This window comes from Ahaetulla prasina, chromosome 6, assembly GCF_028640845.1.
Source record: "Ahaetulla prasina isolate Xishuangbanna chromosome 6, ASM2864084v1, whole genome shotgun sequence".
Lineage (NCBI taxonomy): Eukaryota > Metazoa > Chordata > Lepidosauria > Squamata > Colubridae > Ahaetulla > Ahaetulla prasina.
Window position 1 is genome coordinate 77147280 of NC_080544.1, and position 60948 is coordinate 77208227.

At 37.5% G+C, this 60948-nt stretch overlaps 1 protein-coding gene across 2 annotated transcripts; it reads right to left on the reverse strand.

Moving 5' to 3' along the window:
* Positions 1-537: 537 nt before the first annotated feature.
* Positions 538-50147, reverse strand: IRS1 (insulin receptor substrate 1). Of its 2 annotated transcripts, XR_009155707.1 has the most exons (3): positions 45029-50147; positions 32922-32989; positions 538-1707 (listed from the first exon to the last, which is right to left on the reverse strand). XR_009155707.1 is itself a non-coding variant. In XM_058188081.1 (2 exons), exon 1 carries the CDS (start codon positions 48601-48603, stop codon positions 45043-45045), a length of 3561 nt encoding a protein of 1186 aa, XP_058044064.1. In that variant the 5' UTR covers positions 48604-50147; the 3' UTR covers positions 538-1707; positions 45029-45042. The 2 variants fall into 2 exon arrangements, 1 of the variants encoding a protein (XP_058044064.1); XM_058188081.1 differs by lacking the exon at positions 32922-32989.
* Between the last annotated feature and the right edge of the window lie 10801 nt (positions 50148-60948).

The following is a 60948-nucleotide window of genomic DNA, read 5'->3' on the forward strand; positions in this document are numbered from 1 at the left end:
TTTTAAGGACATGGTTTGGATAGGCTTGCTTCTATCAAGACTTTTAAAACAATTATTTCATACACACTGTTTATATCTTGCATATGTCTTCTTTTAGTAACCATATTATGATTTTTTTTGTATTAATAGTTAAAATGAAGAAATGTTATCCTTACCACCAGGTGATGATGCTGTATGCCTGACCTACAGGACTTAGTGAAACAAATTTGATGTATACAAAAAAACTATCTTGCCTACTTCAATTCATATGCTTGTGCGTTTCTGAACTTTAAAAGTTATGGAAGTCATTGTAAAATTCTCACTATAATGTCTATGAAGAGGATCCCATTTTATCAAATTGGGAGAAAATGGGAATGTAAGTTATAATTAAGGAATTCAACCTATCACTGACCTTCGACAATAATGTGTTTTTTCAACCGAAACATTTTATTATTCAGTAATATTTGAACTACCATTCCTACTGTAACAAATCAAGAACCCCAAATACAATGAGATATATTGACTGGGTGTAAAGAGAGAACAATGAAGTAGGAGAAATAAAGATAAAACAGTTCCTAGTTTATTATGTATAGAAAGAGATTTCCAGAATTTACAAAGGCCCACATATTTCATTCCAGGAATAATTTCATTTGAAGTATTTGCCAATATTTCAGATGTTTTTCTTTGTACCTATATAACTCTCTAAGTATTTATATATGTGTGTGTATGTATATATACACACATACCTATACACACACATATAATTTTATAAACACACACACACATATAGGGGCACACTGGTGCGCACACACACACATACATACATACAATGGAAGACTTAGCTTTATTTTTCTGATATTGTCTACGTTCCTGTGCAACCAACAATTTCAAATTCACACTTGCAAATACCATGCACAAATAAGTTTGCCTTTTCATAATGTTTCACAGGAAGAATAAAAAATATTATATTTTTAAAGAATTCAGCTGAATTGTAGTTATTGATGATATCAGTAAATATGACTATACATCCAGGTTCATGGGCCATTGATCCATATAATATATTCTGAATTACAATCTTAAAAAGAATAGTACCCTAAGCTATTCTTAAAATGCCTTTTTTTAAGCAGTTTCCCCCACCCATCCCACTCTGTTTATAACAGAATATAGTATACCTCAGTTCCACATCAAAAAGGATGTGCTGTAGGAAAAGTTACATTTTAATTAAAAAAGTACATGTATAAATCAAAAACCTATGTTAAATATTTAATACTCGTCAACCAACATTAACAGTTTGTATGTAATAATTTACACTTATGATTTGTCATACAGGTTTTTCAGCAGCAAATTAAAATTTTATGTTTTACATAGATGAGCTAGTAGTATAGCCACTCTCACTATATTATAGTGGCGGGCACATAAATTTACTGTTGCCAGTTAAATCTCTATGATAAAGGAGGAAGCAATCATAGACTCATTGTCCAGGTGTCACAGTGCTTTTGCATGGCACACACAAACAAAAAAAATTTTTTTTAAAAAAAGAAAGAGAATGTGCAGTTCAGTTAATTAACTCCTGAGGTTTGTGTAAAGTAAACAAATTGAACTGGATGCATCGTACCCATCTACTGGGGAAGAAGACTGAGGTCCTAGTTGTGATACACAAAACCAAATGTGGATACCCATGAGTTCAAAGAAGAAGGTTTTTTTTCTGAGGTTGTATAGGTCATCATTCTGAGAAAAGAAGAAAGAAATATTATTGATGTACTATGTAACATATAAATGTATACAAGTTTGTAATTACATTTCTTATAAATATATAGATATCCCAGTTTACAATTCCTATAATTATGATAAGTCATGGAATATTTCCTGTGTGAGAAAAAAATACAGCAAATAAAATAAAACCAATTTATATATAACGTGGTCAGACAAAACTGAACAAACCATGATATTGCATAGCTTGATACATGAATCCAGATTATTTATGAAAACTGCCACAGTATTCATATAGCTTGTTTAGCATGTTATAAGAATTAATATCTGAAATAAAGTTATGATTTGCACTTAGAAAGTAAATCCATGCTACATTACGTTACATTACATGATTTAATAAATCTAACCAGAGTCCTCTTTGTGGAAAAATTGGGTAGTTTAAAAATGTGAGGGGAAAAAAATACTTCAGGTTGCAGAAACTCTTGAACTTCGAAGTTTCAGATTGACAAGAGAACAGTAGACAAGGACTATACCATATTTATGAGGGGGGGGGGATGACCCAGAATTTAAGATATTATTTCTCCAAAGTCTAGCAGATGGGGAAAAATGAATAAACTATAAATACAGCCAAAATTCTTGTGCAATGCTCAGATTCCACATCTTGTCAAATTCAGCTGAAACCAATCCTGAAGATTTCCCCTTTCCAAATACATCATGTCACACTTGGTTATATACACACAAACACATACATGCACACATTTATACATACTTACCAGAAGGCACATTAAAAAGAGTGACTGAAGGTTCTGGAGAAGAATTAATAATTACTCAAATAACTTGCTTGTGGAAAAAGGTGTCATATTTGTAAAATTAACTGGCCTTCATCAGCATTATTGCTAAGATCCTTGCTCACAGACATGAAAATTATTCTCATATATTGAAAGTCAACACATAAACACACTCACACCTCTCTAATCATAAACATGGGAAAAGATAACAGGGAAAGGAAGGGGAAGAAGTGGGAGACAACAATGCTAGATGGAGACAAAAGAAAAAGAAATAGAATCATAGGATTGGAAGGGATCTTGGGGAAGACTGGAATCCTCATATCATCCAAGACAACTGGATTGGATAGCAAACGATAGAAAAAGCATTAATAAGAATTATACTTCCTATACAAGATTTTCTCAAGCACTTGTTAATGAATGAATGCATGAATGGGCAACAAGGTTGGCCCAACCTATATTTTTCTATATCTTTTTAAATGAAGTGCAATCATGTGTACTTGGTACCCAGTCCTAAAGTAAATAGGACATTTATTGGGGTGACAAAAAATTTTTGGAAGACAATTCTAAGGATATAAACATTTTTACTAAACGTATCTTTTTGGTTTCTGTCTAAAATCATTAGTAGGTATTTTAGTTCATTCAAATAAGAGTCATTGGGCAAGGAATTTAAATGTATACATTAGTGTAATTATATGAATATCTACTATACCTCTTTGATAATATTTGTCTTATTTTGCTAATATTAAACAATGTGTGAATGACTTTCAAGAAGGAGTTTGCATGCCAATTTTCAAATCTAAGCATTCTGAATGTGTAAAACTACTGCAGAAATAATTATTCCAATAACTACACAAGAATCATCAAGATGATAAATGCAAATAAAGGTGATAACTAGGGCAAGCAATAAGAGCTGCTGCAGTATGTAATGATAGCATTCATGTTTTTGTTAGTATTTATGCCATTTTGCCTTGTCTCCATCCTTCTTCCTCTTTTCTTCTCCAACAAATAACTGCAATTCTGTGTTTCGGGTCAATATTCATTCCTCGCTGTTTTGTTTGGAATATTCCTCTGTCATTCTTTAGGTTATGTCTGAATCATGTTTAACAAATAATGGCTGTACACATCACATAAACCTAACCACATAATGGATTTCTGTAATTTCTTTAAAAGTTTGCTATTTTAGTTTACTGTACTGTAGGTGAATGTTATTAATATTTTGTAGAATGAACTGAGTTTGAGAATACACTTAATTTCTTTTAGGGAGAAAGCTATTCTGAACTACTTCGTTAAATGAAAGAACCAAATTCCTATACATGTCTGTTTAGGAATAGATACGCAAGTACATTGGGGGTAGGAGGCTGGGATTATTTCAGAGATTTTACACATATATACATTACAATATTGGTAGGAATTGTCCACAATCCAGCAGTCTTTTATTGTTCTGCTCTGCTATTAATATGTTACCCTTTCAATAAAAAATTCCTTAGAGATATGTAAGGATTGAAAGGACCGACTGTGCTACACAATTTGCCCAAGAAATCAAATGTATTCTGTGTGGTTCTTTACACGAACTGGAAATCTGTATCGTATAGCATGAAGGATTTCAAAAGAATTTTCTTCCATATCTTTTCCATGTTCACAAGTACTTTGAACCCTCTTACCAATCTATAGGGAAGTTCCACTTAGAACAGCTTTATCCCAAATCTATATTATATCCAAAGTTTTTGGCCCATACTTGTTCTTCCATTTTATAATGTAATAGATAATTGTATAATATCCTTATCAATTTGTAATCAGTCCCCAGTAATATTTTGTCCAATGTTGTTAGTTTTCTATAAAACCCCCATATTTTCACATCTTTCACATAACACAACTGTATCTGAAGGTGGGTTTCAAATTTTTTACTACCGATTCTGTGAATGTGGCATGGCTTGGTGGACATGGCAGAGGAAGGATACTGTAAAATCTCCATTCCCTCCCCAATCCAGGGGAAGGTTACTGCAAAATCCCCATTTCCTCCTGATCAGCTGGGACTTGGGAGGCAGAGAATAGATGGAGGTGGGACCAATCAGAATTTTTACGACCAGTTCTCCGAACTACTCAACATTTCTGCTACTGGTTATCCAGAACTGGTCTAGTTTTCAGTTCACCATTCTCATTTAATATAACTTAGAACAGCTATATGAAACCTAATATTCAGTCACAGCTTTAAACTATGTTGATCCTAAAATTAGACAGTGCAACCATACTTCATTAAAAGGGCCAGTGACAACGAAATTAATTGCCTCATTTAAACTGGGAAGGATTTACTTTTCATATTTGGCTGTTTTCCAGAACTGCTGAATAAAGAGTTTGGTGCAAGAACAAACTGTACCCAGCATGTTTTTAACCTGTGATGAATATGTTATCAAAGAAATTGAAAGTGAAATATGGGGTTCTACCATACATGTCAAACCCTGCTGCTTTAAGATATTTTGAATAGAAAAAAAGCAGTGTTAATTATTAAAGAAAAATAAATTTGGCATTTTGCTTGAATAGCTCAACTATCCAATCATGACAAAAGGAAGAAAGTTGTAAGAATACAAATTTAGCAATTTTTCTAATTCTTTTTTTCTTAAAAAATAACCATGTTCAGTGTCATTTATTATTTATACAAATAATAAAAGGGTATTGAAAATAATAAAAATATTCAGATCTACACTATAACTTTTTCAACCTACATTAGAGTTGTTGGACATTTATTTATAGAATCAGCTGGCTAATATGGGGAATAGACTGGAAAATTCTGATCATTGTCATTAAAATGGAATCCTAGACCTAAATTTTGTTTTTGGGAATGTAAAGAAGAAAGTTTATCCCTCAAATTTTGAGATTAATATTCTCAAAAGATATATTAGAAGCCATGAATATATTGCACATATTATAAATTGTGAATATTGAATTACACAGATCAGGCCAATCTCTATTATTTCTAAAAAATTAATCTCACATTCATGAACGGCGTAACAAAATAAAAGTCAAGATCTTGACATTATTAGATAATCTGCCTTACTGGAGATAAGATAAACTACACTGTAAAACATAGAAATTAATATATTTCTGCCAGTCCCAGAGTTTAAATGCGAAGGTTCTTTTTCCAGGCTCTTTTGATTAACAGACTTTTGGCCATTCTTTTCTAAACGAGGTACTTGTTTAATCCTTGACATTAGGATCTACCGTGTTTCTCCAAAAAGATGAGCCACCTTGAAAAGAAGCGCTATCCTCTTTTTGAGTGCATGCGATTAAATTAAGCTCCACCCACAAAATTAGCCCTAATTAAGACCCCACCCACCCCAGGGTGTAAGAGATGGGGCAAAGCACACAAGTAAAAAATAAGCTAGGATGGGGATCGGGAGGGTGGAATTGCCCTACTTAGCAGGCCTTGCACACCCCGACACCTGCCTCACCTTCTTCTGTGGCCATTTCTTCTGCAGCCACTTGCTGCTACTTGCATGCATTGCCCTGGCCTCCGGTTTTGCCTTTAGATGAAGGTCAGGATGATGCATAAGAGTGGAGGCAAGCAGCCACAGAAGAAGTGGGCCAGCAGCAGGCTTCTGCTGGGCGGCACTGTTGGTGCCACCACCGTGAGGTGAATCAATAATTAGAACCCTCCAAAAAGAAAGTGTAGCCATTTTTTGGGGGGGTCAAAAGAAAATAAGACCCAGCCTTCTTTTTGGAGAAACACAGTATATGGTCCTATATGGTCTAAGTAGCATTGGGTCCGACCTCACTAGCTTCACCTCTTATCACTAAGGATGTTCTGAGCAATAAAGCAACAAATTGTGATCTCTAGTAAGCAGGTACAAGATTTGTTCACAAACATATCAGTGAAATCCAGTGAAAACATCCAAGTAACTTGGATGTTTTAATTTTTATTTAAATCATGCAATAGTGCAAAAAAAGAGTGAGCATTGGTCTACCTGAACGTCATTTCTCATAGAGCTGGTAGAGCGCATTCAGGAATGGCTACCCATTCCTGGATGCTCGCAATTCAGCTGTATGGAGAACAAAGAATGTTATCCCACCATCAAAATAGGATAGCTCAATGTTATGCAATATTCTCTTAATGTTTCTAAACTCAAGTTGCCACAATATTATTTATGGTTTTACATGCCTTCTTACTCATTCAGGGAAACTATTACTCATTTATAATTATAAATACAATACATGATAGCCAGATTACAATAAGATTGATGATGATTGAAATAGGGTTGGTAACCTGTGATAAAGCCTAAAAATATAGGAGATAGCACTTTAAAATGACTAGGGGACTAAAGGCTAAAACATACAGAGAATGATTGCTGGAACTGGGTATGTGTAGTCTGATTTAAAGAAGGACTGGGGTAACATGATAGCAGTGTTCCAATATCTTGGGGCTGCCACAAAGAAGAGGGAGTCAAACTATTATCCAAAGCACCTGAGAGTAGGACAAGAAGCAATGGGCAAAAACTAATCAAGGAGAGAAGCAAATTAGAATTAAGGAGAAATTTCCTGACAGAACAATTAATCAGTGGAACAACTTCCAACACTGGAAGTTTTTAAAAAGATATTTGTCTGAAGTGGTGTAGGGTTTCCTGCCTAAGCAGAGGGTTGGACTAGAAGACCTCCAAGGTCTCTTTCAACTCTGTTATTCTATTCTATTCTATTCTATTCTATTCTATTCTATTCTATTCTATTCTATTCTATTCTATTTTATAAGACTTGGTTTAAATTTATCATTTCTACTGTTACTTCTTCAAATTATTAAAAAGCAGACTATTTTCAGCCGTAACAGCTTTGCAAAGGGCAGTGAGTGGGCTGCTAAGAAATATGAGAATATCTATAGAGATTCTCGGTCATCCAGATCATAGTTACCTCAAAGATGCTTTTTCAAAAGGCAACTGGACTGTTTTTTTTCTTTGAGGAGGAAGAAAAAGACATTTCGCTTGTCATCCAAGAAGCTTCATTGCTTCTGGCAGGATGGTGAGGATGTGTCGTGTCCCACTCCTCCGTTGACAGCTGGGTCAGGGAAATCCAAATCAGGCTTCCCTCTGCAGCTCTGCCCAAAGTCCTAGCAAAGTCCTCAGAGCAGGCAGGAGACCAGTAAGTGACTTCAGCAAGATAAGTTTGACTTTTGCCTGACTCAGAGACTGCCAGAAAGTAGATCCTTTATATAGGCCATGGGGTGTGGCTCCATGACTCAGCACTCATTAAGGCCTGCCTCCTTCCTCTGTTGCCTCCGCCTATCCAATCTTCTGATGCGAGGATTACCCAATCAGCTGTTAGAATAAACCTCCTCAGGCTCACATGCTGTGGAGGAGGGGGAGGAGTCTAGCTGCTCCGTTTGCCTGGGCATGGAGTCAGGGCTGGGGCCGGGAGATTCTCCTTCTTCTGCAGTTTGTGTGGGCATGGAGCCAGGACTTGGGCCGGGAGGCATACATTCCTCAGTGTTCGGGAGCAGGTAAGAAGGCCCTGGCTGCTCTGAGGGCGGGCAAGACACAACAGGATGATAGAATGATTAGTTCTGAGGGGGGGGGATTGGAAGGATCATATTTCTTCGCAGAAATATGTTAGCACTTCTAATGGTTAGCACTCTCCTTGAGAACTCTTAAGGCCACTTGGGAGCTTATCTGTGCTCTCAGGATCACCTGAATCAGAGTGCAAATGGGGGTGGAATCTTTTTGGAACTGTTGAAAGGACTATGATAGGTGTCCCTCTCTAACCCTAACCCTAACCCTAACCCCTCTGTTGACAGCAAGCTGCTCAATGCTAATGTATATAGACTCGTTAAGAGAGGACCTCTCTTTCTAAGTCTACATTCTGGATATTAGATATGGGAGAGTTTTTCAAGAAGGCAAGATATATTAGATACGTGACAGATGGATGGATGGATGGATGGATGGATGGATGGATGTCACATAGGCATTAATACTTTTAATGTGACCATAGCTACTTCTCATGAGTAACAAGATATCTTTCTGCTGATAATATCATTGCATAGTTTTGTTCTAAAATTCCTTATGAAATTTGCCACATTCTTCTGCGGAATGTATTCTTCTGGGGAACCTAATAAAGACTAAAGAGAGATCAGTTGTGAAAGATAATTATTTCAGATGAACTTTTCCCAAGCTGGCTTTTTCCATACATGTGGGAACAGCAGAACCTAAAGTTACCAAGAAATCTTGAGCCAAGTTGGCAAGGATATTTCTAAGAGTGCAATCTCAATATAATTAACATATTAAATATGACCAGTTATTGAAATACCAATAGTTATTCATATGCACCAGATTATGACCAATATATTGAAATGACCAAAGTTAATAGAAAAATTCTGAAAATGCAGCTAGTTTTAATTTGAGGTTCTCAGAACTGCTACAGAACAATGTAGACTCAAATTTATTCACAGACACAATACTGCATTCATACATCAGAATACTGATGTCTTTATATGATATTACCATTTAGTGAATGCTTACTGGAAAACTGATCCAAAATTTAAGGAATTAAAATGGATTTTTTAAAAAGTGAACTTTCCTCATTAAATCTAAATATTAGCAGTGAAAGAAATCATAACAGAAATTATTTTTAAGTAAGTTTGAAACAAAGAAAATAAAATTCTCCCTTCTTCCCCACATGTTCTCTTCTATCCTTTTTCTTTCTCCTAGTTTCCCACTATTTTTATTTTCCTTGGTATTTTATATTCCGATGAAAATTTGTAAGCCAATAAAATTCTCAATTTTTAAGTTATCATTTAGATATCACAATTGTTTCTTAACAACAAAAACCAATGCTACCTTAACAACACATAATATCATGTACAAGACAGAACATTTAAGGTTGTTTTTTTCCCAATATGTTGTGGTGTCATTAAAATGACTGACATCATTGCTGGCAGCTTTAAATCTGGGTAAACCATTTCCCACTCACCACAGGATTTAAACTGGATTCTCCAATAATAGGGGCTTAGAATTTACTTTATGGAACTTTACGGAAATAATTGGTAATGCAAGAAAAATGCACTTGAACAAAAACTAAAGTAAAAAACCAAAACTTCATTTACACAAAGGTATCTTTGACAAGTAGTATCTGCTCAACATCTCCTGCAAAACACATGAAGACAGCATTCTTGCTCCCCATTTTCAAAGTTGTTCAATAGGAAGGTATGACAACAATGTGACATTAATGCCATAGTTCCCACTATTGTTGCACGATACATATATTTAAGATAATCACATATTCAACAATGAAAGCTTGTTTTACTTCTCTTACAGTTTTTAAAAGATCATAAACATTTGGGCAGTACCAAAGCAAAAGTTATGAAATCAACAAAATATGTTGTTTATTTTTAAGAACTTAATTTGTGCTGAATTTCATCAATGTTATTTTCTGGTAATATATTAGTTAAATATAAACCTAACATTTTTCAAAATCATATTATAGAATGGGCTATTCAAATAAAAAAGCAATCATCAGCCACACTACCACTCACCGCACTCATGAGTTCATCCAGGGCCTGGCACTCCACAAGCAATTCCATCAACAGATACATTGACCTATAACCAGCCTAGCCTAAGCCATATCTGACTCATCACAAGACCCTCACTTAACACACTCGCACCTAACCCATCACAAGACCTACTGACCACACAAAGTCCTTATAAACAGAACACTGACACTGACACCCCCTAAACTCTACTGAAGATGTTACTTAGCCTGGTAACGAAATGTTCAGAAACCAACCCACAAGCTCGGAGAATGAACTGTCCAAAAAACAATGGCTATCTTACTTCTATAACTGCTTGCCAATGAAATGCAAAGGCTGTACCTAAATTCAGCAACTAGCACATCAGATGTCCAAGAAAACCATGTTCTATCAATTCTTCCAATTTAAATAACCCTTTCCTCTTGGTCTTTGGAAAACAATCTGGTCTCATAACCTCCACATTACAAAAGACTGTTCCTATCAAGCAATGATCTTACCTCAGCCAAATTTTATACCATCTGAATCCACTCTGAAGCTCAATTGTTCATATTGTGCAAAGCTTTGAGCTAAACAGAAACTACTGAGAAGTAATTCACAAATATATCTAACAAATAAACATACGATGACATATATAAACAGTTCAAATGTTTGTAGAGATGTTTTCTTCTATTGAAATAAGTCACTTTTCTGTAGAAGCATATACGTTTTTTGGTTTTATTACCAAAATATTTTGAATTTCAATAGAATTAATGCAGAAGCAGTAAGGTTATTATTTAATCAACCCACACAAGAGTCAAACTAGTTGCACAGTTATCCTTGCAATTTTATAAATCAGAATCCATCTTCCTATTAATCTTTCAAAGCCAACTGTGACGTCAAACTTATATTGTGATAGGAATTTTTTAAAAAAGTAAAAAATTATTTCCAAACTACATTTTGCTGAAAATAGAGAGCTTAAGAGTTTAAACCAAACAGACGATAAAAAATATGTTCTGAAGAGCTTGACTTGCATCCAGTCACAGATAAAATTATAAGCCATTTTATTTTTTCAGTTTTTAAATGTTATTATGAGTCTTAAATCTATGTGAATGTGAAATCAGAGAAATCAGTAACATTACATTATATGGTATTAATGGAGTTCCTTTCTTTTGATAGTTACTGAAAAATAAAGTTTTATTGTTTTAAGTAAGCTACAATAATAACAATTAACTATGTTTCATAATTTTGAAGCACACTTAATACAGCATTAATTTTGCCTGTCTTGCGTTAGTTTACTGCATATAAATTATACTGACAACTGTTGATGAATGATGTTTCAACTGAAAATTTCCTGAGATTTTAAAATTATGTTTTAATGCATTTCAGCATCTGAAAAAGTATGATTTAAAAGATGTCTTTAATTTTAAAATACACTGTCACAGCATATATATTGACATCTTTGAGTTACATATCAAATACTTTAAATTAGATTTTGTATTTAATTTATTGGTTCAATCTATGCCAATTAGATTAATTATGAAACCTGCTAGATGTCTTAAATATTTATAGTGTTAAGGCATATTACACAAGCTGCAGCATTACTTTACCTATCTGCATTATAAGCTCTTCTGCTCAAAGCCAAGGCAGATGCAGATGCAGATTTATAGCAAAAATAAAGAGAAATACATCCATGGCACAATCATGAACAGATGCCAACTCCCATCACAATGCATGTAATTGCATTGAATGTAAATGTTAAAGCTCCTGTAACCCAACACATAATTTTTTTAGAGAATCAGAATCAACACTGCCTACTCATTGAAAATAACTAGGCAAGGAGAACGATCAAGACCATAAGCAATTGAGTTCCTATATTATGCTAATTTAGTTTACTAAATTATGGCTCATGGAGTTAACTATTTAATGGGTTTACAGCATCATTATTCATTAACCATGATTTAAAATCACAGTTTCTGGTTTCACATAATTTTCCAAGTCAACTTTCATTATCCAATTATTTTTTCACTGTTGTGTTTCACTGTTTGTGCTTTTAGCACAAAAGCCATACAGATTAGAGGATTATGGGAACTGAAACACATATAAAGAGAATTCAATATTGGTGAAATCCTGTGACATAAAAACTAATCAATGCTGTTGTTAATCGTTATCTAGATTAATAAAATAAATAGGAGTCAATAATGTATTAAAAGGCTAGCTTGCAATTTAGCAAAACAAACCAGAAAAATATGTTATACACCTAAGTCAATGCTATTTTGCTTGACTATGAGGAGGTAAAGAATTATTTACCCATTATGACAATCTTGTCTGATCCAAAGTTTCCAGAAGAATTGAATTACAACTCCAATCTGAAGAACATCAGATTGAAAAAATCTGTTCTATAATTAAATAACTGGAATTGTGTGTGTGTGTGTGTGTGTGTATGTAGGTCTTTGGTTATTCGGGTTTTCTCCCGTGTAAAATTGGAAGTGTCTTGGCAACGTTTCAACGAAGTCTCATTTGTCATCTTCAGGCTTCAGCTTCGTGCTTCTGGGAGCAATGTGTGATCACAGATGTTTCTTCCTTTTAACTGCTAGTAGGGGTTTGAACTGATTGGGTGGGAGCTTGGCTGTGCTCTGATTGGACACTTCCAATTTTATGCGGGAGAAAACCCGAATAAGCAAAGACCTACATACAAACACCCACGAAAACCTCAGAAAACACACACACACACACACACACACACACACACACACACGTAGGTCTTTGGTTATTCGGTTATTTTCCCGCATAAAATTGGAAGTGTCTTGGCGACGTTTCGATGAAGTCTCATTCGTCATCTCCAGGCTGGTGTTTACAGCTTCGTGCTTCTAGGAGCGATGTGTGATCACAGCTGCTTCTTCCTTTTAACTGCTAGTGGGGGTTTAAACTGATTGGTTGGGAGCTTGGCCGTGTTCCAATTGGGTGGAGGTGTGTTCTGATTGATTGGGGGTTTGGCTGTGCTCTGATTGGATGGTGGGATTGGTTGTGCTCTGATTGGATGAGGGTGTGTTCTGTTTGGGTCGGGGGGCTTGGTTGTGCTCAGGTTAGTCTGAGTTGCAGGGGGATTTGAGTTGGTGAGCTGCATTGCTGTTGTTTGGCTTCGTGTTCGTGATCGTGCTACATCTTCATGGTGGGTGTCAGTCTGCTGCATGTATGGATTGGAGGGGTTTGAAATGGCTAATGATGCAGCTGCGGTCTGGCTTCTGGTCCGTGGTCGCGCTTCATCATCGGTGTGGGTTTGAGTCTGCTTTCCGCATGGATGTGTGGTGGTGACATGCTGTGTGGCACTCATGAGTGTGGGTCTTATGTCATTCTTCATGTTAGGGACTCGTTTGTCAATAAGGGTGGGTTTCCAAATGGCTGGTAGGTGGGAGGTATCATCTCGTTTATTCATGCTGTGTGGGCGTTTTTCTATCTCGATGGCTTCTCTGATTATTCTGTTATTAAAGTGTTTTGGCGATAGTTCTGGTATTTTTAAAGTCAATTTTATGTCCTGTGGCTTTAAGGTGTTGGACCAGGGAAGAAGTTAGTTCCTCTTTTTTCACTCTTATGTTCTTCAATGCATGCACTTATTCTTCTCTTGGTTTGTCCGATGTATGTGGTGCTGCAGGCAGTGCATATACTCCTTGATTTTCTCAATTTTGTCTTTGGGGTTTCTTAGGATGGTGGATATTTTTCGGTTTGTGCAGAATGCTGTCTTGATGTTGTGTTTGTGGAGGATCTTGCTGATTCTGTCTGTGGTGCCTTTTATATATGGGAGGAGGGCTTTGCCGTTTTCTTGTTCTCTGTCTTGGATTTTAGTGGGGGTTTCTTTATGGATTAGTAAAAATTCCAGTTATTTAATTATAGAACAGATTTTTTTCAATCTGGTGTGTGTGTGTGTGTGTGTGTGTGTGTGTGTGTGTGTATGTATTCTCAAGAAGTACCAATCATTGTCAGCTGTACAGAATACAACCAAAAACTTTATTTCAATTTTTTTCTTATGCTGCCGATTTGTGATGTTACAAAAGCAGAGAAAACCTATTTAATAATTACTGAATGTTTGTTCCCAGGAAGGGGAATTTGTGCTATTGTTGTGGGGGTATTTCACATTTCAAAATAGTTGAGCTGTTTGGGGTACTTCACAAGTACTTACCTTGACTGAGGGGTGTGTGTAACATGCTACTAATACAAAATATATCTTTTTATTTCTTTCCTTTAATGTGATATACCTGATCATAAATTAAGCAGGAAATTTCCACAATACTACTCTTGCAACTTTCATGATACAGACCAGGGGTCTCCAACCTTGGCAATTTTAAGCCTGGTGGACTTGAACTCCCAGAATTCAAGTTGGGCAATTCTGGGAGTTGAAGTCTGCCAGGCTTAAAGTTGCCAAGGTTGGAGACCCCTGATATAGACAATACATCTGAAGCTTATCAAGTTATTTTATTATATCCAATGTGTAGTACTGATGTATAAAGAAATAAAATTGGTATAAGAGAATGCATCCTATTAACTTCAGGCTAACTTAGCATATGGCTAAGTTTTCAAAATCTCTTGCTTTTCCTCAGTTCAACTGATGAATTCTCAGAAAAACAGTATTCATTAAACTCCTGAAAAGTAGCCCATTCTACTTTATAATAGTAAATGTCATCTAATTTCTATTAGTCCATATGTATCCAACTTGCACACATTTTCAAACTGTAAAAATTAGTAGATTTTATTAAAGGTAGGAACGCGGTGGCTCAGGGGCTAGGACATTGAGCTTGTCGATCGAAAGGTCAGCAGCTCGGCGGTTCAAATCCCTAGTGCTGCTTTATAATGGGGTGAGCTCCCATTACTTGTCCCAGCTTCTGCCAACCTAGCAGTTTCGAAAGCATGTAAATATGCAAGTAGAAAAAATAGGGACCACCTTTGGTGGGAAGGTAACAGCGTTCCGTGCACCTTTGGTGTTGACTCATGCCGGCCAAATGACCATGGAGACGTCTTCGGACAGCGCTGGCTCTTCGGCTTTGAAACGGAGATGAGAACCGCCCCCTAGAGTCAGCAACGACTAGCACATATGTGAGAAGGAAACCTTTACCTTATTAAAGGTAATCAAAAATTGCTGAACCAGATAAATCAAACCTTTAAAAAGAACAGACATCTGATTTGAATCTTTCTATTTTTCACTGATATGATAACATTATGATTTTTGTTTTTTTGTTTTTGTTGAATATGGCCTACCTTACAACTGGTTGAATCAGAGATAATGCCTCTAACTTCTGGTAAAGAATATTCCTTGCTGCTGTAACTAAGTCTATCTACGTTTCTCTCTCTATCCTTCCACCTTTCCCAGCATTAGAAAGATATGTCTTTACATAAAGCGTACAAAGCAGGAGTGAAATCCAGCAAGTTCTGACAGGTTCTGGAGAACCGGTAGCGGAAATTTTGAGTAGTTTGGAGAACCGACAAATACCACCTGTGGCTGGCCCCAGAGTGGGGTGGGAATGGAGATTTTGCAGTATCCTATCCCCCTGGAGTGGGGTGGGAATGGAGATTTTGCAATATCCTTTCCCTGCCATGCCCACCAAGCCATACCACGCCCACCAAGCCACACCCACAGAACTGGTAGTAAAAAAAATTGGATTTCACCATTGGTACAAAGTATAATAATTTGAGCCTGGTCATTTTTTTGTTAGAGTAGCTCTAATGCCTGTGTAAAGCTGAAGTTGCATTCAGTTTTAGTCTATTTATTAAATTTATAGCCAAACTTCATACCAGTGGCTTAGCTGCAGGAGAGTGACTGGCTTGGTAATGTCATAGCTAGATAGTGCTTTCAACTTAGAATTTTGTCGATCCTATATCCCAAGGACTGTACCACACTGGTTTTGTGTGACTGGTTCACCTTAATTGCTATCCCAAAACTGAAGCCAATATCCCTCTCTGACCAACTAGCAGCTGAAAGAATATCAGTCTTTAGGCAAAGCCTGTTAGTATCAAAATGAAGATGAAAAGAGATAAAGTTCTTTTAAAAAGCAAGAAGGCAGAAAATTAACAAAAATCAAAGCTTTTAATGATATCTAACAAATACACATGTACATACTGGGCCATGATTAAGGGAGTGCTTCTGCCTGTTTCATTATAGGGAACTGAGATTTGGATATGTCAAGAGAAACTTTAAATAAAAAGTGAGAAACTGGTACAAAAGGCCAACCAAAAGTATTATGCAGTTAGGCCTGTTCTATCTTTCAAGACCCCTATATGGATTACTGCCTTGTCGTAGCAAAGGGGCTTGCATAGCTCAATGAAGCTATGAGCTATGCCGTGCAGGGCCACCCAAGACGGACAGATCATAGCAGAGAGTTCTGACAAAATGTGATCCACTGGAAAAGGAAATGGCAACCCACTCCAGTATCTTTGCCATAAAAACCCCATGGCCAGTACCAAAAGGAAAAAAGATATGACGCTGAAAGATGAGCCTCTCAGGTTGGAAGGTGTCCAATTTGCTACTAGGGAAGAGCTAGTACTAGTAGCGCCAGAAAGAGTGAAGTAACTGGGCCAAAGCCGAAAGGATGCTCCGCTGTGAATGCATCTGTGGTGAAAGGAAAGTCCGATGCTGTAAAGATTTTTTCTCCATAGGAACCTGGAATGTAAGATCCATGAATCAAGGCAAGCTGGATGTGGTCAAACAAGAGATGACAAAATGGACATCTTAGGAATCAGCGAACTAAAATGGACATGAATGGGTGAATTTGGGTGAATGGGTGACGTCTCGTCTGGATTACTGCAATGCTCTCTACATGGGGCTCCCCTTGAGGGGCATCCGGAGGCTTCAGTTAGTCCAGAACGCGGCTGCGCGGGTGATAGAGGGAGCCCCTCGTGGCTCCCGCGTGACACCTATCCTGCGCAGACTGCACTGGCTACCTGTGGCCTTCCGGGTGCGCTTCAAGGTTCTGGTGAACGTCTTCAAAGCGCTCCATGGCATAGGGCCGGGCTATTTACGGGACCGCCTACTGCTACCGAATACCTCCCACCGACCCATGCGCTCTCACAGAGAGGGACTCCTCAGGGTGCCGTCGGCGCGACAGTGTCGTCTGGCGACGCCCAGGGGAAGGGCTTCTCTGTGGGGCTCCGCCTCTGAACGAACTCCCCGACTCACAACTTCCGACCTCCAACCTTTCGTCGCGAGCTTAAAACGCATTTATTCATCTGCGCAGGACTGGGTTAGTTTTTTAAATTTATGGGTTTTAATTGAGGGTTTTAAATGGGGTTTTAAATTGTATCTAAATTTTTAGGCCGTTATTGAATCAGTTTTTTATATAGTTTTTAATTTGTATTCTATGTATTGTGTTTTTATTGGCTGTGAACCGCCCTGAGTCCTCGGGAGAAGGGCGGTATACAAATATAATAAATAAATAAATAAATAAATAAATAAATAAATAAATAAATAAATAAATTTAATTCAGATGACATCAGATATACTACTGCGGGCAAGAATCCCTCAGAAGAAATGGAGTAGCCTTCATAATCAATAAAAGAGTAGGAAAAGCAATACTGGGATACAATCCCCAAAATGACAGAATGCTCTCAGTTCAAATCCAAGGCAAAACATTCAACATCATAGTAATCCAATTCTATTGCCCAACCACTAGTGCTGAAGAGGATGAAATTGACTGGTTCGATGAAGCCCTACAGCACCTTATAGAATTAACATCAAAAAATGATGTCCTTATCATCATGGGGGATTGGAATGCTAAAGTAGGAAGCCAAAAGATAACTGGAATAACAGGCAAGTTTGGCCTTGGAGTACAAAATGAAGCAGGGCACAGGCTGATAGAATTCCGTCAAGATAATATGATGGTCTTAGCAAACACTCTTTTCCAACAACCCAAAAGATGACTCTACACATGGACATCACCAGATGGTCAACACAGAAATCAGGTTGACTACTCAGTTTCAGTTTTATTTTCACAGCAGCAAGCAGCTTTACTACAGAGCAGTTGAGCTAAGCCATGGCCAAGCTCCTTCCTGTCTCCTTGCTCACACATCAAATACTGTTTCACTTTCCAAACAGCCCTCTGATGGTAAGGAGTTCTCCTTCCCCGCCACACCCTGAAAAGAAATCTGTTCCACGCTCTGATGCTAAGGAGTTCTACTCCCTCTCCCCACCTGAAAAGAAATTGGTTCCAACTGCAAAACACAAGCAGAGGAGTTTCAGTTTCAGTTTTACTTTCAGAGCAGCAAGCAGGGGATAGGATAGGGGAAGCTTCTGTGGGGCAAGCCTGAGAGAGAGAAAGGGATAGGATAGGATAGGATAGGATAGGATAGGATAGGATAGGATAGGATAGGATAGGATAGGATAGGATAGGATAGGATAGGGGAGGCTTCTGTGGGGCAAGTCTGAGGGAGAGAAGGGGATAGGATAGGAGATGTTTCTGTGGGGCAAGGCTGAGGGAGAGAAGGAAATAGGATAGGGGAGGCTTCTGTGGAGCAAGGCTGAGGGAGAAAAGGGAATAGGATAGGGGAGGTTTCTGTGGGGCAAGCCTGAGGAGAGAAGGGGATAGGATAGGGGAAGCTTCGTGGGGCAAGCCTGAGAGAGAGAAAGGGATAGGATAGGGGAGGCTTCTGTGGGGCAAGCCTGAGGGAGAGAAGGGGATAGGATAGATGTTTCTATGGGGCAAGGCTGAGGGAGAGAAGGAAATAGGATATGGGAGGCTTCTGTGGAGCAAGGCTGAGAGAAAGAAGAGGGATAGGGGAGGCTTCTGTGGAGCAAGCCGGAGGGAGAGAAGGGGTATAAGGTAGGATAGGTTTCCATGGGGCAAGGCTGAGGGAGAGAAAGGGAGAGGAGAGGCTGATTGTAACTACTCGTTAATTTTCAAGCTGTAAGTGTCGATTTATCAAGCCCAGTCACATAGTTTTGTAGTGGAGCATGGGTATTCAGCTAGTATCTAATATATCTGTAGCAAGAAACAATATCTCTCTGAAAATCACTTGCTAATAATGTAAGTAGAAGGATTCTATTATGCTCATATTTTGGTTATGGTTTTATACACACCTAGTTGGACACTGTGGAAACAGAAAAGATTTTTGGTAGTAAGACTCCTTTATTCCCTTATTTATCTGGAGGTTAGTTTCCACAGCTTCCAAACCTACCAATGTGAAATTAGCATCTGAAATTAGAATTCAGGCCAAGGATGTTATTTTTTTTAGCATTCAAGGGTAATTCCAATTTGTCCTAGGGAAGGTACAGATTTGAAAGAAAGCAGGATGCTTTCAGACTATTTTACCAAGTCACATGCAGTGTGCTAGTTATATATATATATATATATAATTCAAACAAGTACCAAGGTGGCGTCCCACATTTCACTATGACTGGGATCACTAGGTTCAAGGCTCACTCCACTGAACATTTAACATGCATGAAGTGGTGCTGGAGGGCAAGAAGCATATACTACACAAAGAAAAAAGGTGCATGTTTTTGAAATAGTAAAATTTTGTAAAGCAATAGCAGAACCAGTCTTGAGTCTTTTTTTTAAGGAAAAAATGTATCTACATAAGTGCTTCTGTAGCTAAGCAGATGTGTGTTTGTTTTCACATTCTGAAACAATCAAAATAAATTTAAAGCAGTTCAAACTGCTTTGGGCAGAGTAAGAATTTTGTTACTTATCATGGACACTATCCAACAGATGTCTGTCATAACCAACTGAAAACATACACGTCGACTACAAAACTGCTGGTCACACTCCCAGCCAAAAATATCTGCTGGTGTTATTATTTTTCTTTAGAATGTTACCCACCAATATGGAAGATTCTTTTCCCCCATCTAACATAAGGGCGTCTTCCCAATACAATTCCATTATAGTTAAGTAGCAAGCAAAAGATCTCCAAATTTAACAATAATAATAATATATTAAAAAGCAATTAAAAATTAGCTAGTTTCAGTTACAACATCTGGGCATCAAGTCAGTTCACTGTGTTTCTTTATAAAGGGCGAAATATAATCTGGACATTTGTAATATTATAAGCCATAGTTTCTCATGTACAGCTAAGTTTCCCATTATATTAGAGAACATAAAAATACTCAAGATTAAAACCTAATAAAAAACAGTTGCCATTTCCTTTTCCTATTGTTTATGTTTCTTCTGAGGCCACCACTTTGTAAAATATTCCCTATACAGATCAAAACATGCTGTGCCTGGATATGTGCTAAACAATGACGCTACTTTTAAAGCATTGCCAATTTAGCAATAGAATGAAGCCACATTTATGAGTATGACCTCAACTGACATTAAAATAATGTAGTAATAAATAAATTATAATTGCTTGCAGAAAACTCTGAAAGTATACACAAACTAGAATCTGCAATTCACATATTTTGCTATTTTGGTGGTCTAAGCAACAAAAATATAAACTACAAAATTTCCAGAAACAGAGCAAACATTTCTTTAGAGTTGTACTAGGTCAACACTTCATATCAGGCTCATGCTGAGTGCCTGAAATGCATTGGTCCATAAAATAATGAATATTAAATTCTGTCCAAGGCAACAATTAATGTTTTATTGCTCCCTTCTGAAAAATATCTCATTTCCAATTTGATAGAAAGGCATTTAAGCAAATAAACAGCAAATACTATCAACTTTTTTTGCAACCAGAAGTTCCTGTTTCAGCAAGGACAATTTTGCACACATTATGTTCAATAACATATCAGTTTCATTATTCTAATATTATTTATCTGACAATACAATGGTAACACTGAAAATTTCAGAGGCTGATTCGTACATGTATCTTTATCGTTTGATGACTAGAAAATAAAATGATTGTATGTGGAAACAAACTGCTTTGTCATAGCACCACAAATATGTGGATTTTTTTAATAAAAAGAGTTCACACATTAATATATGCATCCTTCAGATGTGTTCTTCTAATGATGAGCTCAATGCAATTTTGGCTTAAATCAATAAAAATTCAAGTTCAAATGATTTGAGATATGGACAACTATGCCAACAAACCATCATGAGTGGTGACCACCCACGGGATCACCACTCACATGACCCATAGCAGAGACTCTATTGCAACATCTAGAAACTATAGTACTCCCATGCATGCAACCAAAAGAATGAATCTGATATGTGGATAGTAATAATAAAATAAAAAAGGAACTAGAGAAGACATATGAAACAATCAGTATCTTCAAAGAAATAAAATTCACGAGGAAAGAAAAAAACACCAACACACTACCCTTTATGAACATTTTCATCAACAGAGCAAACAATGGCAAATTAGAAATGCCAGTCTATCAAAAAACAACTTTAAACTAACCAAGTGCTCCATTACCAAAGTAACAACCCACCTGTCAAATGGAACTATGTAAGAACATTCTTTTCATGACTACAAATGCACTATAGCAACCCAGAACACCAAGAAAATGAAACAGAACACCTAGAAAACATCTTTCAACAAAGTGGATACCCATGCAAATTTATCACAAAATGTCTGATCATTCAATTCACTATAGCACAACCAACATAAACTTATGAGAAGGATAATATTCCCATATATCAGAAACATCTCAGAAACTACTAACTGATTATTACAAGCATTCAGTATCATCATAGCATTTAAACCAACTAAAGTCAACCAAAACACCTCAAGTAAACTAACGTAAGTCAACAGTTATAACATAACAGTGTTTTTTGTTTGTAACAGTCACTATGTACAACAGACAGGCAGAAGAACAGCACAATACATTCATGAACATCAAACAGTCAGAAGGCACAATGAAAATTCCTTAATCTCACAACACATGGATAGATTCAATCATAGTTCTAACAGGGAAACTCTGAGCATCCTAGATTATGCTAAATCAAAACACTAGAAAATTTGTGGAAGCTTGGCATCCAGATAATTCAGTTTGATAATTGTGTCATCAAAAGACACAACATTTGCACACCATTAAAAATAGATAATTAAAAACTAAGAAGGAAATAAAAAGACCAGAACACATCTTCTCCAGCAACCAACAGCTAGATTACTAGGAATTAACATCAGACAAATAATCAAGCAAGAAAACAATACCCTAATCAAGGAGAAAACTACATCCCCCACCAACAATTGCAATGCAAGCTAATGAACATAAACAGAAGCAAACCATACCCTTACTAGTACTAATGATGTTACTAAGTGGTAATAAAACATCTGCAAGCAAACAACCAAGCTCAAAGAGTACCAAGGATTCCACAATTTTACCCCAATACAAGACAACCAACAGGATTTATGATCAAGATGTTCAATTCCAAATCAGAATAAAGCAATTCCTTTTTTAAAGAGAATGGTAGAATTGTGGAACACAAGATTACAATCCAGAAAAGATTTTGTGGAATAATTTCACTTAAACTGAGACTATTTGTTCTTCATTTTAAGGCCCATACTGTACAAAGATTTAAAAAGAAAAAAAGAAAGTCATTAAATTAGATTAAATTAGTTCACCATGAATGAGATGAATGAATGAATGAGAAAATGTCAATATGACAATCACAATGGTGCGATCAAAGCTCTACCTGTTTTTCTGTTTGTTTGTTTGTTTGCTATATATTTCTGACCATACCGTGGACACCTATGAGGAGGGGAACTGATAAGCACTTGTAGCGCCTACCCAAAACAGCAGATGAATGAAGCTATGTCAAAAACTCTTACTTACAATATATTTTGCTATCATTGGACCAGTTGTACTTTCCAATGTTATTGACAGATGAAGAAAAAAACAAAGTTTTAAAAAAGAATTATTTCATGTCTCAAGACAAAAAAAACCCATCTTTTTCTCAGCCATTATTGCCTGTATTTTTCCTACAAGAAACGCCAAGTGTGAACCAAGCCACTGCACTAAAAATACAAGACAATGCACGCGGCACTCCTGAGTTCTGTTTTCACTGGCAAAGAGTTGCAGGAGGCCACAGCAGCCGAAAACGGAGCTCAGGAGCCTGTTTTCACTGGCAGAGCATTCAGGCCACCACCGGCGCCCCTGACAGGAGTGATGTCAAGCTGGCCACACCCACCATGGCCACCCCCATCCCCCGAGGTCAAACACAACCCTGATGAGGCCCTCAATGAGTTTGACACCCCTGGACTATATAAATTAACACTGGATATTTAATAGACGTGCAAACAAAAATCTAAATGATTGCATGTGAATGAATAAAAATATATAACCTGAAGAAACTTAGAACTTTGAATTCCACACAATTTGATAGGAAGGAAGGAAGGAAGGAAGGAAGGAAGGAAGGAAGGAAGGAAGGAAGGAAGGAAGGAAGGAAGGGAAACAAAAACTCTGTATTGACTAAAAGTCCTTTGTTCAACTTAATGCATATACAAACAAAATAATAACTTCATACAAATTATTATAAAAACATATTGACTGATCCCTTCAACATTGTTATGCTAGATATAAGTTGCAAATCACCAAAATGGCTGGTTTTAAAAAATGATTTACCTTATCCTGTTTAAATTGTATTTAATTAATAGCACGGTAAAACTTTTGCAATATGAGTTCTCTACGGTATATAATATTTGAAATTTATTATACTGCCAACATTCATGCACAAATTATTTGCAAACTACATTTTTATAGAATAATGGAATACAGTGGCAACCAAACCAAAGAAAACACTACACATCTGGATTGAAAGAAGGTAATGGAAATGATAGAATTTCTTAGAAAACTTAGAAAACAAGTCGAGACACTGTCAAAACGCATAAGATACATATAGGTCAGTCAGTTTTCTTATAGCAAAAGGTGCATTTTTTTATGAAACTCCTATCAGATACAAGTTATTTCTCACACTGAGAGAAGGACTAGCAGTTACTAAAACAATAAATGGATACAAACTGCCATTCTTCATAGAAGAGAGATTTATCCAATCTCCAACATAGAAAAAGCAGAACATGAGCAAGACTTTAGTTGCCTTTACAGACTATATATAGGTAACTACTGATAATTGAAAAATCGATCCCATTTGGGGAGTCTTGTGCTATATTCGTTACCTTCTTTCTAATAAACACTAGTACTCAGATGCAAGGATTGTCCAAACAAATCCAAACCACAAGGAAAAATGTGACATCATGATCATTTTTTGTATTATCTACTTTCAGTTTTCCCAAAGAAAATTCTTATCTAACCTGTAACAAATTTGACACATAAAATGCCACAAGTTTTGTCATGCTGGTTGGAAATCTACAGCATTTTGGTTCTTTCTGGCTTATCAAAAAAAAAAAACACCTATATTTAGTTAGGCATTAGATTTCCTGATTGCCTTTTCTCATATAAGGTTTATAATTTTATCATAAAAGGAAAATGTTTGCATTCAGCAAAGCAGCAAATAAAATAGTACAGCAGTTCCAAAATGTTATTTATCTAATCAAAGGAATTATTTCCTGCACTATCCAAAGCCAGATGTCTTGGCTATTTCAATCATAAAACAAAGGCAATGCTAATCTCTTGAAGAAAATACAAAAATTCCACCTCTGCTGAGTATTTCCTTTCCCATAAATTACAACGTATCAGTGAAAAATATTTTTATTCTCGTCAAAGTAGTTAATAAAATAGTGTAAACTAATTTTATTTTAAATTGTTAAATTATTACACATACCCATCATGCTATCCCTTTTTTGTAGTAAGACATGATATGCTCACCTATTTATGTGTCATCTAGGAATAACTTGCCCTGTAGATATTTACCCCATATTCACTCATAAAAGTTGTATAAATCTTACCAAAATTCATCCTACATTTAATTATCACTACTTACTCTAGCATAACATGCAGCTCTTACTAGTCCATTCATTTCTATATTCATATACAATAAAACAATTAGAATGGTATCAATTTGTAGTTCCTAGTACAAATTGTAGTATTGTAGTCTTTCTGACCACAGCTATAAGATAAAGGTAAAGGTTCCCCTCACACATATGTGCTAGTCGTTCCCGACTCTACGGGGTGGTGCTTATCTCTGTTTCAAAGCTGAAGAGCCAGCACTGTTCAAAGACGTCTCTGTGGTCATGTGGCTGGCATGACTAAATGACTTACCTTCCCACCAAATGTGGTCCCTATTTTTCTACTTGCATTTTTTATGTGCTTTCGAACTGCTAGGTTGGCAGAAGCTGGGACAAGTAACAGGAGCTCACCCCATTATGAGGCACTAGGGATTTGAACCGCTGAACTGCCGACCTTTTGCTCGTCAAGCTCAGCGTCTTTGCCACTGAGCCACCATGTCCCTATTTTTACTGTTTTGCGTGTATTCATCAAGTCCATTCCATAACATCATGCCATATCCATTCTATTTCCCTCTTTTGTTTCACAAAACAGAACATAACTACATTTATTTCATTTGATAATTCATATTCTATAGCAGGGGTGTCAAACTCAATTTCATTGAGGGCCACATCAGGGTTGTGTTGGACCTCAGGGGGCTGAGGGTGTGGCCAGTTCATTGTCACTCATCAAGGCTCCATTTTCTGCCACCATGGCCTCCTGCAGCCCTCTGCCAGTGAAAACGGAACCCGGGAGGGCCGCATGCATCCCTCCCGAGTTCCACTTTCATTGGCAGAGAGCTGCAGGAAGCCATTGGGGTGGAAAATGGAGCCTGGGAAGCCCATGCATGGCCCTCCCGAGCTCCATTTTCACTGGCAGAGGCACCACGGGCCAGTCCTTTGCTGTTTCCATGGGCCCATGGGCCAGATGTAAGTGCCCTGTGGGCTGGATTCGGCCCATGGGCCTTTAGGTTGACACCCATTTTATAGTATTTACTTGACTTACATTCAAAGCTGTAATTTTCCTTATGCCATGGTCTTCAACAGATAGGCCCAGAGATACAGGTAGCTCTCATTTAGCAATTATTGCTGAGAATGCAGGTCAGTCATTAAGTGGTTAAGTGAAACCATGACTGTGCTTACCATCTTATTTCCATTTGTGAAAGTTGTAAATGTGAGGATTGGTCACAAGGTTACTTTTTCATCACTGTCATAACTATGAAGAGTCACTGTACAAGGCAGTCACTAAACAAGGACTACGTGTATCAACTTGCTGACTACCTGCCACCCATACAGTTTCAATCTATCAATGATTTCCATTTATCCTTTTTCATAAGAGAACAAATAAGTTTTCAGTTTTAATCATATGCAATAATATAAAGATTTGGGCAGGATGACATAAATGCAACCATAATCCAGTTTTACTTCAAGCATGCATGTGCTATTCTGTACAAATAGGATAAATTTTTCCCTAGAGATTATCCTGCAAATCAGCATATTGTTTCCTGTATATTAATTCCTAGAGAAATATTTCAACTGTGTAATAAATCTGCATATCAAAGGCTAATTACTCATTATTTTTTGACCATGCCATCAGTTATAACATATATTTTTATTATTTATATCCTGCCTTTATTTTTATAAGTAACTCAAGGCAGCAACCATACTTAATATTGCTTCCTCCATTTTCCGAACAATAATCCTGTGAGGAAAGTTGGGCTACCTATTTATGAAAAAATGGCATAAATGTAATGACAACATGCATATGCTAAAAAGCAATCACAGATTTAAACTCCAAAAGCAACAGTCCTGTGATTTGTATTTATCATCATTGGCTTAATTCAGGGGTGAAATCTACCAGGTTCTGACAGATTCTGGAGAACTGGTAGCGGAAATTCTGAGTAGTTTGGAGAACCAGCAAATGTCACCTCTGGCTGGCACCAGAGTGGGATGGGAATGGAGATTTTGCAGGATCCTTCCCCCAGGAGTGGGGAGGGAATAGGGATTTTACAATATCCTTCCCCTGGAGTGTGGTGGGAATGGAGATTCTGCAGTATCATTGCCCTGCCATACCCAAGCCACACCTACCAAGCCACACCATGCCCACCAAGCCACGCCCACAGAACCGGTAGTAAAAAAATTTGGATTTCACCACTGCTTAATTGCTGATTTCACTTCAACAAACTAGCACAATTACTCTCCTAGAGATAACATAAAGCCAAGTCTAACATAGGATTATGAATGGAAATATTTCACACATTCACCTAGGCTTCTATCAAATGTCAACTATGCTCATTAATTAGTATATTAATGCTAATATGTTTGATGCTGCTGCAAAATGGGCAGCTTGGTCAGAATCTTCTACCTGAAGATCTGCCAAATGATATACACCTAATCCACCATAGTGGGAATGGAAAAAATGACCTTTAGCTGGATTTATTTCTTCTCCTTCACTTGGATAGTTTAAAGTTATATGATGTATATACAATAAAGAGAAAAGTAGGCTTAGGTCAGAGCTATATGGATTGTGTCCTACTGATTCCAGTGGTATAAAGATGATTAAATGACATTTACTGGATTTCTCCCACCTGCTATACATTTGGGCTTTTAATCAAATAAATGACATAAAACCTGATTACATAAATTGATTTGTTGTGGCATATACATATTTTTGCTCAATTCTTTCCTGTAAGTTAATAAAATAAAAAACAGTAATAAAAAGAATCCAAATGAAGGAAGACAAAAAAACAAACAAACCCTAAGATTTCCTTCAAATTTGTGACTCTGAGTTGGTAAAGTATATTTCTCCAGGGTTGGCATTTATTGTTTCAAACTGGAATGAGGTCTCTGTGTAATCTTATCTTCCACAAGATATTCTTTGGGATTCTCCAAGCCAAATTATAAGATTGATGAATATGCATGACATTTTAAATTAATGTGCATTTACCATCCATTTTTAACTATCGTCTCTAAAGATCTAAGATCTAAAACATAACAAAATGATTGCATGTACAATCTTTATAGTTCCAGTTACTGTGTTCCATTCAATGAACTTCAGATTTACATGGAATACAACTGAATAATTCAGTATAATGAGTTATTTTATATCAGGATTAATAGCATAGCTAGATCTTTTAGAACATAGTGAGTTTGGGTCTAATCAGAAGATCAGAAAATTTAGCCAGAATCTCAAATCAAAGGGTGCTCTAATATGAGCTTTGGACTGCCAAAAAGAGCAAAAGACCACCCCAAAGTCCAACACAATATAAAGACCCTCTTTCTATAATTCTTTGACATAAGCAGAAGACTTATTTATTGTTCAAATTTTTATACCGCCCTTCTCCGAAGACTCAGGGCGGTGTACAGAATAGATAAAACAAATGTACAAAAAACATTAAAATACAATATATATTTAAAAATCTGATTCTATGAGCTGAATATTTAAAATAAGTAGATACAATTATAAAATAAAATAGCCCCGCTAAAACCCCACTAAAAACCCTCAATTAAAATTTATCATTAGGCCAGCCCTGCTTGATGAAAGAAAAAAGTCTTAAGCTTGCGCTTAAAGGTCCGGAGATCAGGGAGTAAGCGTAGCCCCATGGGTAGTTCATTCCACAGGGCAGGAGCCCCGAGAGAACGCTCTTCCCCTGGGGGCCACCAGCCGAAATTGTTTGGCCGACTGTACCCTAAGGAGGCCTTCCCTGTGAGAGTGCACAGGTCGAGGGAGGCTACTGGTGGCAGCAGGTGGTCCCGTAAATATCCCGGTCCCATGCCATGGAGCACTTTAAAGGTGATGACCAAAACTTTGAATCTCACCCGGAAGACCACCGGCAACCAATGCAGCCTGCGCACTTGAAGTCTTCTCATATTGCATGAAATATTCACATACTGATTCTGCCTATCCCTCAAGGAAAACAGCAGAATCTCAAAGAAGATAGTTTTCTAGAGCCACATTCAGATATTTGGCTTGAAATTGAATGCCTTAAAGTAGGGGGAGAATAGATAGGAAATCTGAATGGAAAACATACTTAGGTTGCTTTGAACATGAATATTAAACAATACATACTTCAAAAATGTGTTCTAGGAGTACTTGAGTGCTCACGTGAGCAGAGGACTTCTCTATTAAACACTAATAACATTCTTTCCATGACAACTGAAAAAAATGAAAAGTCCCATATACAAGGTGCTTAAGGCAATGCTTAAATGAAAGGAATGCCCTCCACAATCATTCTGTTTTCTGTAATTTCCTTAAAAATAGAAGGGAAGGGCTCTGTTGAATCTCTCTAGGGGAACCATTCCAGAATATCTGGTCCATGGAAAAATTGTTTTCTCAGAAACCGGTCCCTGGTAAAACAAAAGGTTGTGGGATGCTGCTGTAGAGGATGCACAAAGTTAATTGAATGAGTTCAGAAGTTTCAGGAAGAAAACTGTCAAGCATTTCTCAGCAAAGTGAACTATAAACAGTTAAATAGACATTCAGACATATAAGAGGCTCTGATGAGTACATTCACATCAGAAAAAGAATAAACATAAACAGACTTGAAATACACAGTTAAACTGTGAAAATCTGAAAAAGTTGCTCCTCCTTTGTTTCAATTATACTCCAGTATAAAATATATATATAAAACATGTTTCCCCAGAAATAAGACCCTGTCTTATATTTTTTGAACCCCAAAATAAGCACTTGGCCTTATTTTTGGAGAAGTCTGATTATTTTGGGGCAATGGAGCAACACAGGGCTCCTCTTACCATTTTATCTGACTTCCAGTTCTGTCTCCCTAATCCTAACCAGAGGAAATGGCAGGGACTGGTTGCACATGCGGTTAAATATTTTTGAGGAGGGCTTATTTTAGCACATGCACTCAAAAGCCCGATTGGGCTTATTATCTGGGGAGGTCTTATTTTCGGGGAAACATGGTACATGTAATATGCAAATACATATATTTGTACCCTTTTTCATATTACATTGTTTAATGGAATGATGGAGAATGCAACAGAACATTGAAAAGAAAAGCAAAATAATATGGGTTTCAAATGGATTAAAATTGCAGGGTTAGAAAGCTGAAACATCCTACAATGCCTTTGTGAGATCAACAGGAAATGTCATCCCTCTTCTCACAGAACCTCCATAATTCCTTGTGACAGTACTACAGAGCTAGAGCAATGACTGAACAGGACTTGAGGGAAAAGGAGAGTTAAGAGGTGAAGCAAAGTAGCAGAAGGGTCACAGAATGCTATGAAAGAAATAGAAACTTGAAGAAACAAAAGCCTTGGGAAACTAGACCTAGCAAATTAAAAATCAATAGGAAGAAAGGGAACACAAAGACTGCTAGATCAGAAAGGAAAACTGAATCAGGGTGCACATTTAAATTCAAATACGGTAAATGCTCTGGCCATATTTTAATAGTTACTTATACTTTTCAAATAAGCAGCTCAGTAGAATATCATAAACTGCTCCACTGCAGATACAGTTCAATAATACCAAGTGTCTTTTTGACTAACATCAAGGTCTATAATTCCTACTGTATGGAACAAAATGTCTCAAGAAAAACACCAGGTTATTTTATTCTTGCCTATGATGAAGACGAAATAGTGTAAATGTTTAGGAGATGAAATTCCTCAGTGGTACCGGATCTATTAACACAGGTTTTATCAAGGGAACAAACATATGCTTGTGTTCCGAGATACACTTGGTATATATACTCTGGGAATTATACAAGCAGAACTTTGTAAGATGTTAGATTTACTTCCCCACTTTTTTCATCAGGGTAAAAAGTCATAGAAATGGTTCCATTTGGTACAGCAAACAACAGGCAGAGGCTGTTTTGGTTCTGTGTTTCTAATTTCTGTTTTCTACAGCACTGCTAATAATAAACTGCCAGATGGCAAATGAAAGGAAGAGTGTGCTATGTGACCTTCACTTGCTAAAGCAGAATGAACTTAAGGGAATCCTGTCATTGAGTGACACAGAAAGATTAGAAGGTGCCAAAATAGTTGATACAGCCAGAGTCACCTCAGGTAGAGGAAAACTACCACATACAGTGCAATCATACAAGGGGAGGGGGGGGGAATGCAAAGTTACCCATAGAATTCTCTGATAAAATCAAACTTGCAATTAACTTCCAATTTTGTTTCAACAATTTTGTTAATAAAATAGTCACATTTACACTGAAGACAGCAGGGTGGATTTGCTTTAAATCAAGTTGATTTAAATCATGATTTAAATCACTAGTAAAAAGGCTTGATTTAAATCAACTCGATTTAAATCATAATTTTTAAAGAGAAACTGTCATCTTTGTCCTGCAGCGGCTCCTCCTCTGACCTGCGGTTGACTTACCTACAGTCCCAATATTGCAGAATATACAGCCTCCTGCTACATAACTAAGCTCCATTTCATGCTGAATAAACTAAATTATTAATGTATCTTAAATAGAAAACTATCTTTAGTTTTCTTTAAAAACATTTTATTAAAATAAATTTGATTGTAAAAAATCCAATTTAAATCCCAAAAATTCAATTTTTGGGATTTTTATCTACCCTGAAAGACAGTATGTAATTTTTATTCTTGCATCTAAGTATATGAACAAAGAAGACATTAATGGCAAAAATAGAACCATATTATATGAAATTATATTTGAGCATTCCATAATCTGTGATTGCTGGACTGTCTTGTATCACAATATCATAGTTCCTCTTCAATTTTCTTTTTTTAAAATAAATAAATAAATAAATTGGAAATTTTGAAGTTCACATTTGAAGAACCATCTTTAACTCTTTTATAATCAGGTCTTACTTCAATTTAATAGCTTTAAATTTTTTTCAGAAAAAAATGTGTATTTGCTTTTTTTTATTCCCAATTATCTGTAGAGCTTTAAAAATAAAGTCTCCAAGCTTGTCTCTTTATACCCACTTCAATGTAGCTTTATTGAAAAGAATATGGTTTACCACTGCTTATTGTAGGATTATTTTTCATCTTGATGTATCCTATAGTCCTGGTATTCTAAGGTGGTTACTTATCCTACCCAAGTAGTAACCAGGCCCAGCCCTGCTTAGCTTCCAAACTCTGACAATATCAGTGAGTCCTGCTTTGGCTGAAACTTTTCAGCTTTAAATGAATAACTATCCAAACTGAGAATATGTTTCTATACCTGCGAAGTAAACTGCTGGCTATGAACTTTCATTCAAAACCTGAAGGACCTTTGGATAAAGGTAGCTGGTTAACGATTTCCACCAATTCACAGGAGTGACTTTGTTTAAGACATTAGTACCATTCAAATATTTTCCTTCCGGCCATTAAAAATAGTGGCAGACATAACTGAGGACTAATATTAGAAGGCCCATACCACTGCAACAGCATTTTGTTCAGGATTTAGATATGCTTGTCCAAATAGATGTTGATAATATTGAAATACTATGAAAAAGAGTTAGGTTTGAAATATTTCCTTCAGTTTAATTGTTCACATTGTTCAGCTAGGTATTTCTTCAGCCTCCTGAAATGCCTTAAAAATTACACACGCACACACACACACTATTATGGGAATAGAATTCTTTCTATACTGCACCTTGAAGAAATATTAGTTCTGCTTTCTTCACAAAATTTGAAACAAAATGATTATTAAGAGTATAATCTGAAACTTCGACTATTAATTTTTTAAAAAAATATCCCTGAGAATTACTTAATTCTTTGGTTTAAAGTCCATTATGAGCAATTAAGAGTTTCTTTTTACTTTTTTTTTCTAAATATCTTTTTTTCATTTTGCCTATAACTAACTATATAACACTTCTATTCACAGCTTGTAGCACTTTTAGTACTAGTTCTTTAAAATATATTGCAGTGTGGACATTTCTTAATGCCTCAATCATTTTTAATGATATAAAACCTATCTTCACTAACAATATTTCTTGTACTATTCAAGTTCTTTCTTGTACACAAAATTTAGCAATTTTCCATTAAAATGTCTGTGCTACCTGAATGAAAGCAGCCTATTTGTAAGAGCTCAATTGTATCTATGAACTGTTTATTGTTTATAGAATGGAAGGAAAATATATGACATTAATAAACTGAGAAATATTTTCATGGTTTGTTATTAGCATATGTTCTTCATCTATAATTTTGTGATGGTTGAAATATTTTGCATACTTGCTTGTTTTATCACCTGTTATACAGCACTATCACTGAATTATCATGTTGCTAAGTAGTTAAAATCTCATGCTAAAATGGAATCTGAAAACAAAAATGAATATAATTAGTCAGTCAATTTTTTTTATTCTACTAGGTGTGATTTTTTTCCATTAATCAGAAACGGTGTAACATGTTTCTTTTTGGCATAGATTTTATTATAATTTACAATAATTATTTTTTATGTTGGAAATTTTCACATATTGTTTAATATTTGATATAGAGGTGACATGACTAAGAAGTTTTTAATATTTCCCTTTCTTTTTCTTTCCTTTCTTTTTTTTAATGCAACAATATGCAACAATGTGGTGTGTATATTGTTACATTAACATGATCTGTAATTTTAACCCAAGAAAGAAAACATGATTTCCAAATTTCAGTGGATGACTTTACACATCATATTAAATAAAACATAAATCATAATTTGCTTTGCCACAACGTATTAACCAGTTTTAACTAATTCCTGTGCCCTGTTTGCTCCATAATAATAAACCACAGTCTTAGTAAGCCTTTATTTTCAGAGCGAATCAGAAACTGAGTACAGAACTATCTAGAAACAACAGCTGACAGAAATTCAACCGTCCCTTCAAGAGTTTTTTTTTTTCCAGAGTAGTGGAAATGGCAATGATATCATGACATCTCTAATTAACACAGCAGTGATATGAACTATCCTCTCCCTGCCACAGTGACACTTGCTAGAGTCATGAAAAAGTTATTAGATCACACTGAGGTATCAATTCTGTTTATCTAACTGCAACTGAAATATTCAGTTTATACTCAGTCAAAATCTTACTAAAAGCCTGTCATCCATTTAAAGATAAGACTTTGACAAGGCATAAAACACATATACATATGCAAACAGACATAAGCCTAAGAGAGTTGGGACATGCAAGTTCTTCATTAGTATCTGATAAACTACCCCATTCTGTTTTAACAATTTAAATGCAAAAACAATTTAAACACATAAAAAGTAAAATGCCACTGATATCACATTATCTCCCCAGACTCAAAAATAAAATTTGGTAAATTACCTCAACAAGCAAGCAAAACAGGGTCCTACCAACATCTGAAGATAAAGAGCTAGAATGGGCCTTGAAGGTCAGGATTCAAGTTCATCCTCCATTATGAAAACTCAATGGAAACTCTCAACCTATATGTATCTCTCAGTCCAGTCTATCACATAAGAGTTGATCTACATATATTTAGAGAAATGTGTGCTGGTAATATACCATATTTTTCGGAGTATAAGATGCACTTTCCCCCCCCCCTACAACAGGGTGGAAACGTTGGTGCGTCTTATACAAGGAATACAGGCATTTTTGGCCTCCCGAAGCCCCACCCCGCGCATCCCTTTTTTGCAAAAACAGGGTGCGCAGGGACTTTGGGAGGTCTGCAGAGTGCTCCTGGGGTTGGGGAGGGCAAAAACTTTTTTTAATTGCTTACCTCTTTGAAATCTTTGTGCTTCTTATACACTGGTGCGTCTTACAATTCAAAAAATACGGTACTTTCAGTTAATGAGAAAAAAAGGGTTATAAACTCAGCCAACCAACCAACCAACCAATACTGATTAGCTAATTCATATTTAACTGGAATGAATACTAGTATTAACATTGTGAAACAATGTTAGAAATCCATTTTTAGATTTGCCATAATATCCTAAGATGAAGGCAGTTTATATAAAATTTATGAAAGAATTCTGTATCCATAAACCTTAAAAACAAGAAGTGATTAAAAGTGATCAAGTAGGACCTAGTCCCACTTCACCTTGCTAAGTGAATTTGGACTAGTCAGTTTTTCTCAGCCAAATCTGTTTCACCCAGTGATTGTTGGGGGGGGGGAATGAAAAAAGAACTATTTTGTATCTTGAGTTCCTATAGGAATGTAATATCTACTGTGTTTCTCTGAAAATAAGACCCCCTCTTATATTTTGGGGGATGCCAAAATAAGCGCTTGGCCTTATTTTTGGGGAGGTCTTATTATTTTGGGGCACGCGGAGCAAGATGGGGCTCCTTTTGCCATACCTGATTTTCAGTTGTCTCCCTAACCCTAACCAGAGAAAATGGCAGGGACCTGCTGCACATATTAAATATTTTCGGGGAGGGCTTATTTGGGGGGGGGCTTATTTTAGCACATGCGCTCAAAAGCCCAATTGGGCTTATTATCAGGGTATGTCTTATTTTTGGGGAAACAGGGTATGCATTTCATAAATATTATTTAATAAATAATAAATAACAATGCCATAGAATTTGGAAGATGACATGAGAAAGCAAGGAATCAAACATTAGATAAAATATTCTTCCTGTATCAAGCCAAATTCAGATAGGGTTAGGATTAGTTAGTTATATATAATCAGAATGTAATTATGCCATAATTATTACTTAGAATATTCTGTCACTAATATGTACATTGCTCATTCCATTCATATTTTACACTTGATATTTCAGTAATTACATCCCCCAAAATACATGCTACTTTTTGCCCACTCATTAATAATACAGATCATTAACAATAATTCATTATCAAGCATAAAATCGGTTCATATTCAATTCTGATATCCTTAACTTATTGGGGGAAAAGTGATGGTGTATCCATAGTGATATTAGTAACAAATTGATTTGTGCTGTTGTGATTATGTGAACTTAATTTTCTCATGTAATTAAATTTTTAAAAGATTACATTTATAATTTGCACACATCCTTCACTTTCGCAACATCATCCATCAGTGAACATGCTTTGGAAAGATCCGTTTTTGTTATTAAAAAGAGTTTGATAATAACAAAGACTTTATGCAGGATCTTGTTCAAAGAGGTTTGTGAAACAGGACTTGAATACACGATAACATTTCCCTTTGAGTTTTAAACCCTTAGGCAAAATGCACCATCCAACCATTCATTCTTCCATCTTGGGAAACATTCCTTACTAGTTCAAAAGCCTAAAAAACCATATACCCCAGACACATGCCTGCACATCTTTTCCCTTGTAGAAACATGCAAGACACAAGTGGGACAAAAGAAATGTTTGTAACACTTATTTATGGATGTTTAAACAGCTAACATTATTAAAACAATCATATTAATTTATAACTGCAACATTTAATCTTTCACTCATTTATCATCCACAATATATTACAACGTAAAAGTACTAGCTTTTCTTTTTCAATCTATCTGGATATTAGGACTCTGCATGCTTTGAAAACAATTGTGAAAAAATGCTTCAGACCTCATATAAACACAGCATCTCTACTCTGTCTACTATTATTAAAACAACCTTTTGTGTGCAAAAGAGTTGACCCATAAGAAATGAATGCATTCGTTAAAACAGTATCATTTTTTCAGCCTTATGTGGAAGCCTGAAAAAAATGTGAACTATTTTTAACAAGAATAGAGGTACTCTCATTGTCCAAAACATTTTCCAAATGTGAAGAGACCAAACTGATATACATGCAAATCTCTTCCCAAAAGTACAACAAATGGAAATGTTTATGACTCTACATTGAAGTATTTGTTTAGTCAAAACTTTAGTGTAAATACCACAACTGAGTTTCTATCTGATCAAAAGTAATTTATTTGTAAGATTGGCAGCATAGCTTTTACCTCTCTTTCTGTTGTCTTGTCAATCATTTTATCAGGTACAATAAATGATGCAAAAAATAAAATTTAAGAAAGATTGTACCATTAAAAAGGCAAGATATCTCAGAATTCTCTGTTTTATTTTACAAAAATAAAAGTTGTTACTAGAATCTATTTTTGAATTTCAAGAAATTATAGTACATATGCATATTGTTTCTGATCTAATCCCAAATAATATCCTTGGAGCATTCTGGCTCTGAATGTTGATTATTTTTTAAAAGTTATATTTCCAAACAATTAGGCAACTAGTAAATCATTTGCTTTAAAAAAAAAAAAAGAGTGTGCATATACGCAGTCTGTACCCTGACTGCTGTATGTAAAAGAAATATTGTATTCAGTACAGGATCAGTTCACATTGATTATCTTTCTCTAGGGATATGTATAAACATTTTCAAAAAGCAAGGACCATGTTAATGCTATGTTTCATACAACAGCACAATGAAGAAAACTAAATGCTAGATAGCAATAGAAGAAGTTAGCAAGAAGTTAAAAAGTAACTTTTTTTAAAAAAAATGGTTAATCTTATCTGTGATAAAGAAAGAATAAGATTAATGTAATAGAGGTTTCCACATTTGGAATTCCATCCTTCCAAGAGTACAGTATCACTATTCATCTCCACATAGGACATGGGCTACTCTCTTTCAAAATGTTTAGATTGATTTTCATTCCTAAACATTCACAATTTGGTATAAGCCCCAGGAACAAAATGGCAAGAACAAACATAAATGTAATCATTTCAACTCAACCTACTGATGGTAGCTAGCTATATGAGTAAAAAGTATCTCTATTCAGGTAGGGATAAGATACTGCCAATTTCCTTGCATTTGTAGCCACAAAACATTTTTTAAAAGTTTACTTTGGAGAATCCTAAATTTGTTTGTTCAGGAATGCACATAATACAAGTTAAGTCATGAAAATTCTCCACACTTAGTGCAAATGGACTGTGTTCCATTCAAGCAGCAAAATCCTGAGTGGCTGACATTTAATAACTTGTCACTGTATGTTGTTTCTCAAATATTTCTGACAAGCATATTCCACCTTATATTTACGTGCTCAATTTGCTCTTCTCCTAAACTCAAATGTTATTGAACATGACAACACAAATGATAAACTAAATATATTTATAGTATTTAAAATGCAAGATATCCAATGTAAATGTTTTGTTGCAAATTCTGTTTTCCTGGAAGAAATCCAAACGTTTGATTGTAGGTGCAGAACATATTCCATTCTATACATAATATATTATTCCATAATATAAATTAATGATAACATGACAAGTTTCTACAAATTTTGTATACTGGTAATTGCAAATTAGCTGCTTCTTTCATCCTAAAATGAGATCAACCTATTATAGAATGCAATCAACAGGGAACCTTTAACATGAAAATATACACTGCACATTAGGGGAATTAAAACCTAACTATATTATCCTTTTTCTCTATCAACATGTTGCTTAAAATAAAACACTTTTTCTGCCTGGTTTATAAGTAAAGGCAGAAAGCAAGCAAGCATAGTTTTCTCATCAAGCTTCCTTATTCTTAGAAATTCAGTCTTAAATTTACCTGCAGAATGAGGGTGAGCTGGAGCTGAAAGGATTATCATCATCTTCCAGTAGCTACTTAGATCATAATATTCATCACAATATCTGTGATATAGAGTTACCCTGTGGTAGGATGGGTGACCAATAAACTTTACAAATAAATACCTGACTATTTAACTACAATAATAATTTGCTGAATAAAACATTTCCTAAATATCTCTGCTAACAGGATTCTAATTTTAGCAGTGTTGATCTTGATCTTAGTTGAATACCTAGACTCAATCTGAAATAGGGTTCAAGATCCATATCTAAACTTCAAATATTCTAATAGCTCTTATATTTGTGTGAATATTATAGTAGAAAAAATGGAAGCTTACAATATATCAGAAGTTCAGAAATAAAGAATTTAATCAGAATCTAAAAGGTAAAGGTAAAGGTTTCCCCTGTCCTGTCATTTCCTACTCTAGGGGATGGTACTCATCTCCATTTCTTAGTCAGCATTGTCAGAAAACATTTCTGTGGTTATGTGGCTAGCATGACTATATGCCGAGACATATGGAATGCTGTTACCTTCCCCACCATAGTGGTACCTATTTATCTACTTGCATTTGCATGCATTTGAACAGCTAGGTTAGCAGGAGCTGGGCAAGAATGGCAGCTCACCCAATCACACAAGGCTTTGATCTTGAACTACCAACTTTCTGGTTGATAAGCCCAGCAGCTTAACTGCTAGGCCACTAAACTCCTAATCAGAATCTGATTTGTGAGTATTTCACTCTCAGCAAACACATATATACAAATGCACACAATTTGATCACTCACGCAGTGTAATTTTTAAGTCTTATTAACAAAATAATAATAGCGATAACTGAGAATGAAAAATTGTCCTACGTATTACACAATTAATTTGGGTGTACCACTTGACAATGGTTAAAGGGACACCATCCACATGTTCTTCTAATAAATAAATAAATAAATAAATAAATAAATAAATAAATAAATAAATAAATATTCCTACAATGAAATTCCTGTAATACCACAAAGACTGGTACTAACCAATCTCTCTTTACTATTCTGGTGGAAGTTCTTTAAAAGTTTATTTTATAAGTAAGAATATTAAAGTTACTATGTTTCATTCATCATTTCTATATTCTAAAATCTTTTTCAACTGGATGGTCACACCCAACTTACCTATGAAATCACACATTTGGTTGCTATTTTTTTTAAAAAAAATTATACTCCCAACATCTGACTTCTTATACGCATCCACCTTGCATTCTGGATTAATGTGCTATTAGCAGGAGAAAATGTTTATAATAATTTTAGTTCTTTTATGCAGTAACAAATCAGAATGTTAATATCAATGTAAAGAAAAAGCAACAACAAAATCTGAAGTCCAGAAGACACGGGAAATTAAGATGAAAAAATTAAGTTGGGAAAAAGGTCACCAGTATTTAAAAATTAAAGATACTCAACTTACTGGTACTCCAGAGCCACAAAATACTGCCTTTTTATAGATATAATTAAGATTTAATTTAAAAAGAATTATTCCAGAGTCATTATATACAAATATTAATACAAAAGAGATTTGGAAGCATATCTTACACATATATTTCAAGCATCACATCTGAAATTTCTGTTAGGAACTTCCTTAATTTTCAGATAAAGAGAGTATCTATGTATGTATGTATGTATGTATGTATGTATGTATGTATGTATGTATGTATCTGCAGATCTTCATATATAAGAATACAAAATGATAACCAGAAAATTTCACAGCACTTTATGTCAAGCTATCCCAAGGAGAAGAGTTTGCTGCCTGAAGAGGAAAAGTGTGCAATTCCAAGTAAAAAAAAAAAGACCTGATACCCAGATCACCTTTTGCTGTATTGCCATTATGTTATAGGGAAATATAAGGCAGTAAACAACTTGATGTTCCATATATGTTCTGCACCAACTATCATAATTCTCCAACTAGGCTAGGCTTAAACAAATAAAGGGTCACGTTCACACAAGATAATAAAAGTATATGTTTGCTTTTGTTACTTAAATGCCATCCATTATCTGGATGTCCAAATGTGTTTTGCGAATCACTGTAAGAGTACTGTCTAGATTAGATGATCAATGCTGTGGTCCCCTAACAGATAAAATTACTCAGATCTGCTCCAAGTTGGACTGCGACCTGGCAAGTCTGATCGATGTTCCTGAGGACCCATGTTGTGCTATTTTCTGGGATGTGTTGAATCCAACAATAAAGGAAGTGTAAATTTGCCACCTATTTGTTGGATCCAGGTACCTCCAGGTTTTTAAAGATAGCCAGGGAGGTCAACCAATGATTAGGTCCATGCTATGCTGTTGCCTTCTTTATAGAAGAAGCAGCTTTCAATACTGCCAACCATGCTATTTTTCTGGACTGGCTCCAGGGATTGAAAATTAGGGCACCATTTTACAGTGATTCTCTTTTCTTTTTTTAATACATTTACTCATTACAGGACAAAATTGGCAAAGCACCTAAATACATTTTTTTAAAAAAATCCTCCACAAACGTATGATTAACAAAATAATCTTTAAAGAAAAAAAGAGAAAAAATTAGAAGGAAAAAAAGAAGCTGTGTGTTATACTTATCAATTGTCATTGCTTTACTAATAAGCACCATATACTACAATAATACGATAAGTTAAAAATATTATTGTAAAAATATAACAAAAAATCTCTGCCAAAGTAATAACAGGTCTTTGTTTGGAGCAAGATTCAGTGAATGGCAGTTCTGGGGAAGGGTTACTTATTAGAGACCTCCTATTGGGGTTCCAGAGAACCCTAACCCTCTCTTCCTATTAACATCCACATGAAAGTATAGACCAGGGGTCTGCAACCTTAAACACTCGAAGAGCCATTTGGACCCGTTTCCCAAAGAAAAGAAAACACTGAGAGCCACAAAACTCTGTGCCTCACTATTTCTTAAGTGGTCACAAAACTAGCATATGTAGTTGAATTAAACATTCTGTTTTCTTTTGAAACTTTTCTTTTCTTGGATTTATCCGTGGTTGGCCTACTAGGGATTGAAAAGCGCAATAAATTGCATGCCGGTGGGTGTCGCACATTGGCGGTTGTGATGCATATTTTGAGTGACAAGAAGCCGCAGCAGAGGGGTGAAAGAGCCACATGTGGCTCCAGAGCCGCAGGTTGCTGACCCCTGGCATAGACATATGCCAGTTTGGGATCCACTATCATCACTAGGCTGATGATATTCAATTATATCTTTCAACCCAGGTCAACCAACCGAAATCATTAAATCCTGTCCCAGTGCTAGAGGCTATGCAAGTCTGGATATGAAAAACTGTCTTCTGCAGAATCCAATGAAAACTAAGTGGCCAAGGATATTCTGAGGAGATTTCATCTTTAAACTTGCTATTGGACTTCCCCTTTCAAAAGTAGTATACAATCAGATTGTCTTCTTAGATTCACAGCTGAGATGGCAGCTATGGTCTAGAAGTCCTTTGTATAGCTTTATCTGGTGAGCTACTTTTGGCCTCTCTTGGATTGGGAGACCTTAAGACAGAGAGCCTTCACTCATGTTCTAATCACTTCATGGCTCCATTACTGTAAAGTAGTTTATATGGGTCTGCCTTTAAAAATTATTCAGAATCATCAACTGGTCCAGAATGCAGCTATGGACATGCCTCACAGTATGTATATGTGACAATCCTGCTCTACATGCAATACTCAACAGATCACTTGCCCTTCAAATTGACATAACATGTTGCTTTATATTAATCAGATTATCTTTATGGTATAGATAAGCATACTTCGTTTTCTAATAGAGTGGTTCCTAGTCAGCATAGCAGGTTGTCATGGATGGGTTAACTTCTCTTGTTTTATAGCACTGAAAGTATAGACTTAGGTTTGTTCTGATTCATGAAACAAAATGTAATTAATTACCTTTTGTCAATATCTCTCTCCATTTAGTAAAGTGAGTATTCCATATGTATGGATGACAATTATCCAAGAATATGTAGAAATGCTAGATGTTCATTTCTTGATTCCCGATCATTAAAGTATATGTGTACACACAGACATACATGCACAAACACACACATAAACACACATACAAACACACAGTATCAGGGATGAGGTCTGAACATGCATCTTTCTCTCATATAGAAACAGAGGCACTAGAATGAAGAATGAAATGACTGCTGGATAATTTTCAACAATTAGGATTGTTAATTTGATTTTAAAACGAAACAAATGGATTGCTTTGCAACAATATAGAGAGATCAGATTTCTCAAAGTTAAATTCCCCATCCTTTTCTTCAAATAATGCAAACATTTGCTACAAAAATGAAACTATTTCTAGATAGATGCTGGAAACTAGAATGCATTATTAGGGGAGTGGGGGAAGAGACCTGCCCAGTAAAAGTTCAATATATCATTTTATTAGTGGTTTTCACTTGAATTGTAATCTAATACGACCATTATCCTACTACAATAACTATCTTAAAACACTGCACTAAAAATCATGTTGGTTTTGAAATTAATACAATGCACACACGCAGACTACATCTCTAATACAACACTGAATGATACTATTCCCATATAAGATAGTCCTTTCTGATTGCTGATTAGTGCAAATTCCATGACTAACTGGATATTGGCACACTGAATGAACAGTTAAAACAAGCAACTGCATAAAGTTCTGCAGTGTCAATGCTATAATATCTGTAGCAGTTCTGTGACTTGGTTGCCTCTCATTAAGAACAAAAGCAAAATGGGAGAAACATTTCCAGTTGTAGCACACTGGAACATAGAGAATGGTGCAGGCAAATAATTTAAACTATTTCTGAAAAGATGTTAAACTAATCAGAATTGCTGGATTAAGCAATTTGGTTATTATTTCTCAGATATTGGAACATATGTGTCAAAGTTGTGTTGATATTATTTTTATTTTTTCTTTAAAAAAATTATTTAATGCCATCTATTTTTTGCTCATTGCTCTTTTCAAGCTGAAATTTTAAAAATGGCTTGGTGCACATACAGTAAGAGGAACCATACTTTCTTCATATTCCACATAAGGTAGGTAATATGTAGTTAATTACTTAGTTGAAAACAGTAATAAGATGCTTGATTTGTTTTTCACAATGAAAAGTGTTCTGTCGTTGATGTTGTTTATTCAGAGGGTTTAGTATTCAGCTGTAGGTCTCCCAAGTTCAGCTGCAGGAAACCTATCCCAGGATTTTTTTAAAAGCCATTACTCTTGCCATCCCTCAACACTGTTTATACTTGGAACCAGCAAACAAGCAATTAAAACACGTCACAGAAGAATTGTGTTATGACATTTTAAGATCAAAAAGCATACTGCTGAATTCGCTTCCATCTGTGCCAGTATAAACATTTTTTATGGCTCACCAGTGATTATTATGGATCAAAGATAACGTGGGAGGGCAAAAGGGGTAAGTTCCAATCAAGACAACTGTGATGGTAACAAAGCTTGGAACAGAATCATAGTTGTGATTTTTGAGAAAACATGCAGGAAAAGAAATATTTTTAAAAAGTGGTTGCTACAATCACATCCCATAAAACACATACTTCAAAAAAGGTCCAGTATAGGGGGTGGGGGAACCTTGGTTTTCTGCTTTGCTCTGCAGACTTGAGCTACAAACAACCCCGCCTCTCCGTTTAATGTTTTTCTTGTAGTGCAACAGGTTTATAGAAATTCTACCTAGCTTATGATTTAGGAATTGCTAGTCCTGCAATCTTTCTTGGTGCAAAGTTTCTTAACAGTGACAAGCACACACAAACACACACACACACACACACTTTACAGGTTAGCCCAGCGTCATTTCTTTCATGTCCACAATGCTTTTCGAACATTATCTAATTAATCCTTTGAGGTATTACTACATGTATGTAAGGAAACTTGCCCAGGGCACAAAACTTTTCACTAGCACATTCAGAATTAAGACTGCAGAGGTTTTCATTCTCAGCTCCTAAATGTAAGGCCACACCTCTTTTTCATATGCAGCATACACGCTAGTGCAATCACACACACAGAGGACTTCTTTCTTTGCAGCTGCAATTGTCTGAAGGTTAAACAAGTAGGGCAGTAGAGCACTAACAGACACTTCTCAAAATTCCAGCCAGAAGTAGATTAAGAGATTTCATAGAGAAAACACCCACATTACAACTAGTAAAATAACAACAACAAAACCATCTAGCCTGGACATGTTACAGACTTAAAAAGAGACTATGCTTCAGGGTGCACCATTATATGCTGCCTTATTTCCAAAGGAACTTTTAAATTATAAAACCAAGATATGTAACAATCTACTCAGTGTCCAATTATCGGGACTTTTAACTGGCCACAACGTTTTGCAGTTGTTCTTTGGGCAACTGGCACCAAAATCAAGATAAAATGTTTTTCAAAGGTTACTGCACAGCAAAACGTGGAGCAAGAGATGTTTTAGGCTGTTATGTGCTCATGACCACACACACTTTCCTGTAATTAACAGAGTCTAAAATCAAAAACAAATTCTCCCTCTACAAGTAACAACATTTTTTGAACTATGCTTGTAGCATAACAGTAAGCAGAAGACTATCTTCTAATCTTACCTTCTTTAACTAGAATGAACACTTTTCCTCATCCTTCTTTTAAACCAAGTGACACATGCTGATTCATTACCAACCCATTAATTAAGGTGCTATGAAATAAAAAGGATAGTAGACAGCAAACAGTGCAGACTAAAGGCAAAGTGGGTAAACAGCCCATTGTGCAATCTGTGCTGACAGACTATGATCTAGCCATGGTCAGTCACAAGGTGTAACACAAATGATTCAACTCATCCTAGTTGATGATACAGAACATCAAATTTCCCATCCCAAAGCTAAGAACTAGTGATTAACTTATGATATGCTCACCTTGTCTCCGATTTCTACTGGATGTCCTCCTGCTTGTGGAAGCTAATGCTGGCATATGCACTTAATTCATCACTCAAGTGGTTACTCCCACAAGGCTGCTTTGGAGATTTAGGTGGCTGATGCTGCTGGGGTGGTTGCTTGACTCCTAGCAGACCAGTACTCTCCTGAGGGTGGAGGTTGCGATGGTGATGTTGGCTGTGGTTAAAATCCTTCACTAAGTCCAGGTCAATGTAATTGAGCCCATTCTCAAAGCCTCCCCCAGTTCCACTAGCTGCTTGCTCCCTCCGTGATGTTGCACCAAGACCCAAAGAAGCAACTCCCAGTGCCCCAGATGCAGGCTTGAGCCAGACGTTTTCAAAGGAGGCTGAACTGTGATGTTTTGGATCATCAGGACCTCCTCCTGGTCCATGGAGTAGAGCTGAGGCTCCAAGACTACTACTAGGAGTGACAGAAGAAGCGAACGTCTCAGAACTATGGCGCCGCCGACCTCCTTGGGGGTCAGCACGGATCACTTTGGCACTCTGGGTGCTGCAATTGGGACCAAGACTGACATGTGTAAAGGCGCTGTTCACACCTGGGCCCCCAATCATAGATGAGGAGCAGGAATGGGGTAAAATCTCAGCCAGTTTGCTTGGCTGAGCCTGAGAAGGTGGAGAAGGCAGCTGCATGGGTGGTGGGCTTTTCTCAGAATAACTCAGCAGGAGGGCAGGGGAAGAAGGTGATGGGGTGTGGGCACATACTACATACGGTGCTCCACCACTCAGCTGCATGCTCATATAGTCCCGGTTGCCACTGTGGGTGGTCCCATTCCGGCTTGACTGCATGGAGGCCAAGCTGGCTGGGCAAGCAGTTCCCCAATCCATATTCATATACTCCTCTGAACAGGAGCCAGTCTCTCCGTAGGATAAAGGTGAGGGGAAGACTGGTTGCTTAAACTCAATGTTCACATACTCTCCGGGGCTCTTGGGCTCTGGGAGCTGTTCCCGAGTGCGAGGCAAGGTGCTGGCCTTTGGGCCATCCAAGGATAAACGAGTAGGTCTGGCCAGATGATTCTTGGTCCGCACAGCTGTGTCCACAGTAAAAGCAGCAGGCTGCAATGGCTGTGTTTTAATGGGAAGAGAATACCCACCACCCTCTTGTCCCCCAGGGCAGCCAAGACTATCACTACTAGTAGAGGAAGAAGAATCCTCAGCAGCGGCATAAAGCAAGCGGCCAGAGCTGAAGGACATATGCATCTGGGCATTTTCTTCTTTGCCTGTCTTGCGTTGGTTGTGCTTGAAGGAACGGGGCAAGGAGAAATAGGAATAGATGGGTTTTTGTTGGGACTGGGCAGAACCATGCACTAGTGGTTCTTCTGGGCCTGGAGGTCCTGGGCTGGTAAAGTAACAGTCTGGAGGGGTGCTGGTAGCAGAACCACTAGCTGGAGACATATTGATATAATCACTGCCTCCACTTGGCAGCTTGCCCTCATTACTCTCGACTGAGAGTTTTGTATGATTATTAGTCCCATTTATCCATAATTTGCTGTAGCCAGTGGGACCACTGTCTGGAGAACAACTGCCACTGGGAGACATCATCATGTAGCCATTTGAGTCCACCATGGCCTGCACGTGGCGACCTCCTCTCCCAGGATTGATGATCTGTTGCGGAGCAGACACACTCTTGGGGCTCATGGGCATGTAATCTCCACCTTTGGGTGTACTACCTCCACTGGGCATAGGTGCCACTCCTGGCAACATCGGCATGTAGCCATCATCAGAGTTGGTCCGGTGGTGGTTTCCCTCCACCTGGTGCATCTCTAGACACTCCTCGGGATAAGACTGGGTTGGCACAAAGGCAGAATGTCGATAAGAAGAAAACTTGTTGCCACTACAAGAATATGAGGGAAGCATCTCAGTATACTCTTCAATGGAGGTCACTGAAGACTGGGAAGGAGTCTTCTGATGTGAGATGGTAGGAGAGGTTCCAGCAGAATGTGTCCGCTTTCTGAAGCCTTTTTCAAAATCACCTACATCCTCATTTCCAAGACGGAGGCAACATGGGACAGCAGGGTAGCGACTTTGCTGCTGCAGATGGCAGGTGCGGGGGGCAAAATGACCATTAGGAGTTGTGATACTGCAGCAGGATGAGGCAGCCTTCCCTCCCATACATATATAGTTGCTAAGCTCCTCATCTCCCCGGGCAGGAGGGGTGTGTCCCAGGGAATCAGGGGTAACACTACGAAATGAGCTGCGAAAGTCACAGGGGCTTGACTCATATTCGTCAGAGGAGATGAACCCTCCATCACTGGGAGAGCCAGAGACTGATGCACTAGATCGACGTGGGAAAAGACAGTCTGAAGTGGACCCATGGCCACTGGTACTGCTGGATGACAGGCTGACTGGACTAGTGGCTGAAGGGGAACAACGTGAGGAAGGCATTGGGATGGAGCGACTGTGGTTGAGAGGGGGATGAAGCCTGGAACTGCCACGATGCCTATGTGAGTGGGTTCGGTTGGCACTCGGACTCATCGGACTTCCATCCACTGAAGCTGGTCTGGACATGGTACCTTCTCCATCGCTAGAGGCTCTGACACGGAAAGAGCTGGGTCTACCTCCAATCCCTCCTCCCACACCACTGCTAGCAGGAGAAGTGGCAGTTATGCTCTCAGTCCTGGACCTACGAGTAAGTCCCACCTGGCTGGGGGGCGGGTTGTTGACATGATGCCTGCTACGGAGAGGCACAGATATAGGATTGGAGCAATTGGAAGACGACTGGCTTTTGCTCCGAGGCCGAAATTCCTCACTCATTGCCCGCATAGCCTCCAAGATGGTCTCATGCATATTCTGTGCTACTACCGAGTCATCTACCTGCATCCAGAACTCACCTGGTCCCGTGACAGCAGAGCGCCCCACCTCAATGAAAAAAAAATTCTCAGAATGGCCACACCGCCGGATGTTGAGCAGCTGTAACACAACAGCTGCCGCATCGGAATTTAGTTTAACAAAACTGATTGTCTTGTTGGTTAGGCACAGGCGGTAGATTCCAATCAGGTTCTTGGTTTGCCCCAGGCCCTTTGGTTTCAGGATCACTTGCCAGACCTCCTTGAACGCTGGGCCAGGAGCCGTATCGCCATAGCTATCCTCCCCTGCCTCTCCCATTCCCAAAGTCCCACCTCCCACTGTGACATCTCGGTGGTGGTGATGGTGATGGTGCTGATGATGGTGGTGGTGATGGCTCTTGGCACGGTTGTGCAACTGCAGCAGTGCCTGGTACCAGCTTTCTTGCTCAAGCTCATTGTCAGCAGCAATGGCAAAGTGCTCGTCCTTGGTGTAGAGAGCCACCAGATGCTTATTTTTGGAATCTGCCCTCTTGTTTATGTTGAAGCAGCTCTCCAGAGGAATGGAGCGCTTGGGGGCCCCTGATTTGTGTCTCCATTTCTTTTCGTTCTCATAGTACTCCAGCCGGGCGGGTCCCAACTCACTGGCTGCTCTCAGCACGAAGAAGCGCTTATGCATGCTCTTGGGTTTGCGCAAGTAACCCACCTTCCTGACATCAGAGAAGAAGCCCTCATTATTATCTGTGGGGCTAGCCATGCTTGGAAAAAAAAAAGACAAGGTACAGCAGTTTCTGCTGCAAAGAGCAGCTTTGGAAAGAAACAACAAAACAGAAATCCACGCAGCAGCAGCAGCAGCAAATCCCCTCCTTCACTCCAAAATAAAAATAAAAACGACGCAGAAAGATAGTTCTGGAAATCCTTTCCAAAAACAGAGGGGCGGAGGAAAGAGTGGCAGGGAGAGAACAGCTGTTCAGTGGCCAGAGCCTCCTCCCAGCTCCAGGAACAGGGGCTTGGGTGGCAGTTTTTATTCCCAAATCACCCTCCGCAGGAGAAACGCAGCTTTCAAAAGTCTAGTTTCGATGTAGCCCCAGGAGAAACAGGTCCGAAAAGCCGCCGACGAGCAGAGAAAAGCGGGCATCGTTTCATCCATGCGGGGTGGAAATTCCTCCAGCGCCAGGAGCAGGATGGGGTTCCCCCGTCTTTTCTCCCAAATAGCCCTTTCCTTTTTCACAAGTTATCCTTCCGAGAGATTTCCAGGAGCCGATTAAAATATACTCACCAGCAGGAGAGACACGGGGCAGGGCAGAGAAGAAGGGAGCTTGTTTTGCAGGGGGAGTGGGGGAAAACGTGGGACGTCTGAGGGACACCAGCAATCCCTTTGAAATAACAACAACGATAATGGTAATATAATAACGGCAGTAAGAAGAAACCAGCTAGTCAACACCACCACATAAGCCACCGGGTTTTCTTCCTCGCCCAAAATGCCAAATAAAAATATCCTTCGCGGGAACCACGGCGGCGGGGTGGAGAACTCCAACAAGCAAACAAACACATCAATATCCCAAATCAGCGTCACGATTGCAGGCGCTACTCCTCGTCCAGCCCGCGTAGGAGAAGAGAGCGAGCGACCTCATTCAGTCCCGTCTGGTTAGGCAGAAAAAGTGTCTTTTCCACACCAAATACACGCAGGCGGCTGCAGCAGGGTCGAGCGCAAAGGAGACAGAGCGGAGAAGCTGCCCGAGGAGCGAAGGAGGCGGAGGCACATTTTCGCGGCGGCGAGGGCGACTTCCACCTCCTCCTCCTTTTCTTCATTCCAGTCGGAAAAGTCTCGGAAGGCAATAGCGGCAGCGGCGGCGGCGGCGAAGTCCCTTCGTCCTCTAGCACCTTCCCCTCCTCGTGCGCTCCACAACGGAGGAGGCACCCCCCCCCCAAAAAAAAAGCGCTGCCAGGCAGGAACGGGCACCGCCGGATCGCTGGACTCGGGACTTGGCGCTTGTGCTCCTGCCGCAGGACTCGCAGCTCCGCGGACTTTTATTGAAAAGCCCCCGACACCAAAACAATCGGCTGCGTCTGCGTTTCTGAGGCCAGCCCCCTCCAGCCGCCGACACTCCGTCTCACACCGAGGAGAAAAACACGTGACGGCGCCAATGCATGGACCATCCCCATCTCCAGCCTCGGCGGCGGCGGCAATATAAACGCGAGCAGGGCTCCCGGCAGCCTAGCTTAGTAGTGCGGCATTCCAATCCGCCCTCGCCTGCCCGCCTGCCGCGGCTTTCATTCAGCACCGCAGCGAAGGCGCTTACCTTTGGGCGTCGATCCGTTCGAAGCCCCGAGGGGGTCGTTCTCCGATTGGAGTACCTACCTGTCCTTCAAACCATCTAAAGCTGTGGGAAAGCATAGGGGAAGCACCCATGCTTGGTTGAGAAGCACGGAGTGTAGTATTTTTATTTTTTTTTAGCAGAGAGGGGAAAGGAGGGAGGGAAGGAGGAGACGCCATTCAGTCGTGTTATTTACAAACGAATGGGTTGCGAATTGCTCGACCGCTCTCTGCCGAGCAGTCGCTGTGATTTAAGAAGAAACAGAGGCCTCTGCGCTGCTATTTCTTCCGTTCTTGCCTCAGCCTCTTTACCGTTTGCATTACTAATAAATCTTACAAATCTCTTATATGCATTGTTTTTGTTAAGTTCGGGCAATGAAGAGGCAGGAGACAATACAAGTGACAACAGCTCTTTGGTGTATTGTGGTCCCAGCAAAAGCCAACAGGCAAAAATCCCCTCTTTAAATAGTATTTTGGCTGAGGCATCAGCCAATCAGCAACGTGCATTTTCCCGCCCAAATTTCCCTCCTAAAATTCAAATACATTACACTCCTCCCCTCCCAGAACACTTTTTACCATATTTACATAGTTTTTTGCATAACATTTGTATGTTATTTTTCCACGTAGTCACGCAGGTAGACAGGGCGTCTCCTAACTCTTTCTGACCTGCACAATTCATTCCCTAGGAGTGAGTCGAGCTGGTCGGAGGGACTGTTTGTTCCTCCCAGCTCCTCCTCTGAGCCATCCGGCCCTGGATTATTGGCAGAGTCGTCCCTGCTGTCCTCCGGAGGAGCCAGTTGGCGTCGCTGGACTTCGTCAGACTCAGCTAAGTCCTCCGATCACCTTGGGGTTGAGTTAGCTATTGGTTCAAATAGGCCTGAGCTATGTATCCTTTCTTTTCACACCGCCGACAAATCACGTCTTTGAACCTGCAATTCTGTCATTGGTGTTGGCCTCCGCAACTCACGCACTCTTCCCGGTTGCCTCTCTCCGGCCTCCCAGTGTGGAAAATCTCTTCCTCTTCCTCTTCCTCACCGTCCGATTCGGCCTGGATTTCTTCGCTGTGGACTGGCATTGCTTTCGCCACGGCATTCGGCGTGTTCGGCTTTTGTAAGGTTTCCGCCACTTTAGTGGACATCTCGTGTGCCCTGGCCTCATCCAGGGCTATCGCCAGGGTTAGGTTGCTTTTCGACAGCAGCCACCTCTATAGTCGGATGTCCCTGACCCCACAAATGAGTTGTTCTAATAAAGAGTCCTCCAAGTCTCTATACTCACAGTGGTTTGCGGCTTTCCTTAATGCGGCCATGTACACGCTTATCGATTTGCCCTCTCGCTGAACTCTTTGCCTCAACTCGAACCGTTGTACAAACTTCGATGGCACCGGCGCGTAGTGTGCTTGTAGCATCATCTGTAGCGTTTGCCATGGCACCAACTGTACCGGCATTGGTTCCGACAGCGATTCGGCGGTATCGAAGACTTCTGGCCCACAGTGGCTCAGGAAGTAAGCGTGCTTCCGATTATCCGATACTCCTTGCAGTTCGTTAGCTTCGAGGAAACACTCGAAATGACCCATGTACGACCCCCATTTCTCCTTGGCTGGGTCGAATGGCGCTGGCGGCGTATAGCTAGACATCGCTATGTATCCGCTCTTGATACTGGCTGGGTTTGAAATTACGTTGCTCCTTCAGCTCTTTTCCTAGTCTCACTGCCTTCAATATCCCACTTTCGTCACCAATGTTAAGTTCGGGCAATGAAGAGGCAGGAGACGATACAAGTGACAACAGCTCTTTGGTTTATTGTGATCCCAGCAAAAGCCAACAGGCAAAAGCCCCTCTTTAAATAGTATTTTGGCTGAGGCATCAGCCAATCAGCAACGTGCATTTTCCCGCCCAAATTTCCCTCCTAAAATTCAAATACATTACAGTTTTAAGCCGCTCTTTATCTTGACGAGGAACAGAATGGTGCACAAAGGGCTTGGACAAACTTACCATGACAAAATAAAATACAGCACTATAAGTACCCTTTAAAGACAAGTTGGGCAAGCGATGAAGAAACGGCAAGACAAATCCATAATCCACAACTGTCCAATTATTTTATTAGGATCGATTACATGCTACAGGAGAATAACAAGCTTTCAAGTTAACGAATACCTTTTAACAACGGAAGTAATACAATTTCATACTGACTAAAACAAAAGATTATCTAGCAGACATTTACAATAGATAGCAATCTATTTTGAATGTTTGCTGGATATTTAAATAACCCACCAACAACATCTGTAAATTAAAGCATTTTTAACAAGACTTCATCAATTTTAGTTTTTACTACTTATTTATTTCAAACCGTAGTAAAGACAGATTTCATAATGTATTGAAGTCTGTAAGTCTTTCCTGGCTGGAAATAAATTTCACAGGTCTCATTTCTAAATACATGTGTTTAGGATTAAGCTGGTTCTTTCAAGAGACAGGACCAGAAAAGATGTCCCTAACAAGGTAAACAGAAAGGGAATCATAGATCATGATTGTTAAAATACTAATTTCAAGAAGAAACAAAAAGGCAAATATCTTCATTTTAGGATCATACATTCTAAAAGTGAACCAAAACAGGCTCTTTTATTTGTAACAAATGACACATGAATAAATGAAGTACTTTGTTTTCCTTCTATAGACTTGCTTATTTCTAAATAAATAAATAATAAACTTATTTATTAATAAACTTATTAAAAAGTTATTTCCAGATATAGTTTTAATCAACCTGTTTAAAAAAAATAGATGTCCAGATGATAACTTTCCATTTGCACTTTTTAAAAAAACATTTCCCCTCTTTTCCCACATTTTTTTCTTTCCAGAAACATTCAGTTACAGGAATAACAATGTTTCACAATGTCTTTTCATTGGTATTGCTGGGAACCAACTGTTTGGAAGCACCTTAAATACAATGTGTTCCTGTTGTTCAGTTATGTCTGACTTTGTGACCAGATGTATAACATTTTGCAAGAATTGTGTCACTAACTGTTTCATTGAGTTCTTGTTGCAGGTTCATGCTACTGCTATTAGTGAGACTATTTAGAACTATCTAGATATCTCACGTTATTTAGTACTGACACTTTTAATACTGGTTACAATGGATCAAATAAGTACAGAGGACAAGTCTGTTAAAACAGTATTTTTAGATAGGTGAAATTTCAATGTTCAGGAGCAGATTGCAACCCAGCTCTCTACAATCTCACAGAGAGAGATTAAGCTACATTTTGCTAAGACCCAACCACTAGGCTGGCTATGAGCTCTGGGACCTATGGTTTGAGGAGGAACCAGGTTCAGGAAAACTATGGATGCTGAGACCTGCTACCAGGACAGCAATTGATTTTTGCCCCAGAGTTTACCATGTTCTTCTGCAGATATGCTTGAACAGAACACAACACTTAGTTTTAATCATCAGAAATAAAATCAACTATAATAGCAACTACAACTTTGGGGATATCTCCCACAGAACAGTTGTTGTAATTGTTGGTTTGTTGAAATCAGAGAATATTTCAGTAGGTTTTTCAGTAGGTTATTCAGCTAACTTAAGTAGTAAGTAAGCTTAGGTATGCAGTTTCTCCAATTTCACTCTTGACGTTCACTTTCACTTCTAATATCAAAAGAAAAATAATAAAGTGAAAGACCAATTTCTTTCTTTCATTGCTACATATGCTCACAAAGATGTTTCGTAAGAAACAGGCTTTACTAATACATTTTTTTCAGACCAGTATATCCTCCAGGAATTAAATCTTCTCTTCATTAGATACTTTCCCATGAGTGCTGAATACAGTAGTTGATCTGATGGCTAGAAAAAGTGGGCTGAGGACCAATTAGCAGAGTTTATTATATCTGCAAGAATTAACATATAATTCACTTCTTTGTGAAAGGTTTGAAACAAGAACATGTAATATTTATATGTAGTCCATTACTGTCAATTTCATCATTAGTATTTACATGTCATAGTTTGTTGTAATCTCTTTAAAGCTAAATTGTTTCATGTTTCATTGAATGGTGTGGTAATTACCATAAGATTAGCATTAATAACAATAATTAATATTGTTGAAAAAAACATTAACCTGGGATGAAAAATGTTAGGAATTAATCCAGAAGCAAAAAAATTCAGTCATATATATTTAAAATAATGAGTCTATGATAACAGAGAGGAGGATGATGTGAAAAGTTGTTTTCTTTGAGAAACATGTAATAACACCTGTATTTTTCCTCAGTGAAATTACATTATGGAAACATTATTTTTCTTGTATTTTTAAAAAATAACAGACTGAATTAAGAAGTACTAAAAGATTATTGTATTTTAATAATAAAATATAAAAAAGCATTTCCTTTCTGTAAATGAATTCCAAAATTTTGTACATTCCCCTTTATATGTGAAACTTGTAATATAAATTAAATTTAAGTATATAATATAGATAAACTATCAAAAACCATAGCACATGTTCTCAAATAGCTTCTCTCAGTAGTTTTTGATGAATGAAATCAGTTCACTGACATGCTTAATACTGAGCTCTAATTACCACTTGATAAACTCACTTCTTTGGTTATTTTGGAGAAAGTTCTATGTATGTCTACAGGAATAAATATTGTGCCATTCAGTAATACAAAAGACATAGTTCAAGTTAACCCAATCTAACATATTATATTACCTTTAAAGAAATTTAGCATCAAGAATGCAAACTTTTAAGTTGTATTCCATCTTTCTCTCAAAGGCTGAGGATGGTGTTCACAGTTCCTCCTACTCCAGTTTGATCCCTATAATAATAGGTCTGTGAAATTCTATTATTATAGGGACAATGGCTGATCTGAAGTTAATCAAATCTAGGAGTTCTCATTTTCTTAATTAGCCAATTCTTCATTAACTTTACAAGCATAGCAATCTAGGAATTGACCAAGTATTCTACAGACTTGCATATTTATATTATATTACAGACTTGTATATTTATATTATAGTATCGTACAAATAGCTTGTTTCTAAATTGAAGTATTAAACTTGGACTGGGGGGAAAAACAGCTTCAAATCCTTAAAGATATACAGAAATAACTATGTGACTTTTCTCAAGTTAACCTAACTTCAGAAGGTGGGAAATCTGCACTTATAACACCTCAAAACGACGCTATAGAGCACTGCACACCAGAACAACTAGACACAAGAACAGTTTTTTCCCGAAGGCCATCACTCTGCTAAACAAATAATTCCCTCAACACTGTCAGACTATTTACTGAATCTGCACTACTATTAATCGTTTCATAGCTCCCATCATCAATCTCTTTCCACTTATGACTGTATGACTATAACTTGTTGCTGGCAATCCTTATGATTTATATTGATATATTGATCATCAATTGTGTTGTAAATGTTGTACCTTGATGAACGTATCTTTTCTTTTATGTACACTGAGAGCATATGCACCAAGACAAATTCCTTGTGTGTCCAATCACACTTGGCCAATAAAATTCTATTCTATTCTATTCTATTCTTTTGCTTAGATAACAATAGTAAAACAAAAGTCAGCAATAATTCCTGAATTAAGCATTTAATTCAGGAATTATTAAGCATTTGATTAGTGATGGCATATTGATGTGTGTGTGTGTGTGTGTGTGTGTGTGTACTGAACTCTGTGTTGTTGAAAGAAATGTCCATCTGGGTATATATATATATATATATATATATATATATATTTGTTTTCTGAGGTTTTCACGGGTGTTTGTATATAGGTCTTTGGTTGTTCGGGTTTTCTCCCGTGTAAAATTGGAAGTGTCTTGGCGACGTTTCGACGAAGTCTCATTCGTCATCTTCAGGCTTCAGCTTCGTGCTTCTGGGAGCAATGTGTGAAACAGCTGCGATCACACATTGCTCCCAGAAGCACGAAGCTGAAGCCTGAAGATGACGAATGAGACTTCGTCGAAACGTCGCCAAGACACTTCCAATTTTACACGGGAGAAAACCCGAACAACCAAAGACCTATATATATATATATATGGGCAGGGGTGAAATCTACTTACCTTCCTTACCGGTTTGGAAGTGCACGCTTAAAACCAGGAAGTAATGACGCCCCAGGCGGGTGGGTGGAGCTTTCCTCCGCCATTGCTACTACCAGATCACGTGATCTGGTCCAATCCCAGAGCATTTCACCCTGGCTGAGGGCTAATCCTACCTTTGTTGGATCTTGGGTGAGGGTATTTCTGAGGATATCTCTTTATCTCTTAAGTTCTGACATCTGTTGTGGGCTTTTGAGGAGGGTGAGCCTGCTTCCTGCCTAAAACAACCACGTTTCTCTATTTCTCATCCAGGCAGCTTTAATATTCTGCTTTTTAAATATTTCCTAGAATATTTCATTCTTCTACAAGAGGGGTGGGTGCTAACTTCATACTGTGTGTGTGTGTGTGTGTGTGTGTATGTGTGTGTGTGTGTGTGTGCGTGCATGCATGCGTGCATATATGATTAGACATTCTGTAAGACAAAACAGAACTGAAATTATTTCATGTTTGTCTGTAAAGGATTCAAAATGAATCACAATAGAGAAGAAAAATATATTTTTGCCAATTCTTTTTACACTATTGTTTACAGGCATTGCTTTATTCCTTCACTTTAAGTAAATCTTATTATGAAATAATCTCAGGTAATCAGGGACAATGTAAGAGTTTAATGACACTCCTGAGAATAAATGTAGTTGAGGTATAAAGAGGGTAATGTTTCCAAGTCAGGTATGGTGGCTTTCTGATAAAGCAGCACCACATTACAAACAGATCTCCTTTCCACACTCCAAGGAATTTGTTTGCTAAATGCCTGGAAAGCACCTAAACTGTGACTTTAAAAATTGGAAGATTATGAAGTTTTCCCCTCTACTGTAAGCTTTTTGTAGGTGTATATACTGACATACTCCCCCCCCCATTCATAAGAAATAAAGTCATGTTAATATGTTTTAAAATAAAAATAAGCTACATTATTTTAAACGTGGAACATAATTCTTTGGTACACATTTATATCAAGAATCCAAAAATGAGGAATATGCTGCTCAATTCTGCCATCTTTAGGCCATTTGTTTGAGGTTTCCGAATGCAGTATTTGTACTGCAAAGGTACTTAATCACAGGAACTCAAAATGTTTGTTCACCTACTTTGTACAATGTGATAAATTATTCTGTGTGATCCCTGAATAAAGAAGATAGATTCTGGTCATTTTATTTCTATCTACTGTCATTTTCTGATCAATAGCTATCAGACAAAGTTACTCTTTTCAGTCACTTTTATCATCTGTGTACAAGACGATGGACCGGATATGGCTGTGTTTTGGTAACTATGAATAAAAATTGGAGGAACACACACACAAACACACCAGTGGTGGGTTGCTACCGGTTCACACCAGATTGGGCAAACCGGTAGCAGCGGCAGTGAGAAGTTCCGCCCACCAGCTGGGCGCTTCTGTGCATGTTCAGAAGCACCATGTGCATATGTGAGCCTCCGCATGCGCACGGGAGCAAGCAAATTGGTAGCAACGGGATTTGGAACCCGCCCCTGTAACACACACACACAACTGACTTGATATATGTAAATCTTTCGTATACTTCCTTTTGTTGGTCGGATTACTAATCCAAGGATTTAACAAAGTACAGGTAGTCCTTGATTTTACAACAGTTCATTTACTGACCGTTCAAAATTACAACAGTACTGAAAAAGTGGCTTATGACCATTTTTCACACTTATGACCATTGCAGCATCCCTACGGCCACATGATTTGCATTTGGATGCTTGATAGCTGGTTCATGTTTATGATGGTTGCAGTATCCTGTGGTCATGTGAGCACTTTTTGCAACCTTTTGACATGCAAAGTTAATGGGGAAGCCAGATTCACTTAACAACTGTGTTACTAATTTAACAACTTCAGTGATTCACTTAAAAACTGTTGCAAGAAAAATGGTGCAAAACTCACTTAACAAATTTCTTGCTTAGCAACATAAATTTTGGACTCGTCATAAATTGAGGAATACCTGTTACTTGCATCCATTGGAAATTTATCCATCCATAATATCCATCCTACTACAAAGTGTTTCCCTTCTTTCTATTGAAAGATATGGTTGTACTATTAAAAATGTAGTAAATATAATTGCAAGGTGGCAACCGTGTTCATAATCCTAAAATCTACTAGCAGTTATCTTTATAATTTTTTCAGATAATAAATTAATGAAAAGTAAATACCATTAATATGTTACTGTTGCTGATCCATTTTGTGTATTCTGAAATTATCTATCTAGAAAGAATTTGAATTGCAATAATAAATGATATTTATTATATCATTATATCATATTATATCATTTATTAATTATTTATTAAGTATATAAGATATACTTAGAAACATACAAACAAATATAATAGCGTCCATAAAAAGTTTAGAAGAAGGTAACTCTAAAGTTGTGTTGTATCTATTTTTATTTTCAATTACAGAAAAAATTGGTAAGTCAATATAAAGGAAGGAACTCTTTAGGACTGTGAAAGGAATTATAATTAGAGGTGAAAAATGTATGTATGTATGTATGTGTATGTGTGTGTGTATGTGTGTGTGTGTGGATGGATGGATGGATGGATAGATAGATAGGTAGATAGATAGATAGATAGATAGATAGATAGATAGATAGATAGATAGATAGATAGATAGATAGATAGATAATTCTAAAAAGCAGATCTTACAAATTTTCTAATCTTTTTAATGATGAGTATATTTTAATAGGCCCCGGAGTGTCTTTACTCCAGGGCCTATTAAGTTATTTACTCATTAATAACTTAAGCATTTCCATTAAGAAATATGCAAGAACGATTAAAGAAATGAATGGGAAACTGGATTACTGAGCACAATCAACCTATTATTTTCAAGAGATAAGAATCCTAGTAATGTCTTTCCAACGAAATATTTTTCACTTTCATTTGATTTGCACAATAGTGAATATTATTGAATGCAAGATGGATCAGGATCTCATATGCAATTTCCCTCCCATGGCCTAACTTCAAAGGTCTCATTTTCAGGGTCTGTTTAGAATTCAATATCTCTTCTTGGCATCATGTTTCTTGGGAGAGAGACGTTGGTATAGAAAAAGGAAGGGCATCCCTAAGGTGCCTTACAACTTTTAACTCTAATTATCACCAGCAGAGTGGTTTTCTCTGTTCTGAGATTATCCTGAGAAAATGCAAGTGTTGAGGAAGGGGAAGATATGTGTCTACACCATCATAATGCAATAGTAGTGAACACTGGTTTAGACATGTGTACTATGCATAGTACTTATGAACTCCCCACTATCATGTTCCTACAAAAATTCACCTTTTATTTGTGTTTGTTTGCTGGCATGATAACATAACCAGATGACAAGGAATATTAGTTCATCTGAAGAATATCTCTTTCATGACAAAATATAAAGTTAGGACAGTTACTGACAATTCTCAATGTGGATACCACATTGGCAAACTAAACAGATATAGCAAGCTAAACAGAAAAACACCAGACTCATAAGCCGAAGGTTTTTCATTATGGCAGAAGAAAATACTATGGCAAAATAAAAACTATAATTTGAAAAGTTATTTTGTTTCCCTGAATATAACTTCCTGAATTCGAGAATTTAACCTTAATCTAGAAATGGTTTGTGTTTATGACAAATACAGTTAATTTCTTGGATAAGGCAAGGAATCAGTTGCTTCATTTTTGCAGAATTTTCCCTGGCAACTCATATTAAACCATCCAGTGAAAGTCCTTGCCCACACGTTGACAGAGTGTCAATGTATAATCACCTTACAGATATTTTTTTTAATTCCAACCTAAGCAATTGTTCAAAGTAACTTTGCTTGTGCTTCCTTTCATACAGCACCTCAGCCAAGACAATGGCTTTGCATGCAGGACAGCTAAAGTTTAGTTCCTGGCATCTACATTAAAGGACTAGATGGTAGATGATGGAGCACAAGGTCTGAGAAGCTTGGAGCCAATGGCAATAATGCTATAGTATTAGTATAAGTCAGCCAAGTCTTCTAATATTAAATGAGGGTGCATTAATAGGGTGGAGGAGTGCAAGCTTTCCAGTTTAATCATTGACATATCTACTTAAACAAAATATTCTTCATGATATTAACAAAGAAATATTACAATTCTCTTAAAAGTCTCTGCCAATCTAAGCAGACAATACTGTGCTTCCTGGATTAATAGTATGATGTGGTATAAGGAAGGTTTGTATGTCCATAAATTAAGCTTAGTGATTAATAAAATGGGTTTAAAGGAAACAGATGGCAGGATCACTCAAGTATCATTCAATGAGAGGAATATTGTATGCCCATTTTCATAATTCAAAAACTGTCATCTCTCTTCAGCTTGGCTTGTCATGGGGATTAGGGCAAGAAGCACACAAATTTCTAATTGCAGATTGCCATATGAATTCTGCTACAAAAAGATTCATAGGTTTAATTTATGAGCAAGTGTTCATGTCATGCATGGCTAATGTCATTATGTAGTCATAATCTATAGTTCACTGTATGATAGGGTTGAGTGCAATGAATTCTATTACTTCCTTGTTTATTATTAGTCTTTTCATCTATGGAAATGAAACCAAGAAAAATTAGCACCAACATACCATTCCAAAATGTATAGCAGAAATAACTACAGTATATGCAGAAGCACATACACATTCACATATAGTGTATGAATTTTGGCAGTTAAGGAGATGGATAAATCTAGCCAGCTCTAACAAATTCACAGTTGAATGAAACTTAGAATCAA

Excerpts from the sequence above, each read along its gene's own strand:
- IRS1 (XM_058188081.1), bottom strand. The coding sequence starts at position 48,603 with ATGGCTAGCCCCACAGATAATAATGAGGGCTTCTTCTCTGATGTCAGG.